This window comes from Oreochromis niloticus, linkage group LG14 (genome assembly GCF_001858045.2).
Source record: "Oreochromis niloticus isolate F11D_XX linkage group LG14, O_niloticus_UMD_NMBU, whole genome shotgun sequence".
Taxonomy (NCBI): Eukaryota; Metazoa; Chordata; class Actinopteri; order Cichliformes; family Cichlidae; genus Oreochromis; species Oreochromis niloticus.
This window is the reverse complement of record NC_031979.2, coordinates 38,283,124-38,355,212: the sequence shown is the minus strand read 5'-3', so window position 1 is coordinate 38,355,212 and position 72,089 is coordinate 38,283,124. Positions and strand designations below refer to the sequence as shown.

General features: G+C 42.4%; 1 protein-coding gene and 2 long non-coding RNA genes across 3 annotated transcripts; 2 read left to right on the top strand and 1 right to left on the bottom strand.

Annotated features, from left to right (window-relative positions):
- The first annotated feature begins 39,954 nt into the window (after positions 1–39,954).
- LOC106098500 (uncharacterized) lies at positions 39,955–42,896 on the top strand. Its single transcript, XR_001224745.3, has 4 exons — positions 39,955–40,083; positions 42,208–42,450; positions 42,523–42,717; positions 42,803–42,896. It is a non-coding gene; the product is annotated as an uncharacterized LOC106098500 (long non-coding RNA).
- A 1,277-nt stretch (positions 42,897–44,173) lies between these two features.
- On the bottom strand, positions 44,174–62,407 carry LOC112842212 (uncharacterized). The gene is made up of 2 exons (XM_025898544.1): positions 62,397–62,407; positions 44,174–49,217 (listed from the first exon to the last, which is right to left on the bottom strand). Exon 2 carries the CDS (start codon positions 48,842–48,844, stop codon positions 44,471–44,473), a length of 4,374 nt encoding a protein of 1,457 aa, XP_025754329.1. The 5' UTR covers positions 48,845–49,217; positions 62,397–62,407; the 3' UTR covers positions 44,174–44,470.
- LOC112842213 (uncharacterized) lies at positions 61,839–64,553 on the top strand. The gene is made up of 3 exons (XR_003213942.1): positions 61,839–61,913; positions 63,005–63,211; positions 64,435–64,553. It is a non-coding gene; the product is annotated as an uncharacterized LOC112842213 (long non-coding RNA).
- Positions 64,554–72,089: the final 7,536 nt, after the last annotated feature.

Here is a 72,089-nt window from a genome sequence, read left to right as displayed (position 1 = left end):
AAACAGGATACCGACCTCACTAAAATAAAAGGAACCATATCCTCATGAGAACCGAGGAACAAGAATCTTTTTTGTGATTTCCTTCCTCTTTGGAGCTAAAAGAGGCCATCCAGACACATTAGATATCAATGGAGAGCCCAGGATGTCCTCTATTTCAGCTGCCCTTAACCCCCGAGCCACGGACTGGTACCAGTCCGTGAGTCGTTTGTTACCGGGCCGTGAGAGTTGAAGCTCTGGTGTGAAATTTATGGTTTTTTAGCAGGATTCTTAGCATTTTTTAAAAAAAAACAAAAAACGGTTTTATCATTAACTCGGTTTTCCTGGGTCTTTTCCCGTGTGTTATGAATAAATCTTCCTTTTTTTGGGTACCGATACTGTTGTTTTTTTTTGTATTTATCTGCGACACCTTAAAGGCTGGTCCGTAAAAATATTGTCGGACATAAACCGGTCCGTGGCACAAAAAAGGTTGGGGATCGCTGATCTATTTAGTACATCAGGACATAGTTGGGTAGTTCAAATAAATCAAAAGCTGTAGACCAAAAACAACTGTCCCTTACAGTGGACATAAATGAGTAGGCTGGTTCTCAGTAGGCTATATAATGCAAATGATCTTTTTAAAAAGGAGTAAAATGGGTTTATTAAGTTTAAAAGAGTTCTTATTTTGCCTTTTAGAATGGATTTCATTGTTTTTAATATTTCAACACATTTTAATAAATGACAGTTACAATTATAATACATTAATCATGTTAATAAAGACAATGTTGATATTTGTAACTAAAAAAAATATTACATTTAAATTTCCTGCACCTCTCACAGACGTCCACATGACCTACAAAAAAAATGACTCAGTCCAAAGTTCAGGTTGGGTAATGGTTGAACGTCCAAATTGTGGACCAAGTTTGGTCGTCCGACGTCCAGTGTTTAGTGGGACAGAGCCCAAGGCTACATCCACACTAATACGTTTTTGTTTGAAAACGCATCGTTTTCTCTCCGTTTTGGCCTCCCGTCCACACTGAGACGGCGCTTTCCTCAAGGAAAAACGCAGCGTTTTGGAAACGCTCTCGAAAACACATACATTTCAAAACAGAGCTGTCCTGTCGCAGTGTGGACGCTCGAAAACGCAGACTTTCTAAAAAGATGACGCATTTTAGTCATGTGATGCAGTCATGTGACCAATTAAACAAAGATAGCAGAGTGCATTATACAGCAGTTGTTTTGATTGCTCTCAATTTTGACAGCCCTAAAAAAGATTAATATCAGTCTGTACATGCTGCAGACAGCTTTTCTTCAAATTCTTTAATTCTCACTCACTTTTGCGCATGTGCAGGACTGGAACGTAAGCGTTTTCGGCCGTTTCAATGTGGACGCACAACTGAAACCACTGAAAACGCTAGTGTGGACGCGGAGCGTTTTCAGATGAAAACGCCATTTTCAAATCTATCCGAGCTAGTTTGGTCGTAGCCTAACACAAAGACCAGGTCCAGCCAGTCCCTGCACCTAGACTAGTTCCCTGGGTAAGGGCAACCAGGAGCCAGTTTGTCCCAGCACTTGTACCAGTTCCTCGGGTGGGGGCGGCTGGTGTTCGGCCAGTCCCAGCACCCGTACCTGCTCCTCGGAGAAAAGCAACCAAGCTTCAGCCACAGTCACAGCCGGAGTCGAGCCCTGCGGAGCCTCAGCCAGAACGTTGTTCACCTGCTGGGGGTTCAGGAGAGTCTGTCCAGCAGTTCCCTGTCAGCTGGGGGTTCAGGGGTGTCTTTTAAATTAAAGTCCTGTCTGCAGTCTGCATTTGGATCCTATCCTGCTTGCCGCACACAGCAACATATGACAACTTTAACCTTTAACATGCTAACTGAGACCTGTAGAATCAGAGACGGAGCTCTTGGGGTTTTTGCAGTTGCTGGGACGTCGACTCCTGCAAAGACTGGCAACTGCCTTGAATGTTTTCCACTCGGGAATAATCTTTCTCACTGCAGAATGATGGATTTTAAGACTCACAGGCAGCAGTAATTGCTTCATGAAGACCAATGCTGATGTTTTTCCTCCTTGTCATTGTGCTAACACACACCTGAAATGATCCAGATCAACAAAATGCCAGAACTTCAGCTTTAATGGAGGCGGACGAGTACATTTGACACTTGGCTGCTACTTTCCCACTTGATTGCCATGGAAGTAAGGTGTACTTAGTGCATCTGTGTGTTATGGCTTAATTTTAGTCAAATATGTTATATCTTGTTGTTCATCATAAACTCCCAAAGATAAAGGTTAGCTTCACACTGAAACAAGGCTCACATCAAGTTTTTTTTTTTTTTTTTTAGCTATCCTGTGAACAAAAACCAAATAAGTCACATTATGTCCTTGGTGGAGGTCATAGCTGGACTGGTCATCGTGGGCCGATGGTGATTTTTTGTTTTTATGGGCCGATGTTTTTTTTTTGTTGTTGTTTCTTTGTAACGGTATAAACAATGAAAGGTGGTGGATTGGCCAGATGCTGGAAGACGTGTAAAAATAACTCAGTTGTTTGGTGGTGACTATGGTGGAGCTTCCACAGAGGCCAGCAGGTGGATGAAGGAAAAGGGGAGGCAGGAGGAGGAGAGACCCGAGGCGGCTGCTGGTCCGAGTGTCAGGTGAACTGAACATCAGGTAAGAAGTTAATGACCTGCAGTCTATCTGGGTCAGATATAAACCAAGTTTAGGTGGAGTTTATTTTCGTTATGCTGACTTTTTACAGTCAGTTACAATAACTCGTACTGCGTACTAGCTAGCATGACGGAGTTTATATACAGCTGGGCGGGTGCTATGATGTTACTGATGTTGAACTTTATTTTATTTATAAGGTTAATTATTAGAGTTTCCAAACGTCCCGTAAAAAAACGAATTGTCTCATATTCAGAGAAAATATTACGTGTTTCGTATTGACCTAAGGAACACAGTTTGTCCCGTACTTCAGCTAGAATGGAAAAAGACACAAAGCTGGAGTTTTTCTGCGTCTTTACGCTGTCAGCTGCCTCTTCTTCTCTTGTTCAATCATGAAATTGATCAATGATCAGCTGATCGGTATTTCTGACGCAAGTCCCGTCTCTCTCTCTTGTTTATCTCCCACTTTGCGCCAGACACAGGAAACCAGCGGAGGTCGCGCTAAACAACAGCAGCAGGTTTGAGCTTGATAAACTGTTGTTAGAATTTATTTAATATTACTTTCTAGTATCAGCTGAGGTTTGTTGGAGCCACAGCTGTAAAGCTGCTGGTCAGGATATCGGTTTGGTTATCTGGTGAGAGGGAAACATGAAGATGAAACCAGGAGATGTCCTTACTGAATCATCAGAGCTGAACAGGTGATGGAGAAACAGGTTTACCTTTTAGGTGACATGAATGAGTTGAAGAGAAGTTATGAACTATTTCTGAGAGACAAATAACACCAGGATCCTTTTCTAAGTAGCTGACAGCTGGTAACTGTGCAGGGGCGGGTCTAGCAAAGTGTTGCCAGGGGGCCAGGTAGGGCATTAACAGGGAAAGGGGGGCACAAGGAAATACTTTTCTTTCTTACTCTCATTTAAAATGTCTCGCTTTTATTAAATAATTATCTGACTATTACAACCAAAGTTTTTATCTGATGTACAACGTATAGAAATCATACATATACCAACAAGACAGTTGTCATCACTGTCACAGCAGCGTTTGTTTTCATTCAAAGGCTTTATGGCTTTTCCTATAATACCTGGTGGGCAGGTCTCTAGTCAAAATGCCCTGGTCAATTTTTTGTCCCAGTCCAGCCCTGGTGGCGGTAACAGGTGAGCTTAAAATATTGGTGTATTTGCTCTTTTTGCCTTATGTGCCCTCATTGCAAGTGTCAAATAACCCTTTCAGAATTCTTTAGAAGGTAAAAAAGTCAGAGAAACTTCATTTTAGTTTGACTTGAATAGGTAGTTTTTCTTCAACACATTTACTGCAGGAAGACAGAATGGTAAAGCCAGGTATTATAATGGCCTATCACAGGCCCCAAAGTCATACAGATAACTAAATGGCCCGTGGGCGACCAGATTTCCCCATTAGACTTAAGACAAGCTACCAGGCAGGAGCAGAGCAAGCAGCGCCTCTGGGTGCAGGAATACATTATGTATTCCTAGTGTAGTGACATAATAGACTCCTTTGCAGAGACATCCATCCCTCAGGACTGTCTGTACATCTGCCAATGGGTCTCTCCTACCTGCTGCTTTGATGTAACAGCTAGTATTGCTTTTGTAGCGATGATGCTCATAGCCCTCTGTCTGTGTACTGTAAAACACCCCGAAGAGTAATCCTGCATGTAATTACACATTTTTTCCACTTCTGAGACTGCTGAAGTTTGCGTGGAAGGAAGAAGACCAGAAGTACATCAAATATATTCTTAGATTCTTTTTAATCTTTTTTTTCGTTTTGAAGTTTCAGACCAACTTTTGGATACTAGTGCATTTCTATCAAACATGCTTCCATTACTAATAAGATTATTCAATGACTTGGCTCAGATCTGAACAAAACTCAAGACTTCTGTTCTTTGGACAGACCAGACCAAAGCAGAGAGCTCGGGCCCTAACGCACATCACAGGGTTTGGAAAAATAAACACGTGACATCGGCACAAAAACCTCATCCTAAGGGGAGTCGGCCAAAATTGAGAGAGACCGATAAAGTCATACAGGAAGTCATTACTGCAGGTTTTCTTAAGTTAAAACCACCCAATAAGCACAGGAGGTCCAATTCATTTCAAAGTGAGAGGAAGAATAAGCAGCAGAAGTTCTCCAGCAGCTGTTTATATGGATCACGTGTAATTATCCAGGATATCCACACGGTCTGTCACGTGATCGAAGCAGCTGCAGTAATGTTTCCAGGAAAATGTAAAAGGAGTTCAACCAACAGTGCACAAATGTAAGTCATGGAGGCAGAGACAAGGCTTCAAGCTGTTTTGAAACAAATGATCTAATATTTAACACCACTTTACAGCCCAGCGGAGTCCAGTTTTAGGCCCCTACACATCGTCTGAACAACAAAAATACCTAAGACAAGCTGAATAAGAGGCCAAGTGAGAAGGCACTTAAATATAAATCTTTAAGGCTCTTTTGATGTTAAGTCAATATAAACTAAAGTTCACAGAAAGATAAACAGCAGAAGTCTTAATGCGGGCCTTGGCAGGAGTCTGAATTAAATCAGGAGACGGTTATCCTTCCTAGAAAATCCTGCAAGAGCAAAGAAACACTTATCGGTCTGTCGCAGTCTGAGTTCAGCTGATGTCTCAAGTGTCTGAAAGAGACCGTGGTGATCGATACGGTGGGACTGCTAATATATTCCTATTCAATAACATTATTTTAATGACATAGTATTAAAGAAATGTGGCCTTGCCCCAGCTCTGCATTGCTTCAGTCTCTCGCTTTATTTCGGGTTCAGTGAAGCAAAGATGTTGGGCAGAAGCACACGTGGAGCGCACAGTGAAGGTTTCTGTAGAGCACAGGAAGGCTCCTGACTGCAGGCATGGAAGCGAGTCACAATAAGCACTGTGTGTAAGTAATGGCACCTGTGCTTCCATGGTGGGAGACTTTAGTCTTCTCCTGTATCAATTCAATTCAATTTTATTTATATAGCGCCAAATCACAACAGAAGTCGCCTCAAGGCGCTTTATATTGTACAGTAGATAGCACAATAATACATACAGAGAAAAACCCAACAATCATATGACCCCCTACGAGCAAGCACTGTGGCGACAGTGGGAAGGAAAAACTCCCTTTTAACAGGAAGAAACCTCCGGCAGAACCAGGCTCAGGGAGGGGCGGGGCCATCTGCTGTGATTGGTTGGGGTGAGAGAAGGAAGACAGGATAAAGACATGCTGTGGAAGAGAGACAGAGATTAATAACAGATATGATTCGATGCAGAGAGGTCTGTTAACTCTATGATACATATGGTCTATATGTATCATGGACTTTAACTCCTCTATGTTCTTCTGCTCATTGAACAGAAGAACAGTTTTATGTTCTCATTTACACACACACACACACACACACGTTATAAATGATGCTCAGGATGGCTGCTGTGCTCTGTTGTTTAATTCTCTGAAGGCTCGCGCTGCTTTCAGACTCATCTGTTTCGTCCTTTAGCTCTTTGTGTGTCTCCTTCACTTTCTTGTTTTCTCATTACTGGATTTGTTCTCTTGTTAGCTCAGCTTATCGCTCTTTTTGTGAAACTTTTTTTCTTTCAGGTCTCTTTAAAAAGAAAAAAAAAAAGGCTAGATTAGCACGGCTTTATTATGAATCTTGGAGGGAATAAAGGAGGGAGATTGACGTCGGGGTGGCGAATAAAGTTTTTTGCTCCTATTCTGGCGTCCCTCTGAGATTTGCATGAAATACAAAGGACCTAGTTACACAAGTACTTGATTTTCAAGGCTGCACTAGAGAAAGGAGTAAAAACATGGATGGAAAATGTGCAACACCTAAAAGTTTTCACAATTTATGCCATTTGGGAACCGAAGCCCTGAAAAATACAACGATACAGGAAAAGAAACCAGAGTGAAATCCAGATGAGGTTTCCAAGAACATTTTCCTTCCTCTTTACTTTCTTTCTTTTCACCAGCTTGGAATAGCTTCTTTTGTGGTTTTTGAGTGTCTCCTTTGGCTTGAACTCAGCTGTTTTGAACAATAGTTGGATTATTGCATCAAACTGCTGCAGATAAGGGTTAATGAGAAATCTGCTGTGGCACAGTTGCTGCTCTTTCATTGGCCCTCTCACATAAACATCTTTAATAATCACATTTCATCATGACTTAGTTCAAATGATTAAAATGATCGACTTTACTGTGTTGTTATTATGTTGCTGAGTAATTAAAAATGTCCCATTAGCTACAGCAGGTAATTCTTCCCCTCATCACCGTTTCTCAACTGAACTTTATTAGCAGTCAGCCTGTATTTGTCCACATGGACACTGTTTATTACCAGAGTTAATGTCAAGTATTAATAATATCATTTATACTTTAAAGCTGACATCAGCAAGAGAAATGTTGGAGGACATCATATCTGATCATTCTGAACAAAATTATCAGGACATCAAAGAACACACACACACACACACACACACACACACACACACACACACACACACACAGGAGCAATAATGAGAGATTTCTGGTGATGTTGTCGAGAGACTGATGACTATCTGCGACCTCAGCAAAGACACTCGGCTGCTTTATGTGAGTTTAGTGAGTGAGGCAATATTACGTTGATTTCATTAAAAAAAAAAAAAAAAAATATAATCAGTGTCTTGAGCAACAGACGATGAGGATGAATCCATGTTTTTTTACATGGATATTTGTGGGTTCCATTGAAGTGGAAATGTCTCATTTCAGACAGATTATGAACTCGAGGCTGGAAACGGGCCCAGATTAAGACGAGATTATTCTGAACTCTGAATCATACAAAGCTACTCGAGCAGAGTCAAGTCTGAAAACGAGCAGCATAGCCCCCCCTCCGGCATCTTTATTTACATATGTTTAATAAAGTGGCAACAGGGGAAAAAAGACACACTACAGAAAGGAAAGTGATAGGAAGGACAACAAAAACAAGCAAACAAGAGGCTGGAGGGAGAGAGGAGCAATAAAGAGAAAGGCGAGTGGAGTAAGACACGAATATAGATTGTGATTGTGGTGATTTATGAGCGAGAACTCATTCAGCCAAACCCCAGAAACCCAATTATGTCTGAAAAGCCTTTAATGTCCTCTATTACACCGTGGGCGATGCCGTCATTCAACTCATTTCTCCAACACATTGTGAGTATCAGCCGTGGCTCCGTAACACCGAGCGACTATCAATGTCCCTAAACAGCAGAAATGTTCCGTCGCCCTTCTGTTCCTCAGAGAGCCCAGAGTTTGATGAATGAGTGGCCATTATACAGTTATTCTAAGTCTGGAACTACACAAGAATGGAGACAAGACTGACAGTCAGCTATTTGTCAGACGGGGCTCATATGGGCGTCTGGACAGCTGGTGTTTTAGCCTGAAAGAGGTCAGGAGCCACTAAAACAGGTCCAGCAATGATTTATGTGACTTAGAGTTTCAAGTGCTAGTTTCTAATTCAAGGCAGATAAGTTAAAATATTTACATTTGCAGCTGCTCAAGTGGAAAGTTTCTGTGTGCCTTAAAGGAACGGTTCACCGGCTGGCTGCAGTGTAGATAAACCAGAGATTCATTGGAGTAAATGCCGTCTTGTCACTCATACGGGGACAGTGTCTATTCACACAGGTTCATTTTTATCACTGGCTACAGTAACATGCACACATTTTTTAAAATGAGCACCTGAAGTGTGATGGGACTGTACTGTTTGTCATTTATGCAAATTAATCAAAATTTGGGGCGTCAGCTCAAAAAGTGCTAAAGTTTGCACAGGAGTGGTGAAAATTATTTTATTGCTTTATGCACACAGAGGTTGCACAGAGTCTCCAATAAATTTCCTGTGTTTCACTACATGTATGAAATTTAGTACACACACGTAACGTCCCCAAATATCCTTTTTTAACCTCGTTCACATAATTTTGGGTACATTTAGTTTGATGTTGGTTCAGTTCTTTCCTAAATCTCAGCAGCACCATGCACAAAACTGATACATCCTGCATTTGTTTTCCTCACCGTCTAGAGCAGGGGTGGGTAACTCCAGGCCTCGAGGGCCGGTGTCCTGCAGGTTTTAGATCTCACCCTGGGTCAGCACACCTGAATCAAATGATTAGTTCATTACCAGGCCTCTGGAGAACTTCAACTTCATGTTGGGGAGGTAATTTAGCCATTTAAATCAGCTGTGTTGGATCAAGGACACATCTAAAACCTGCAGGACACTGGCTATGTAATGTTCGTTCAGCGCAGTCATTGCTCTGTTGGGCTTTATGTTTTAGGAATTTGAATATAAAACAATTTTTCCGCAGAGGACCCGTCCTGTACTCAAATTCTTAACAAAATCCAAATTGTTGAATTATGTTTCTAAAAGAAAAATCCCCTGTACAGCTGTCATGAAGATAGAAACTATGCACTGATCAGCCTGAAGTGGACAATTAGGTGAAAAGCAGGTTTTTCATCATGTTTTTGCTGCTTGTCAGGCTCAAAAGCTGGTGTGTGGTTATTTTAGACAACAGGAATAATGTTTGCTTTGGTAGACTTGTCATAATTTAGTAGCCAAGAGGATGTAAATGCAGACCCAGAGTCTGAGCGTTTTATTTTACAGTGGGACAGCAACAACACACTATGGGCAATGTTCACCAAGAACAGGTTTCAAGCTAAGACTGGAGAGTGGGCACACAGTACTTTGTTAGTCAGAGTCCTTATTTCCCCAAGCACTGGTCTGAAGAAAAGCTCCAAACAGGTAGAGAGATTCCAATCCAGCCTCTGGGATATCCAGAGATACTTCCTGGGATATTTGAAATTGAAATTCCACTGTTCTCCTGCACAGGCTGGAGTGTCGGCCTCTGAGTCTGGGCTTGCGTTTGAAGGAAACTTGGAGCAGGATAATGCAGCATGTCAAAAATTAGAAGTTTCACCAGAACTAGTTTGATGAAAATGACAGTTTCTTTGGTGGACTTCAGTGACCTCCTCAGTCAGATGTGAATCGAGCAGAGCACCTTTCACATGCGGTAGAACGAGAGATTTCGCAGCCGACAAATCTGTAGAAATGATGTGATGCAACGCGGAGCAGGATATCAAAGGAATGTTTAAACTTCTTGTGAATTCATGACAGCAAGAACCGAAGCTGCTCGAGAGCAAAGCGGAGATGTGATTTCAAATGAACTGGCACGAGCAGCCCAGTTGCCACGATATATATCCGTGGAGCAGAGCGAATGACATTCTGGCCAGATTCAGTGTCAGTGCTAAGCTGAAAGTGCAGGCGCGGCTGACAGGAACTCTGCGTGAGCTCGTCTCAGACAGACACCTGTCCTCGGCCTTCTCAAATCTATATTCGGCACATACCTATGCTGTTTATTTTATCTCATTTTTATATTCAGCCCTGCCACGGTTCAGCCTCTGATCTGTAATGGATGAAAAACCCAAAGAGAAAAACCACTCAGCACATGGAACACAGACATGCACATACATGAGTGCACACATTTCTGTAAATAATCATGTTTGATGGCAGCATGAAATATAACAGAACAAGAAAAAAAAGTTTTAATGTTATCTGAGCAGTTACTTTTAACATTTGATCTACAAGAACAGACCTCATGGGGCTGTTTGTCTCTCTTCCTCTCATGTTTATAAGTTTCTGTCCTTTCATTTTCTTCTGTAACAGCATATTGACACTGATACAGTTTCTAATCTGTGAGGCTGCTAAAGAAGTCCACTCTGTTTAATGCAGCTGAAATTTACAGTTACAAGTCATCTTTCTTTCCAGCCTTATATTACGGTTTCATAAAATTGTCTTCCAGGTCAATAAACCATTGATTGGCTGTAAGAGTGGCTGACAACATTTGATTGTATTGTTTATGGGATGGAGAAAGACACTATGGCATAAATTTAACAGAAAGACATTAAAAAAAAAAAAAAAAAAAAAAGAAGACTATCCTGCATTTTTCTTTGTGAGAAAAACTTTCAACTCAATCTATTGCAGCTAAGAATGTGCAACGTACGCTGGACGCACTGCCCATCAGAGGACTAACAGAAAGAAAACGACTTCTTATATCGACTGCAATTTCGAATCTCTGCTGACTGTAAAAAGTTTGTCTTTTTGACTGGAAAGCTAGAACCTGGAGAACATGCCCAGAACCCAGCTGACCAGCGGTGACTTCAAACTGAACTTCCTGATGCTACAGTGCAGATAAACTCAGACAGTCCTGCAGGAAAAGCTTTGCATAGTTTGACTTTTTTGAAGATTTGTTCAAACAGGCTCAGATAAACCACAGAAATAGTTGAACGTCTTCAATAGAAGTTTTTTAACACGTTACTGTCATGTGCCGGTTGTGTGGCAGGCAGAGAGAGGACCCAAAATGCAGGACCAGGCAGACAGGCGTAACTTAACAAACAGCTTTAGTTCCTGGTAAATGGCTGATTGAACAATATAACAAGCAGAGCTGAACTATAGTAAAGTGACTGAAACCCCAAACCCTGACTAACAGACACACACACAACATGAGGCGATGACGACATAACAAGGAACAGAAGAAAACTAAGGACCTAAATACACAGGATAACGAGAGGATGGGCGGCAGGTGGAAAACACAGCTGGAACAAATCCGACTAATGAAACAGGAAGCAACAGTAAACATAACACACGTGAGACCAGGGACTGTCAGAATAAAACAGGAAGTGGCAAGCATACTGAGACTCAGACTCAGACATGATCTTGACACCAGGACAGGGGACAACAGACATGGAAACAAACGACAGAGAGAGAACAGACTGGACTCGAAATGGGGGAACAGACATGAAATCAAGCAAAAGCCAAACTAGAACATAAGAACCACAGATGATACGGCCAAGAGACGGAGAGAGAGCGAGAAAGACACCAAATTTTTGACAAATGTAAACAGACAGGACTGAGTGCACACTGGGGACGCTGAGGAGGACACACCGAAGAAAGACTGGAGTAGACTGGAGATGGAAGGGAACTGAATTAACAAGAACTAGAAATTTAACAAAACTAAGAGGCTCTCTTAAACTGAAGAGCAGAATCTCAATATTCTGCAAAAATGAACAACAAGTCTAAACGAGTCAAAAACCAGGGTCCAAGAACCAGAACCATGACAGTTACACTACATGCTAACAATGAAATGTAGAAATTTGAGCTTGAAGCCTTTCATCCTGTAAAAGCACGTGTTTTTAACTGAAATGGAGTAACTGAGGATTATAATGGGAATTTTGGGACATTTGCTTAAGACCACCACCTATGACATTTATGAAACGGTACGCTTATTTAAGCATCTCTTCTTCTTTTCTACTTACTGTGGAGACTCCGGGCTTGGCTGATTAAGCCCTGCTTCTGTTTGGGCCTGCAGATACACCCAAAGAATTTTTCAAATCTGCCGTGGTGTGAATGAAGATGATAACACAGCAGTCGGGGGGCGCTTTTCTCTCTGCAGCACATGTGTGTGTTTGCTGAGCGAGTGTGCGACGTCTCAGCAAGTGTGCACATGTGTGTTTGTCGTAAGTGTGTCTGTGTGCATGTACAGTGGGGTTCGTGTGTGTGTGTACTCCTGGAGGTGTAAGCCTTCCTAAGATAAGCTATCTACAGCACCCAGACACTGTAACACAGTACTGATAGACACTGGTTATCACTGCAACAGTAAACCCCAGGGAGAGAGAGACCTGCAAAGAAAGAGGAAAGGAGAAAAGAGAGAGGGGGGACATTCAGATGGCTTTGGGAATTCAAGCAAAAGAGGGAGAGACATCAGAAAGAAGATTAAAAAAAGAGAGAAAATGCGTGAAAAAGCAAGCAAGAGAGGCATAAGAAAATAATCGTTGCTTTGTCACACCCATCCATCCAAACGTCCAGACTTTCCTCTTGCTCAGGTCATCCATGGCTGGACTCCAAGGTGTTCCCGAGTCAGCCGAGAATTCTTCTCCAGCATGTCCTGGAGTCACCCCAAGGTCTCATCCTGGTACACCATGCCTGAACACCTCACCTGTACAGGAGGCACCAAGGAAACATCGTGATCAGACCCCCAGACCACCTCAACTGGCTCCTTTCAATGTGGAGTAGGAGCAGCGCCACTGTGAGTCGCTCTTGTATGACTGAACTGTCTTCAGTTTATTTTCCCCTCATGTACCTATGACCTCATTCTTGTGCATCAAATCACAGAAACAATGTTCTGAAAGGGCTTCATATTGTAAGGTAAAGACTGCACAATTTCAGAGAGAAAACCACAATCATGAGACGACCCACTATCAGCAAGCGCTTGGCGAAAGTGGGAAGAATAAACTACCTTTTAACAGGAAGAAAACTCAGGCAGAACCAGGTAAATTGATCATGTCGCATTCATGCTTGTCTCCAGTATCCTCATCACTGCAGACAATGGCTGTCGTTCTTCTGCTCCTCTTTAGGGCAACAACTCTTCACCCACGCTGAGTGGATGAAGCACTCCACCCTTCTCTGGCTGAGAACAATGGCCTCAGACTGGAGCTGCAAATTCTCATTTCAGCTGCTCCACACTTGGCTGAAAAAGCTCCAGTGCCAGCTGAAGGTCACCGCCAAATATGAATCCAAATATGTATTATTTGCAAAAAATGAATTAAAAATAACTCTTGTTCATAATTCTGTTATTCACTTAATCTTTTATAAACTATAAGCTGTGGGAAACAAAGAGGAATGTAGTTTAAAGCTGAAAACATGACAGAAATGTGCTGTTGTGAACAAAAGTGAGAAATCTGAGAACCCATTAGAAGCCACAGTCTCTCTGACTGCAGCAGCTGTTACAGGGAGAGGTGTGCAGAAAAGTCTGGACACGCTGCCAGCACTATGAAAAGATGCACTACAATATCTGAGATTCAAATAAAGAAGAAAATCGAGTTAAGTTGAGGCAACAAAACCCTTGTTTGCATGGCGTGTCCTCCAGCAGATATAATGACCTCAGAGAGGATGTAATGGAAACTAACCGGAACTTAGATTCTTTAGTTATTCTTCCTAAACACTCAAAGCGCCTCGGACGTTCACCCATGCATTCAAACAGTCATGTATTCTTTGCAATTTATCTATCAAATTACTTTAACATGCAGATCTAGGGGAGGAATCCCTTGCAGGAGAACATGGAAACTGCCTGGCTCACCACACAGATCCCTGTAGCTGTGTGGGAGCAGTGCTAACCGCTGCATCACCATTAAGAACTACAGTATAGTTACTGACAACCAAAACAAGATTCTGAGCATGTGCAGTTACACAAAGACACAGAAGATAATGAGACATCTTAAACCCACATAAAGATTGTGCAAAGTTCACCAAGTACTTGCCAAGGACGCTTCAAAGTCCACTGAAAGTAGTGATTAAAACTTTGCACAGGATAGAACTCATATGTCTGAAATCAATAAACACATCAGAAATGTGATGCTGCCCGTGCACCATCACTCACTGTATAACTGGAGGTCAGCTGTCTGGTTTTCAGTGAGAAGAATGCAAATACGGTGATGTTGAAGAAAGCTGGAAATTGAGGAAGAAATATGGAGAAAGTAAATAAAAGAAGGAAGAGAAAATGAATGATGAGGAGCTTCAGCTGGGAAGATCAGGCGAGAGCGTTGAAGGCGATACTTAACAAAAGACGAGGAGAGAAGGCTGATGAAAAAAGGAGGGGAGACGAGGAAGTGGAGGGAGTGGAGACAACAGAGGACTTTTGGGATTTGGAAAGTTGAAAGTCAAAAGGAAAGAGCAGGTGATGTAAGAAGATGAGAGAACGAAGAAAAAAACAGGATGATGTGAGGAGTAGACAGAAGGAAAAGAAGTGAAGGATCAGTGAGGTCAAGGAGAGATGATAAGTCATGAGATGTGTTTCTGCGAAGGGAAAGTTAGAAAATGTCTCACAATCAGGTTTTTTTTGTTGATTTAATTTGATTAAAACAACTTTTTCATCATCGGAGAATAAACTCATTTTAAGCTCCATGTTTTTATCCTTTTAATTTAAACGAGGACACACTGATATCCCTCCATATCCTCATGATGAACTTGTAGTGAAATAATCATTTGTAATGTGTTGAAATCCTTAAGCAACGGCAGCTGTTTTACATTAATGCAAATTACATTAAAGCAGAAGCAGATAATTTATTGCATTTTACTTTTTTAATTAACTGAATCTGTATCGTGGAAACTTAGCAGATTTGTGGAGATCAGACCCGACTGCTATTTTTAGAATGTGAAGTGGAAGTCCTCAAACCCTGACTGCTCGCATTTGCAAGTCTGTAAAGTTTCACTGGATGTGTCCACAGTCTAAGCCTGAGAGTCAGCCACGCCAGCTTACCAGTATAATAATGAATATGTAACCTTTCTCTAAAATCCCCGTTTCTTAATGCTGCTCATGCTCCGAACGACAGTTTAGAGTACCTGGGTGGGGTGTTGAGGGTACTCCACCTGGTGAGAGTCGTCCCAGTAAGACTGGGAGACTTCCCTGGTCCGCGGGATCTTCAACTCCCTCCTCCAGCAGAGCTTCGACAGCGTTTAGGTGGAGACTGGGGACACTGAGTCCGAATAAACCATGTTCAGCACCTCCATTGCTGAAGCTGCTGCACTGAGCTGAAGCTGCAGGGTGGTTGGTGCCTGTGGTGGTAACCCTGAGACCAACCAAGCAAACCCACAGATCTGTTAGCAGTGTCCCAGTGCCAGACACCACAGAACACCCACATTACAGCCCTGTTGGGGATTGTAAGGGTACATTTTGTACTGACATCATCTTCCATCAAACTGTTACATCTTTTTTGTTTTTGCCTGTAAAAAAAACAAACACAAAAATCCCAAAGTCAAACCGGTTTGATGGATGTCCCTTTTTTGTTTTAATATAGGGATAATTAATAAATCCCATCCAATCATATCCTGTCATTGATCCTGTGCTCCTTTCAGACCGTTCTCTCTCTGTTTGTCCAGGTGTCAGCCACGGTTGGTGAGTTTATTGGATAATTTTGAGATGCGATGTTATGTTGATCCCAGCCTCCCCCACACCCCCACCCGTATATCTCTTTCCTGTCCCTCTCTCTCTCAGTCACCATTTCATTTTTCATCCCTGCAGTATTTCCTTCCTCACACCTTCCCCAATTATCCTGTCACATCTCCCACCAGGTGTGTGTGTGTGTGTGTGTGTGTGTGTGTGTGTGTGTGTGTGTGTGTGTGTGTGTGTGTGTGTGTACAGCAGCTTCACAGGTTCTCTGACATCTCTATCCTTACAGATAATTGGATGTTGGGTCACGACATCAAAAAGCTGCCAGGGGAGGACATGTATGGGGAGGGAGGGAGGGAGGGAGAGGGAGAGGGAGGGAGAGAGAGAGAGAGAGAGAGAGAGAGAAAATGGGAAGAGAGAGATGAAGAGAGTTATGGAATAATTTTGATTTTCATGCAGATCAATACAACAACTCACAACTAGAAGCTGCCGGTGGCACATGGTCAGCAGCACAGCTTGAACCTTTTAATCACACCTACAGGAAGGTATTTTATGAAGAGGCTGCTGGTAGACATTACAGCACATATGCAGTCAGACAGAGCACTCATCCAGGGATCGGGGAGATCGTGACAACGAACAGGAGGAGACGCAGACAGTTTACGCACAAGAGGGAGTCAGAGCAGAGAGGAAACACCTGGGGAACACAGGTGAACATAGTCAGACTGATGAGACAGGGGAAGCAGAACAGAAGATAATGCACACAGGATGAGGGACTGACAAAACAGGAAGCACGAGAGACGCACACTGAGACTCAAAATGACTGCACAGAAAGAGCGAGGGTACAGAGGCACCAGATGGGGGAAACACAGGCAAATAAACATGGAGACAAGACTGACTGCACAGTAAGACACCAATAACAACACTGGAAACATAAGAGGACAGAAACCTAAAAGCTGGATAACAAAACTAAGAATATAAATATTAAACAGAGGAATCATAACTATAACAGCAGAATCAGAGTGTTACATAAACCTGAATCAAAAGTCACAGACCCAGGACCATGACAATATTCAAACTGAGGTGTAATGCAGGTCTAATGTCAGTGTGGTTGATTTGAGCAGTCATGCTCATATTAATGGTACAATGGCTCCCATTTGAATGTGAAAGTAAGCTAACACTGGGGTGAAATGCTGCGTCACTGTTTTAACACCTGTTTCACATCTGACCACAACCAGCATCACAGCGGGGTTTCATAGCTTAGAGGCGAGCTCTGCCCCGAGATACACCTGTACGCCACCGCAGCAAGGGCAAGAGTTAAACCACTGAAGGTCAGAAAAGATGAGATTTTGAGGCATGCATAGTTTTTAATAATGAATTGAAACATAAAGATGACAAGTCCACAGAAAAATGATTGGAGAGGCTGACTGCTGGATTGTGGTTTCAGCAGGTCTGCTACACATGCAGGATTTAAGAACAGGGGTTATGTGTGAGTTTTAGTTAGCTGCTGTGTAACTGCAGAGGGAGGACTCAGAGATACTGATGTAAAGTAAGCCACAGTAATGAGACAGGGCAAAATTAAAGTGTGTACTAAACGCTCCAAATTACTGGGTGACAGAAAATGAATTGATAGATGAAATGAGCGTAGAGATGACTTTAATGAGGAGATCTCAGTGCCACACTGCACAGCATCCCTGCATGTGTATGCTAAAGAGAAGCACTGTGTTCTAGGAAAGGCAAATTCTGTCCACCCAGCATCAAAGTTTATTTGAAACTGAGTTCTAAGTGTTGAGAGACAGAACAACAGAGAGACCCGCAGAGGGAAAACAGGAAGGACAAAATGGCCCCGTTGTATAAGACTGAGTGCTGCGGTCCACACAGGAGCACCTCAGAGCAGCTCCGGCATGTTCCTAACCCCCACAGTGATGCAGCCCCGAAGAGCAGCAGAGCTGAGCCAACACAGACATGGTTTCCCTATTAGTTCACTAACCAACAGGCACGCTCAGCTTTACACTGACACACACTGGGGGATGAAGCTTAATGCAGTACGTGCAGCACAGTCCTGTAAAGGCGAGCGGCGTTTCATGCTAGGTCGTTCTAGGCCAGATTTTGAACATAAACAGACGCACATCAGGCGACTTATTCCACAGATTGAGCCACAGAGCTGAGAAGCTTCTTAAAGCTGAATTATTCAAATCGTTCTTTTTCTTATGATAAATGGCATGAGACCATTGAAAGGCTTTTTTCTGCATTGCTCTGATGTATCAGTGTCCTTCCCAGTGTTAAAAAGTAGAAGGGGTTTTTATAAACGTCGAGGGGCTCCTCAGACAGCAGCCGCAGGGAGACTCCAGATTGTTCTTTGATGATGGCTACGCCTTCTGTTCGTCAGCCCTTTTGGTAGAAGAAGAAAGATGGTCAAGACAGAAGTTTGCAGCCTTAGAGAATGTGTGAACTGCATTTAAAATGTACTGAAGCGCATTAAGGACAAGGTTTATGACAGGATCTGGTAAATTACAAATGTTAATGACTGGAAGAAGAGTTTCAGCTTTCAAAGTAAAAGCATGCTTTTCTTGCCCTGACTAAGGGCGGCTGAGAGAACATGAAAGAGACTGAGCTTCCTCCTAAGCAGCCACAGAAACAATTTGAAGTGATGTGTTTACAAAAATGCAGGAACTGAAACAGCAGGACAGACGGACACAACAGACATGTCAAGAAAGAAAAACACCCCACATGCACCACCGTTACCTCCATCATGTTACACAGTAAGGAAAACAGTGGTGGAGACTTTGGCACGACCAAAATTATTGTAACTGTGTGGATTAAACTTGTGATCTCTCTACCTTTGAAATGGTTGCTTTTAAGATGGGGACGAGGTCTGTGATCACTCACAGTCGGTTCTCATCTTCAAAGCGACTTTGTTGTGTTGAGTTGGCGATAAAAGGGAAGGAAGAAGGATAACTCTGCTATCAGTGTGAAACACAATGGGACCAAGTTGGCAATTAAATGCAATTGTTTGTGATAATTAACTGTGATAATTCACATATGGTGACATAGTTGCTGCAGGACTGAAATTTAACAGCAAAATGACACAGACGCTTCTATATGGGAATATAACCTGAATACAGCTAGTTGACAGCTACTCTAGCCAAGTTGCCTGTTGCAAAGAGATGCATTGCAGAGAAGTTGGTGGAGATTGAGTCAGGTTGATTGCAATGTGTTGACAATCTGTGTGTGTTCAATAATTAGACAGCAATTATGTGCAAACCTTTGCCACATTACACTACACAGCAATAAAATGACACCAGTCAGCAGTCTGTGTTATCTTTGAAAGAAGAATAAGAGTTTAGTTATGACATTCAAACCAGGATGACGGCAAACGTGCCCAGTAACAAACACACCTGTCCATGGTGTGCATGCAGAAGCTGCATTACCAGCAGGGGGAGACAATTTATTATTAGTCAGCAAAAATGTATTAACCACATTCCAGCTAGGCAGCTAATAACCATATACAAATGTTAATAATGTCTATTTAAAGACTTTCCTGTGATTATTTTTAAGTTTGCTTTGAATAAAATCTCTCCCTCTGCATGTCTGTTCATTTTACACTTTTGAGATGGACCAGCGGGTCTATTACATGCTTTGCCATGACATCGGGTTGCTCAAACTGCAGTGCATTAATATAATACATGGTTGCTATAAAATGTGGAGTTTAGGAGGCCTGAATACAAAAACTAACAGGGAGCTTTAGTAGCTGCAGATAAGTTCATAATAAAGGTCCAAGTGGGTAGAAAAACAGTCCAAAAACTCAAAGGGGAATTACACAAGGCTGCACATGTAACACAAACACTTTGACAAAGAACAAAGGCAAAACAGGAATATGTATACACAGAGGACTAATTACTCAGCAAGGAAGAGGAGTGAGCAGAACACAGATGAAGATCATTAATAGGTGAGAAAAATTAGAGGATAAAAGAGACAGGAAGCAAAACGAACAAGCGGACCTTCAAAGTAAAGCAGGAAACAGCCAAAAGAGTTAGAAACTAAAATGGAGACAAAAAGAATGACACTAAGAGACAATAGGGCACCAAGGGGAGGAAATACAAGAGGCACACGGTCAGGAAACAATGCTTAATACAAACCAAGATCTAAGACTGAAACAGGAAAGCCATGTAAACAGATACTGAACAGGGACCAGGACTCAAAGAATGTAAGGAGTACATATGCTCAAAGGACTAGAATTCAAAACCTGACCTTCAAAGCACTAAAATATCAGTAATATGCAAACACAAGTACAGCAAGAATTTACACCTCCAAACTCCAAAAAATGAAGTCAATTCAAGCGGCCTCCAGGGAGCGATCCAAACATTGTGCTGGAACATCATTTCAAAGCTAGATAACCTTGAAGAGTTTAGGAGACCATTTAAAATCAGTTTGGTTTTTTTTTTTGCTTTCTTTTTGATTGCAACAAGTATAATTCAAGTTTTGGCACCAAATCAAACCTATAAACTGAGGTTGTAGAGTTACTGAGAGATTTTCTTGCACTTTTTCTCTCAGTCATTCAGATACACCCACTAAATCCATTAACATGCTCTGATGCAAGCTGTGACACCTGCCTTTGGAAAAATCTTCCTGTATTGTAGAGGCTTTTAAAATATGACCGAATTTGGCAAAATATGACAAATACATGTATAAAATCAATTCAGTTACAGGAAACCATAGACCAGAAATCCACCACGCTTATTTAACAGCTAACAGGTACATCTAGTTAGCTTTAGCACCAAAAACAAGCAGACAAGAGTTTAACAACCTGAAGCTGAAACTGAAGCTGATGAAATGCTATTCATCAATCTTCTACTTATCCAGGTGTAGGTGTTTCCATATCAGCCACTATCATCGCTCATATCATCATCTCTCCACTAGGTGACGGTTGTGCCCAACCTGGAAACTCAAACTAGATAGATGGAAGTAAAATGTGCAAAATAAAATCTTCCAGACTCCAATAAAGAGAAAATGTGCATGTAAACGAAGGTTGTGAAATGTGATTCAGTGACAGGAACACGGCATTATCGATGGATATCAGCAGAGCTTCAGGATTCCAAAAATGATAATAAATGAAGAAAAAAACATTAAAAATGTTGCTTCTCTTGACATAAATGTGACGATTTGTTAACTGAGTGATGATGAAACAGATTATGATATTGTGTTATTGCGCGCTTCGATGAGGAACACACTGAAACTCACTGAGGAAGTGGTGTGAGCTGTCGAGTAAAGTCAGGCCATCTAAGCACTCCAGCTGTCTGATTGAATATAGGCTATATATATATATATATATATATATATATATATATATATATAGTCTATCAAAAGTAATACTTGAAATCCAGAACTTTCAACAAAGAATCAGAGGACCATTATTACAGTTAGCCTGCAGACCAGACATCCTCCGTTCCTGTAGGGAGCAGAAAAAAATTGAAAAACCGGAGGAGAGAAACTTATCAAAAGTGCCCTGGGCCTCTTCACTAAAGGCTAATCTCCCCACTGCGCAGCTCTGCACTCTTATCCCCTGCAGTGCAGCAGTAATCACTCACCTTCTGAACACAAACCAGATCCTGATGTGTCATACCTTAACCTCCTCCAACAAAGAGCTCTTTAGAGAAGTGCTTCCACGTTCCTTGGGTACTTTAAAACCCTCATCAGTCACTCCCTGTGTGGTCCGGCCCTAACTCACCAGTCCCTGTGGTGTATTGTAAGCCCCTTTACCTCCCTGTGGGCTCATATCCTATTCTCTGTGAGCCTCGTGCAGTAACACTCAAGCATTTCAACCAGTCTTGTTTCCACTTTAATTGATGGTAATTTTTTTGACAAACGGCCCAATTTCTTCTCTTTTTTTTGGTCTGTGTGGATACAGAGTGAGATTACAGGGGAGTCCTTGAAACAGACACGAGCTCTCCGGATCTCAAAGGTAACATTCACACAGCAGCTGAAAGCTTCCCAGTGCAGTTTCTCATCTTTTCTCCTTCACGTCGGAAAACATCCTCCTGCACACCAAATGTGATGGACCCAAAGACCACCTATGGTGCTAATCGTACACGCTCTTCAAAGACATACCCAACACGTTTACAGTATGTTTTAGCTGTCAAAGAGCTGTGTGCTGATTGTTGGGTCACTGTCCCACCACAAAAGGAAAATGATCTGTACAAATAGAACTGAAGGAGTGTTGTGATGGAGCATTATGTGCTAGGCTGCATTGCTGGACGCGGCTTCTGTGGCCTCAAGTTGAAGCAATCGTCTTAAACCTGCATTCCTTCTAATGACCAGCAGGGGGCAAATGCTTTATTCGAAGCCTGAGAAAATGATGCTTTGATTCTCTTGATTTATGACCGACACAAACATTTTCCTGCAGAGCTTATGGCTCAGTTGCTACTTTCAAGTCTTTTTCACAACAACATAATGGTCACTTGTGTCAGTGTCAAAGGATGATAAAGCACAGTATGTCATGGCTTCTGGGTTCTAACAGTGTTTCTACAAAGCACTGCCTAGCTCTATGTTTTACATACATAAAACCTCCAGTATGGATACCCAGTGTGTCTGCACAGATCTTAGCACTAAAGATAAACACCATTTGTTCAGGCTGGAACAGTGGTCCTCACTTATTCAGCCAGCATATCAGCTCCGTCCGTGCAGCAGAGAAGATGGTGACGCGTCACAGGAGGAAATCAAATTAGTCTCACTCATTCTTTTCTCTGTTTCAGGCTTGTGGGTTGAAGCGAATCTTTAAGGTCTCATGAGCGTTTTTCCTGCTTTTATTGCTCTGTCATGACGGCTCTTCTTCCATTTATTTTCATTCATGTTTGCACTTTGACGTGCCCACGCTGAAGAGAGCGCTCCAGCTGTGTGCAAAATGATTAAAAAGCTACAGCTGAGATTGTAGGAATCCTGTTGCGGGAGTGTGTTTCGCTGAAAGAGAAACCACAGACCTGATATCCTGACTTGCCAATAAACATTCAGTTAGAATGAAATGAATAAGAAGAAACTACATGTGTAAGTATAACCACTGCAGTGATGTTGAAACATGTATGCAATACTAATCTCTGGGCTCTATACTACAATGCAAGGGTAAAGTTTATCTTTTTTAAAGCTTGTGGCAACAAACGGCACAAACCGCTGACATAACAGCCTGTATCATTCATAAATGACATTAATATTCATATAAAGTCCATACTGGTGCAAACGTTTGCCGTCCGCCTCCCCTCTCTCTCCTCGGACACTGCTTTACTGAATCGCTGCTTAAGCTACATGACTGTAGCATTAAAGCTGTATTCTATTTACCACCCCAGTAATAAAGCTTATTAATTTCTAATTCCCAGCGAGACCGAGGTTTAACCAGGGATTTGGGTAAAGCCAGCAGCCTGCACACAGCAGCATCGGGAGTTTTGGGGGAAGATTAACACAGTGTTATTTCAGCTCCGACCACCACGTGTGTGAATCTCTATGTAATGAGAAATCAGTGTCGTTGTGTGATTTGTGTTTGTCACTCTTCTCTGCTTGCTGTTTCAGTTCTGTGAGTGGGTAAGGTGTCAGTGTGTTTAGCTTCACTCCAAACTGTCTGAAAGGCCAAAAAATCATTTTCTCTCTGTTTTCTGGGAGCACGAGTAAGCTGTGTCCGTCACTGAGATGCAGCAGACTCACCTGTCAAGGAAGAAAATACAGTCAAGTTATGTCCTGTAAAGGTTTGATATCAATGAGAACTTTCTCTGCATTTAATAATTATCCCTTTAAAGCAAATAATATGGCAATGATACCTGCTTATAGGAGGGTTCATGATCCTTTGGCAACTTTGAGATCTGAACTCATCCGTCTGCAGATAGGTCAAATAAAAACTGGAAACTCAAGCCTAGGTGGATGCTGAGGTGGTAGCGTGGTTGAAGTGGCAACACTGTAGAGGGTGCTGTAGAGCGAGTTTTAAAAGGGGACGTCTGGTCTATGATGTCAGGAGAGTGAGACACATGTTTCTTATCTATACAATAGTGTAACCTGTCTTTAGTTCCTTTAATACCACAACTGTAAAACCTGTTAAGATATGGCCTCCAGAAAACTTCTGATGACATTAACGGGACTTCAAATTAAAATCGCCAGTTAAGGCCTTCCAGTACTGTGGGAGATAAGTACCCAGAGAAAACCCACAGAGGCGCATTAAGAACCTCTGTTTATACACCTCTCTGCATTTAATCCTCAGTTATTATTCATCTCTGGCTCAGCGGGCCTTTGTCCTGTCCTCCTCCCCCACCCACCAGGTGGCCCCGCCCCTCCCTGAGCCTGGCTGTGCTGGAGGTTCTTTCCTGTTAAAAGGGAGTTTTTCCTTCCCCCTGTCACCAAAGTGCTTACTCATAGGGGGTCATATGATTGTTAGAATTTTCCCTGTATCACTGTAGATTCTCTCCATTATAGTATAAAGCACCTTGAGGCGACTGTTGTTGTTTTGGTACTATATAATTTAAACTGAATTGAATTATGTTACAGTGTGAGTGTCCCAGGTTCAAATCCCAGACGAGCCCCCACTTGTTACTTTCCCTCATCCGTAACAACACGTGTGGTTTTGGAGCTGCTCAGGTGTATTTGTATCATTGCTTATTTATTACAAGCCCTTAGCGACTGTTCTGTTGACCCACTGGAGGACACAGGAGAAGCGATAATAAACATACGGCACATTTTTAATGGATGATTCTCAACTTATGTGTCAAAAACGAAACAAAGGAAGGCAAAAGACAAGAGGTGAAGAGAGACCTGAGAAAAAGGTGAACACAAGGCAGGAATTAAATTAACTACAGACAGGAGCCAAAAGTGACAACCCAAACAAAATTTCAGCAATACCATGTATTCACTGTGTCACTAATGGTTATTAGATGATATTCACATGTTAAATATACATACAGATCTGAACATGTGTGTATTTTTGAGTGCTTAAGAGTGTTTTTGTTGCTTTTGAGAGTTTCTTACTTTGAGGACTTTCTGATATGAACTTCCTGTTTAGGCTGTGGGGCATATTGGCACTTTAGGAGTCACGAGGGGACAAATAAGGAGGTCCTGTGAGGCTCCTGTGAAGGTGAAATCACTATTCTCAAAAAGGAACTGAATGGAAGGCAGAAGAAAAATAGCGTCTATACAAAAGGAGAACTGTGAGAAATAGAGCAGAGTGTGCAGGCTTCATGAGTTCTTTAATGGACCAAATGCTGCTGACTGACACATTTTGTTACACAAGGACTCATCTTCGCACTGCACTGCTAGGAGTGATGTAAAAAAAGCAATAAAAGACGCATGAAGAGAGGAAATTTTCTTCTATTGCATTTTTTTCTGCTAAAGATAGAATGATGGATGGACATTAATGTTTGCTAATGAAATGTCTCATAAAAACACAGCGGAAGAGAGAAACTACACAGGCTGAATTCTGTTATTGGGAGAAACAACAGCAGCAAAAACAGCTGGAGCTCAGCGTTCAGGTATTAAGTATTCAAGCAAGTCGACATCACCTTTATGAAAGGTTGAAATAATCTCAATTATGTCATCGCTCTGTCACTTCAAATTCGAGAGAGTTCTCCATTTGTATCTCACAGTTACTTAGCATACAGGGTTCATCCTGAGAGCACTTTCACACAGTCCAAGCCGACTCTTCTTCCCACCTCACACGCAAAACAGACTCTACTCCATCACGTGCACGACAATCCAAACAATCTCTGCACAGTATGAGGAAATGATGCTCTATGCTCCTCTTTCCTCTCAAACTCACACACCGTTTACAGCAGATGGCTGCTCCACTCTGAGTCTGGTTCAGACAGAGGTCTCTTCCTGATTATCATCGCCATGGGCTTCTCTGTAGAAGATCTTTGCAGAGGCACATAGTTCAGTTCACAAAGCAGGAACTTTAAATTGTAAAAACCCTTCAGTATGAGAGAGAACCCCAACAATCAGATGATTCTCTCTATTATTGTCTTAATATGACTTAATATGACAGATTTTTAAGGTCTAGGTGTGGGGCCAAGGTGTCCTTAGTCATTGAAGGTAGAGCAGGTTCTCTACTAATCTTCAAGGTTGTGTGCAAGGTGCTAAACCGCCTGTGATTCATCCATTTGTGTGTGTGTGTATGAATGATGCACAGAGTTACCTAATAAAATACCAGTCCATTTAGACAAAAGTAGTTAATTAAACTGATATTTTCATATTAAATGAGTCATCTCACATAACATCTCACCCACAGGTGTCACAACTAGCATGTGGAGTGTAGGGTGATGAACCAACTGCTGTTTTTATTAGGCTGTGAGGGAACAAACAGAGATCCATAGTTACAGCAGGAATCAGGGAACACCTGTTAGGATTGAGGCAGGCTGAGCGTGTTTTTCTTTTGGCTTTCAGGTGGGGATGTGGATGAATCCTGTGTAAACACCCATGGGCGGAGTGGCATTTTCCCAGGCTGTTTGCACAAACCTGCAGTCTGTCATCATCACAACTGTGCATTTAAGGACCGCCACTGGCTGCGATTCTCCAGATCGGCCCGTCCACTACGGAGGTAAATCGGCTTCCTGGTTTGTAGCTTTTATTTGTTGATGCTTCCTAGTTGGTATATCCATCACCCACATCAAGACCTGCAATGCTGCTTGGAGTATAAGAGTCGTAGCAACAATTCAAGCCTGGGAGTGCTATATGGATATTAGTAACCCGTAACCTACATGCACGTCTACTCTCCAGCGGCAAAACCTCCCCACTCAGCCTGCCTGCTGGCTTACAGACCCTCTCAAGACCATTCTCCATCACCTCTAAAACTCTACCAGACCGCCGCATCAGTTCTTCACTGCCAGCTGTTATTAAAAGTGTTTATAGTAAATAGTTCCATTTGTTTAAATCAGACTTTTAAGCTTCATGTGAGTTTGTGTTTGCGTTCTTTCCAGTCATTAGGAAACCATAGTAAGACAGCAAACCAAGGCAGCTAACCAAGATTCAAACTCTGAAGCTAAAAGATAAAGTAACCAAGGGACAAAATAAATATACACAGAGACATGAACACCAAAGCAGAAAATGATAATCAAAGGAACATAAAAGGAAACACGAGGGAACTGAAACTACTAAATACAGTACTAAAAAACTCAGCACTAAAATAACCATAAAGTAAAAACTGAAAAATCCTTAATATAAAAGGAAATAAAACTCATTCTACCAGGTTAACAGACAATAACCACAAACTCAAAATCACAAACACTAGAAGATCAATAAAACCCAAACTGGGACAAAGACTGTCCCATTCGTCATCACCAGGCTTACTGCATTAAAATTCCAGCAGGTATCGAGCTGGCCAGCATTGCTGTGTTTGGCCCCACAGTTGCACAATGTTTGATCTGCCAAACATTTTTAAAAATGCCAGAATTAAGACGTTAACACATGAGTAACTCTTCATTGTCATTAGTAAGCTCTTACCTGCTGCTCCATTTCTCACAGGGTAAATGTTTCCCACCAGCAGATTTCCTCTTGCCCCATCATTACTTTACAGTTAATTTAATATCCAGCATGCATCATTAGATGTGGTTCACTGAGCCCCAGTTTCAGGTCAGCGCTCTTTGTGTTCTGGCATGATGGCGTCTGCTTGCTGATGCCTGTCTTCCAAAACCAGCATGATGATTACCTGCACAGGTTCAAACACAATTAATGCAGGTCGCTGTAAGATAGACAGTTTACTTTAAGCCATTAACTGTGTCTCCTAAAACTTTATTGAAAAACCTTTTTAAGTTTTGGCAATTTATTTTGTACAACTGTTGGAAATACTTGCTCATGGGATACACTGGTTATGGGAAGCACATGAAAATGCTTCTTTAAGGTCTTTTCTACAGACAAGAGCCTCAAGCTGATGGCAGAAATATGGCAGCTCTGAACCACATGGACCTTCCTCCTTTTCAAAAACTGAACAAACAAAACGTGACAGCGTACCGAGTAGCCACCATCTGTCAGGCAACATGTTTTCAAGTCAAACACTTACCAGGAAATGAGCAAGTGAACATGGTGGGAAGAATCTGCATACATACAATATTCAGTTTCACCAGCACAGGCATGAGAGAGCGCCCCCTGGAGGACAAACTATGCAGCATTAACACTCACGACATGTTTGAAGGGTGTTTCTCTCGTCTCTTCATTACTTTGTTTTATTGGCTGTTATAAATACTGACACCAGCAGTTTGGTAGACAGCTAACAGCTGATAATCTCATCCAACCGATAAATCGGTCAGGCTCGAGAACACATAAGTAGGATAAAGTAAAAAGTAAATCAAACGAGTCACTCAAAGTCAGAAAAAGTTGATGCTGTAAACAAACAGCCATCCTTTGTTTGTGATACAGTCGTAAATTTCTAAACAGGGTTAGGGTTCTTCTTCAGGTCATTTGGTGGCGGGATTGTAACTGCAGCAAAGAGTTTTTACCACCAGGAAATTATTAAGAGGAATCAGCATCTCTGTTCTTTTTGTTAAATAATTGTCTGCTTTGTTGAAAATAATGCAAATATGCACACAGTGCAAAACTAATTATTTTAATTTTCAAGAGAAAATGTATTTATTGGATTTTTCTGGCAAAATAAAATGACTGCACATGGCGTGTGTGTTTGAAGAGAAAATTCCTGATGAATTAATGAATGGTAAACTACACAAATTACAAATTTTACAATAAAACAATAATGCAAATATTGCTGCATTATTGCTAACAGCCTTTTGCCAAGAGGGCTGAATGCAGTGTGCATTAGTGCAGCTTTAAAAGGCCCATTAAATCTCCTCTATGAGGGGAAAAAAAGGAAAAACCTTTGTGTTGTTTAACTTTTCCTTTGCTGTCTGACTCTTATTCATTTGTTACATTGGGCCTTACAAAAGGAAATTGAGCCAAAATAGCAGAGAAGCAGCCCATTATTTTCCCTGACAAGGCTGCAGTGACATTTTATTATTATCCGATCTGCTGGATTCCTCGGCCGGTGTTCATGGAACTCCTGGAGAAAATATTTCCCTTCTGCAGGCAGCCAGCTGACGCTTCAGATTACTGTGGCTTCCTCTGGAAGCTCATTGGTATTCTGCCACTTCACAACTGTGGAAGCAGGGACAAATATAATGAAACTTGTGGTTGTTTTCAGGCATAATGAATGAAGCAGGAAAAAATGGAGGAGGGTGGTGGAAGAGAGGGGAAACAGAGGAATAGGAAATTAAGGAAATATAGAAGAGGAGGAGAAACAGAAAAAGCAAAATGAGAAAATGCATTTGAAAATGGGAGATGGAAAGTAAACGCAGGGAAAATGTGGAGATGAAGGAAGGAAAGAGGAAACAGTGAAGGTGAGGAAGCTTGAATGAGGGGAAATACACAAATGATTAAGGAGAGATTTTAGGAAAAAAGAGGAAGGAACAGGATTAGGGATGAACAAGGAAATGGGGTAAGAATAAAAAAGAAAAGAGGAGAAAAATTAAATAAGAAAAAAAGAAATGAAAAGCAAATAAGATGCCCAAAGGAGGAGAAAAGAAGGGAGAGAAAGCAGAGAGATGGGATGTGTGGAGAAAGCCGAAATGAAAGATGGCAAACGAGCAATGAGAAAGCAAGAAAATGAAACAAAGAGAGATGCAGGTGAAAAAGATGGATGCAGAGAGTGGAGGTGGAGAAGGAGGAGTTGGCCTTGGCTTGTGTCCTCGCTTCCTTGTTTCTGTCCTGCGGCTAAATAATTAATGGCAGGTTTTAGCTTTCTATTACCTGCTGCTGCTCAAACATGCACACACGCCCCCACATGGAAACACAAAGTGAAACATAAACACACAAACAAAAGCAAATGTGCAAACTCAGACCCACACACACACACACACACACACACACACACACACAGCTTTATATCCCCCAAACTGAACATGGGATGAGACATATTTTACACGCTTCATGTGAAACAGTCATCATATGTTCCAATTGCTGGTTAATCACCGCTAATCTCTTTAACACAGTCCATGACAGTAAGACACGCTGCTCCCAGCACTCCTACATCCTACCCTTCCTCACACATGAATGCCAAATCTTACATAGAGGAGGGAAAAAGACTAGCAGCCTTATATAAAAACACAAACACACACTCAAATATCTATGCACTTCTTTCATGAAGCGGTGTATGTGGAAGCCTTTCAAACTGCTCTGCTGGCAAAGAGGAGGAGCTAACACAGGCTGTTTCAGCACCTTAAACCTGCATTCTCTTTAACAACCACCAGGGGGAGACTTGTGTAGATCCTTTAGACCTCTGTCTAAACAAAACTGTAATAGAGTCTAAGTTGTTAATGTCTCCCTTTCTTATGTACTTCCCTCACATACCCCCCTCTTGGTAAATGGCCTGTATTTGTATAGCGCTTTTCTAGTCCCTAAGGACCCCAAAGCACTTTACACATCCAGTCATCCACCCATTCACACACTGGTGATGGCAGCTACGTTGTAGCCACAGCCACCCTGGGGCGCACTGACAAAGGCGAGGCTGCCGGACACTGGCGCCACCGGGCCCTTTGACCACCACCAGTAGGCAACGGGTGAAGTGTCTTGCCCAAGAACACAACGACCAAGACTGTCCAAGCCGGGGCTCGAACTGGCAACCTTCCGATTACAAGGCGAACTCCCAACTGTTGAGCCACGATCGCCCCTTCATGCTTCTGTGAACATTTCCAGGAGCGTCGCAGGGAAACTGTTTGTTTTAGCGCTTCAGTCAACTGACTGCCGGGTTTACTGATTGCTTGTCTTGCAGCCAACAGATTCACCAAAATGATAAATGCTTTGCTTTGACAGGTTTTGCTTTGACACTCCCTGGATGACTGTAAACCTGTGTGTGTGTGTTTGTGGCAAATCCAGTGCTGGGCGGATCTCTGGCAGCCCCTCTTCCCAGTGGAAATCACTCCTAACTCCTACTCGTATATAAACTGAGCAGCAGTTGATCTCCTCCTCTCCCGACACGCCCACGCACAGCTGGCAGTTAGGTTTCACCTTAAACTGAGAAACTACGATTCATTACAGTGGACATCATGCTTCAAATAAGACCCGCAAACACAGACCTGCTGGGAACAAAGCAAGTTTAATGAGCCTTTTGTGGATTTGATGTCCTATTTTGATGTGAATGTTTACTTTTATCTTCTCATCCTTGATCACTTGTAAGAAATGTGCCTTATAAATAATTTATTGCTTTCGGACAATAACAGTCGGTTTAGAAATTGAATAAACAGCATTCAAGAAAATATCATTACACTGCAGATGTTCCAGGCTGTTTATTAGAGGGTGTATCTGATAAAGGGCATCAGTGGACTGATGCATTGGTCTATCAGCCTCATTACCATTAACACAGAGAGAAAGATAAGTGAACAGAAATCATCTCTCATTTCAGGCTTAATTAATTATTTGGAACTAATTCTCACATCAGTTCTAAGTCCACTCTCTCCATTTAGTCATCATTAACCTCCCCCTGGCTATTGGAGATGCAGACTTCTCTCCAAAAACCTTCCTCTTGCCTTTTCAGGCTTTGCTTTCTTCTGCATAAAGAGTCTGAGTGTTCCTGATGACTGAGGCCAGTCGACTGTGTTTGCTGCTATAAATATATGAAAGCAGACAGCTTAAAACGTGACCTTTGACCACAGAGAGCGCGGCAAGACAAACTCCTGCTTTCAAGATTTTTTACAGTTTTATTTTCCCACAGGTTTATGTCAAGGGATTTATACAGTGCCGCTTCATGATGAGCTTCTGTGTTAGAAATAGACATGAGACAACATGATAATAAAGGCAAGCTCCTCCAGCTTCATAAAAACAAGCACAGTGTTTGAACTGCCCACTACTACAGAGCCCGCGCTATAATGAGACAGTTTGTAAAGCTTTTCAAAATCTCAGTCGACGGATGGACGTGGCTTTCCAATAGAAAAACAAAGACAATGCTAAAAGGCCACTGGACACTTTCCTGATGACTTTAGAGTTCCAGCAAAACTCCGTCTCTCTTCCACAGGCTGTTTTCATCTTGTCTTCCTCCCCTCACCCCAACCAGTCATGGCAGATGGCCCCGCCCCTCCCTGAGCCTGGTTCTGCCTGAGGTTTCTTCCAGTTAAAAGTTATTTTTTTTTCCTTCACACTGTCAGCAATCGCCTGCTCAAAGGGAGCCATGTAATTGTTGGGTTTTCGCTGTTTTCTTTGTGTTATTGCAGGGTAGCTCCACTAATTGGAATGGTTGAACTGGACCTCTCCACTATAGCTTTTTTTTGTTTTGTTGAAGATTTGTTTAGAATTATCTGAGAGGTAAGATGGCTTTCCGTGTGGTGCTGACTGTCCAATGACTTTGTGTGTTATTTGTTTGTTAGCATGAGTTTATTCAAACAGTGCAGCTTGCTAATCATGCCAGTGTTAGCTGATACCTTAGCGCTTCACTCTCTCATCCAGATATGGCTCCAAAAACACGTCATGGTTGTGGCATAAATGCTAAACTTGATGCATAAATGTGGGGTCCAAACCCTCTGGGTAATGTTATGCTGGCTGCATCCATCTTTTATGTTTTCATTGGTACTTGGCAATGTTTAGATGTCTTGTCCCCTAAATTTGTTCAAATGTTTTGCAGCAGTTTTTGAGCTAATGACGAATATCAGCACATAATCAATGTAGCAGCGGTGCATCTGCAACGTCTGCAATGTGTGCTGTTTACATGAATCAATTTATTTTAGAGTCTGAACTAACACACATTAGCCACCAACCTGAGAGCTCCACCCGGGGATGCTGCCGCATTTTCATCCACAGGTGTGTTTACATGTGTGGGCCTGAATTTCTGGAAACTCCACAGCCCAACACAACGGCAGTTTACCCTGTGGACTATTATGAGCACACACTCATTTCAGGTGAATTTGATTTTTTGGAACAGAATCCACAGGAGCTAAATCAAATGGAAAAAAGGGACATGAAGGGTAAAGGCAGAGGGAAAAGGACAACAGGACATCCTGAAAACTGGAGCTGTTACTGCAGTAGACATGTCTCCATTACAGTGACCAAAACTCTGCCCTCTCACACACTCACACACACTCTCACACACACACACACACACACACACACACACACACACACACACACACACACACGTCATTATTTCAGCACTCCCAGCACTTCACTGAATGGACACTGGACACAATATGTGCAGACAGGCACACTCACACTCAAATTCAAATAGCTGGCATTTCTTTATAGAAACGTAGACACACATTTGTCGTTCAGAATTCTCCAGTGTTCATCTCCTTGGGGTTTCTTTGTCTCTCTGCCCTCATTAGTCGCAATGAGGCGGAGAGATGCCACAATGGAACGATAATTAGCTGAACCTCGCCGTGTCAGGTGCATTGAACTGCTGGGATCTGAACCAGCACATATTTCATTTTCAAAAATGAAGAGCAGATAGAAGGATGAGGAAAAAAATATGGAGACTGGTGAGCGGTTATATGAAAGGGAGGAGAGCACTGACAACACTGTAGGAGGCGAGGTAAAAGGTGAAAGAACAACGGAGACTAGCGTGTGAGTGAAATTTGGGAACGATAGTAAAAAGGAAATTCGAGCAGTTGCTGAGGAAAAGTGATAGATGAGTCAACGAGTGACGAGCAGAGGAAGAAGGGAAAAGAAAAACAAGAAAAAGTTCAGATGATCAAAGAAGTCGCTGGCAGGATGAGGCGGAAGAGAGCAGTGAAAAAAACAAACATTAAAATGCCATTTAGAAGAATAAGAGCGCGAGAAAGAGAAGAACAAACATTTAAAGAGCACTCATATACCTGAAGAGGAGAGGAAAAGAACTCGACATTAAAACGGCACTCATACTTCATAAACAATGTGCAAGTTAGAGAGAGACAAATGGCTGCTGACATTCAAAGAACACTGTCAATTACATGGCCAAAGACGAGAGCGGGTAAGTGATGAGACACAGGAAGAACAACAAAGAACAAACAAATGCCTCACATTAAAAAAACTTTGTAACCATTCAAACGGTGAGAAAAGCAGAGACAGAGGAAAGGAAGAAATCAATAAAGGAAGCTTTAATCTGCTGATTTTACTTAATTACTTTTGCTAATAGTGACAGATTAGAAAAAAAATCAGCAACAGCTATTAAATGCTAAACCTGCACATCGTTCTAATTCCTCACACACCCACCATCAGCCTGGTAGCCTGAAAATGCAAATGAGCAGCACACCAATTTCCTGAAGCCTCTCAGGTCCAGGGCATCCTTGGTGATAACCCCCTAACCTTAAGCAGACGAGTTGAAGCAAACTAATCTTCTTCTTTCAAAGGTGTTTCCTCTATCAGCTGATTTAAAGTCCTATTTAACCCCTCGTGGGGTTGTTCTCTTGGTGGTTGTTGACCCATGCTACAGGTGACTGGTAGTTGGTATTATCACCACCTCTCTGTTCAACGATTGTTATTCAAGGCTGATGTGGATGGCCTCCTTTATTTGTCTCTCTCTAACCATGAGTCTGTGCTCCTTCTGTTCCCTTCAGTCCAAAAACATCCAGGTTACCTTTAACTTAAGCACCATGTCTACCATGACCCCGGATGACCCCGAATCTACAGAATCGTCCTTATTTTGGAGAAATGCACTTTTTTGGAAAAAATATACTGTTTTATGTGCGTCGGTTAGAATGTTTATTTTCTGATTCCTTGATTTTTATTACCTATTTTTTTATTTAAACTTTTTTTTTTTTTTTTTTAATTGTTTAAATTTTTTACTTATTTGTTTATACAGGTAGTCCCAATGAGACTCAATGTCTCATTTACTAGAGAGACCTGTTTCTGACAAACATATTAAAATTATTCAGAACGCAGAGGTTAGCCCAGGGCTGAGAGCATTTTTCTTAGAGGACCAGCACTGAACAACTAAATTGAAATATGACATATTTCATGACATACAACATATGACAACTGCTGAAAAATCGGTAAAATCCATGAATTTGATACACATGATATATATTGATATAGATTGTAATGATCAAGTTACCCTAAACTATTTATGAGCATATTTGTTGAACAGACTCAGATGGATCACACAGATATGTTACTAGCCACCAAATGTCTCTTATTTTGAAAGATAAGTCACTGTTAAGTGGTTGGAACTTCCTGTCTCTGTAAGCTTTTATGTCATGGGTTAATAGACTCCAACTCCATCTTGGACTGATGACCTAGTTCTGATTTGTCTGATCATCTGTCCTGGCGGATCAATCAGGACCTGAATCAGGTGGAAAACTGTTTCAAATGTCGGTCTTTTAGTCACTAAACAATGCTGCACAATTCTACACAATGCTGCGAAGCAGGACCAGGATTTGGTGCACGTGTATGCTCTCAACATCCACCCTGTCACTGGGCAGGCTGTCTAGGGTTGGGGTTAGATAGATAAATGATCAATAGATACTCTATTGAAAGGGAAATTGTTGTGTTACAGCAAAAGGATGAAGAATAAAAATCATACAGTCTGCAATAAACAACAAAGGTAAAGTGCCAGAGGTGTTCAGTGAGGGCCTTATACTACGAGTGAGTGCAAAATGTTACTAACATTAGTTTAGTGGAGTGTGTGGCTGATTCACGGTCTACTTCCTCTTTTGTTTGTTTTTGGCTCCCATCACCCTGATCTGTGTTCAATCTTTGTGAGTAATTATGCTTTCATTATTAAAAGGTTAATGAACTGTGTCAGCATTGTGCCATCTTATGTTCGGTTCCTTTGAGCCATGGATTTAGAGACTGTAGCACTGGAACAATCAAACACAAAAGCATAAGAGAGAGCTGAAAGGCCAAAATGCATGTGTGAGATTTCATCTGAAGGGTAAAATCTTTTAGTTTCTTTGAAATATGTTGGTTTGACATGAGGCTAAAACACAAATTAACTCCAATCGTGTTACCGAAGCCCCAGTAGATGTTAGCAGAGCAGGTAACTGCACTCTAGCCCTGACCATTGTAAATGTTATTTTCATGCAAACAGCCAAACAACTGTAGACATTGTATGGAATAAATCCCTAGAGCAGCATGTTTTATACACAATTCCATGACATCAGCTAATGTAAAGTTGCTTTCAAAGCCAAGCCAACCCTTTATAAATAGCAATAAAATAACGTGGAGAGCCTCTAGAGGTCACAAGCTGTTTGTGTTGCCTGGCAGTAATTCTATAGTCACTCTGATCCATTCCTTCCCAGGAGGGATAAACTGCACAGTGTAGGTGGAGGAGATCACAGCCTGACAAGTCCTTGTTGTGGTTGTGATGCTTCCCAAAGATCTGATATCATATTTATAGATCCTTCCCTTGAAAATGACTCAGGTGACTTTTATTTTGAAAGACTACTCATAGACGAAACAAAGCCTCTGAGACGGCGCCTCTTTTTTCAGCACTGGGTCTTTTTTTACTCCCAGAATATGAATATGAATTAGGAGCTCATACAACAACTGAATCTTTGTGGCAAGCATAATTATCTCCATCACACACAAACAGACTCACAAGGTGAAAACAATGCCGGCTTCACTGATGCAGCTGGTAACAAACTAACAGCCTGATGACAGCTGATTGTCCCACGTATGAGCTCATTAAAGGAATATCAGGTCATTTAACCATCTTGCTTTTCTCCATATTGTTTTATCAACTCACATCATCAGTGCACACATGGCAAAACTCATGCACTGACTCGAAACACTCTAATAACCTGTGCCTAATAATTGTTAGTCCCCCAAAATGTTTTAATCTATATAAACTCCATCATCCATAATCTCTCTCTCTCTCTCCTCCTTCATTGACTCAGTAATCCTGGTCATCAGCCCTTGCAGAGATCAGGTTCTAATAAAATAATAAAAGGAGGCACTGCTGAGTAGTGTGCCGTGTTTAATAGTGTCTTTGTAAAGAACTGTGCAACATTTACATTGTCAACAGAAATGAGAATCGTTACACACCTGCTGGCATGAACTGCTTCTGGAATCACTCTTCTAAATTTAACCTGAACCCACAAAGCTGCCACAGCACTGCGATGCTTCACAAATATAAACACAGGTATTATTAATATTTCAGTGAGCCAAATAAACGTAGGCCCGATCCATTAAGTGAAGGCCCCGATGTAAGACAAGAGCGAAATCCATCCTGTCAGGTTTTGTGGTTTCATATTGAGCTAATGCATCTTCAGCAAGAAATTCTTCATTCTGTGGAAACAACAAACACAACAAATGCTGAAAATTACAATTATTGAAAACGTCAGAGAGTTTACACACAGAAGGAGAAACTGACAGCAGCGCTTTCCCTCTGGCATCTCTCAGACTTTATTTTACAGTTTCTCCTAAAGTAGAACCAAGTCCTGATGCAGCAGAAATGCATCACATCAGCAGGGGTGTTTTAAGTAGCTGCTGCTGTACATTACGGTGTCGTGCCAGTGCTGACAGGCTGAATTCTGGTTCCCATGTGCTCCTCTGAACCCTGCTGGGGTTTAAAGCCAGATCTGAGCTCTTGAAGCAGACTGGATGGTATAACGAGTGTGCCGAGCCTAAAAGCTGCTGCACAGCTTCCGTCTTTTTCAAGTCATCCCAGAATGTCCCTGCATTGTCAGGCTGCATTTATGCATCTCAAAGGTTCTTAGCAACACAACTTTTAGAAAAGTGTCTTTTCTCTTGAGTCCACAGCCAGAACTGTGGTTGAACACATAGCTTTTATCAGTCAGGCTATGTGAATGTGGACGTTCTTCAGCTTCTAATCTATTAACAGAACAATTTATTGTCACCTCCACAAATCTGAACATACTGGCATCACTGTCAAAATGTCAAATGTACAATTTTGTGAAAAATATGAATTCATTTTAGTTCTGGTTCCACATTTTCATGCTCTCCTTTTGTTTATAATGAAGAAATATGGCTCTAAGCACCGTAGCATTAATGTTCCAGATTTTAGATGCCACGACACATTTATTTTATTTCATTTGCTTATTTATTCTTCTTCCTTGCCGCTGTCTGCACTCTCAGTTGCCCCCATGGGGATAAATAAAGTTATCTGAATCTGAATAATAGAGTCTGTAAGGACCAACTCCATGTTGGATCCAGATTAATTGGACATTAGTCCCACCTCGGTTTCATTTTTAAGCTCCAGCTGTTGCCAGCTACTGTGAACTCACAGTATCCTAAATGAGCATCAGCTCTCACGTGCTATTGAAAAAGTCCATGATGATCTGCTTTTTGTGGCTGTGACACACCTCTCACATGACTCATGGATTTATAAATGACTTTCAGACTCTGTAGTTCTGTGCTTGGATGCAGCTATTGAGCACATGTACTGCAGCTGGACATTGTTCAGGCCCCGACATAGAACCCCAAACAGCAGAAACAGAAAGGCTGCCCCAAAAATATGTGGTGCAGAGACCTCCAGGCAGACATCAAGAGGATAGACCTTACCTGGAGCTAGCTCGAGGCAGGAGCACTGGATAGGGGAAAATGAAGGCCTCTTGTCGCTGCCTGTATCCCAAAGTCGGCTCTGGGGAGGGCACCTCACAAAATAACTGAAGTTTGGGTATGAAACATGCAGTACTGCCTGAGAGTGCTCCGGAAGTAATCAATAAATCCTTAAAATCAGCAGTAAAGAAAATCACAAGTGATGTAACGTGTTGTGCAGTAATTTCCACGTCAAGATGAGGCGATGGTGTACAGACCTCCGGACTGCCGGTCCTTAATGTGGCAGCAAACATTTGATGTCCACCATCTCTGGTGAAACATGTCTGGCTTTTTAGCTGCTTGATGTTCTGCTTCCTTCACCAGCTTGTCTCTAACAATGTCTGTAATGGTCTTATCAGCACTAGTGAGCTGAAAACGGCGGCCTGCTGATGCTGGAAACACCAAGACACCGAGGCAGACTGTAAGTGAGCCATAAAATTGACACTGTAAACTAAAAGAGGTGTTTTTAAAAAGCCACTGCTGAGTGGCAAAGGCCGGAGAAATGCTCAGTGAGGTCAATGCAAGCTTTCACCCTGCTAACATTTACTTGGTGGTAATCAGATATTATTCATTAATTCGTAGTCTTGGTGTGAGCTCACTCGTGACGTTTCAGTATGCAGATACTGCATATACAATTTAATTTACTAATGACTTTAACCAGACGTCTAAACAACATTTAGAGATCTAGGGCAGTCGTCTCTGGTCTAATTGTGCTGTGTATTTTATTATATTTTTAATTGTTACTCATAATGTTCCTCTGTCAGAAATTTTAATCAGTGCATTCACACTGAAAGGCTAAATCTGTAGCCTACAGTAACAATACCACAGCTGTATGCTTTGTGTAATGACAGTGTTCAATCTCTTTACATAGCGATTATGCTGATGGATTTTGTTATTAAAGCATATTTTGTAAAGCCCTAATGAGATTTGTAATCAAATGAGCACTGGCCTTATTTAACAGGCTTCACATCAATAATTTATCACAGCATCTGAACATCAAACAGCTCTTTGAGCCAGTGTTGGTAATTCAATCCTCCTCCTCCTCTCTCGCACTCCCTCCTCTCTTATTTTAGCCATGCCACGACGAGTTATTTTCTTCCCAGAAGAGGAAAAAAATAACATCAGCGAAATTTTCCAAGGCTGCAATCAACAGCAGCCTTCTGGAAAATTTCTCCACCCTGGTGTTTTCCTCTTTTTCACGGGCTAAAGTGTTTGCCCGTTTTGCAGCTCATAATAAATCCATTAAGAAGCATAAGGTCCACTGAGTTCACAGCACCGGGATGCTTCTGATGGGTCTCATTTCCCCAACCTCTATCATATTCCACACATCTAGACGGTTTGATTACTTGGAGAGAAAGATGAAGGACAGCAGCAGTATGTCTCGTGCTTGTTGTAGGCGGTAATAATCATTTCACACAGGACACACAACGGCTCTTGTTTAAATGTCTACAACAGTGGGTTTTTTCAGGTTTGGGCTCAGCCACTTAGTTCCAGTGAAAGGAATTCGTAATGCTTCAGCATACCATGACATTGCGGACAATTTCATGTGCACGAGCGCACAAAGCAAGGTCCATAAAGACATGGATGAGTGAGGTTGGTGTGGAAGAACTTGACTGGCCTGCACAGAGTCCTGACCCAATGGAACTAGAGCAGAGACTGCGAGCCAGACCTTCTCATCCAACATCAGTGTCTGACCTCATAAATGTACTTCTAAACGAACGGTTAGAAATTCCCATAAAAACTCCTAAACTTTGTAGAAAGCATCCCAGAAGAGTTGAAACTGTTATAGCTGCAAAGGGTGGGCTGATATCATATTATACCCAGTGGATTACGAGTGGGATGTGTGAAGACAGATGAGCAAATACTTTGGCAATAGGTTGCTTGACGCTTGCAGGTGAGTCGACGGAGCAACTTTGCTGTTCCAGCTCATGGCACCAGTGCAGGAGAGAGTCTGGCACGGCTGTCTGAGGTGATCATCTCCCCCAGTTTCTTGCTGGTTCATGTGTTTCCACTGGCTCAATCGCAGGTGCATTTCCATGCAGTTTTTCTTCCTTCCCCGGTGAGTCTGTTTTTGCCAGAAAGGCTAAACTCTCTGAACTGTGAAATGCATGAGCCCGTGTAAATATGTTGAATTTTACTTTCAGACTGCTGTTGTAAACTTGAAACTACAACACAGAAAAATGCACAAGTACATTTAAATGCATGAATTTATTTGCATGTATTTCACAGACAGCATAAGAGATGAACATAGTGCTGAAATGGAGAAGCACAAATGTCTATGTGACTTGGAACCATAGCTCTGTTCCTCTTTTGTTGTGCACAATAAGCTACCTGGCAGGAACGTAAAGGCAGCAGCAAGTTAACATTTGCTAAATATCACTGACTTCATGGAGAAATGTTCTGAATCACTTCAGTGCAAAGTCTCCTCATTTGTACCGGCAGAAGTAAATTATTGTGCATACGCAGGAAATCTGCTCTGCATTTGTTCTACAAATCAAAGCTGATTGTGAGACTTGTTTTTTTATGTTCAGAGATTGTATTATAGAGTGCAAACAGGAATAAACTTTTCTTTAGAAAATGTCAATCCTGTTCACAGAAAGCAATCCACAACACGATTAAGAAAAAACAAACAAACACACAATTTCTTTTCAAGCAGTGGTGAAAATAACCATCAGGCCCCTGCAGCTGGGTTCTACTGGTCAGGGAAGACTTTGTCAGCTGAGTCAGTTCAGCTCTGTTTGATCTAAATGAACTCAGAAGTGCCTTTTAGCAAAACCATATTGGTCTTTTGTTAGCACAGATGTTTTGGGGAGAAACACGCACGTTGCTTGAGTTTGTAATAAATCATTAATGTCTTTGTAAACAGCAGTGTAATAAAGCAGCTAATGTCCAGGGAGCAGGCCATTACGGCGAAATCAACCCCTTCAGGCCTCATGTTGGGTACTGAATCAAACTGTCAGGCCTAATTTAACCGTAATGACCAATGAACTGCACAGTTCTCATTGCATATTATGGACGAGATAGCGTTTGTTGGTTTGGTGCCTGATTTCACAGCAAAACAATAAAAATTAAGGACCAACAGCATCATATATTGCTTTTAGCATTTTTAGCATTGAACTATTGATTGATAACAGAGAGACTAATGAGAGCCTGACAGTCCAATGACATGATAAAACTACTCTGATCTGAACTGAATGTTGTGTTTGTAAATCATGTGTCATGGCTTTAATAACACAAAAAAATTATAGCATGTTCAGTCTGGTATAAAGCCAGGCCTTGAGGGACCCATCATGGATGTTTAACACAACAAACATGCTTTTAAAATAGTAAGTAGGTTAAACAAAACTAAAGAGACCTGGAATTCCAACATCCCCGGACGAGATGGAGGAAGTGGCTGGGAAAAAGGAAGTGTGAGCATTTCAACTTAAACTGGTGCCACTGCCACCTGGACCTGGATAGATGGCCCGAAAATTGAGGGATGGATGGGATAACTGGCACTGATCAACCAAGGGAGCAAACTGCTGCTTTTGTGGATAACTGATAAATATTTGTACTGTGATGCCATGAATTGTTACCCTTGAGTCTATTATGTTCACTTACAGGATCAGAATTTTATTTCATTGTGTGGTAGACTGGGTTTACATCCTAAAACAGGCTTAACAACTTCTTCCTGAAAGGCTCCATTTTGTGGTTTTTAAAACACCCCTCCAGAAAACATCCGTCTCTTCCAACCGGTCAGCTGAAATTTTGACCTCTCAGCTGTAAAAGGCTGCCTGGCTGCAGTTTGTGAATACGATAACACGAAAACGAAGCGAGCTAGGAGTTTCAAACTGATACATTCGGTGTACCTACCAAGAAAAATCTTGGAGGAGTTTGAATTTTAGTGACCGGTTGCCAGAATTTTCTAAATGATTTGTATCATGACCATTTAGTTTTTGTCTTGTGGACTATGAGAGACGCTAAAGCCAGCATCGCTTATGTTGCACTATTAAGGGAAGCTGACAGGAACACAGAGTAACCCAAAGTCTTTTCTTAAAGGTTTGCACTACCTATGATACCGTATGAGAATCGTCCTGTTTTCATTCCTCTTGTCTCCTATTCAGGAAACTGATAAAGTAATTACTATGAAAGGGTTTATATGAACCCAAATTATAATGTTTTGTTTGTGTTATTCCTGTGACAGACTGGCGACCTGTCCACGGTGCACCATGCCACTTACCCTGTGGTAGTTGGGATAGATTCCACCCTCCTACAACCCCCATAAGGATAAGCAGGAGAGAAGTAATGTATGGTGTCATGTTCTGTGGGAGTGTCTGGGATTTTCCAGGGTGTGGTGTCCAGACCATCCTCCAAGGCAGAGTTTTCAGCGCCTCACCTGCTCCTCATCCTGCATGCTTCACATCGCCAGTTTGTCCTGCTACCCCTGGTGGTAACTTGGCTTCGTAGTGTTCTGCTCCATGTTCCTCTACCTGGATCTAACACTGCTCTCTGTCCTCAGTTTCCACCAGATTCACCTCCTGCCACGTTCACACTCCAGTGCTGGTCTGAACTGCTCCAACTACAACAGCCAGGTCTCAAAGCTGCGCTCCTGCCCGTCTTTACTCGTCTGGACTAGATATCGTTCTTTACTGTGCTCAGCCCACCGGACACTCTCATGGACACCTCCCCCAGGACTCAAAATCTCCAACTGGAAGTATGAACACCGCACGGCAGTACGTACTCACCTCTGGTCATTCTCTTGCCTTCCTGCCCAGTAACCTCCCTGTCGTTTGTTGCAGAGCTCCCCCTCCCTTGGTTCTTCGTGTTCTCCCCTGTGTTTACGCGTTTCTCGGCCCTTGACTGTCCTCAGCTCTGCGTCCCCTGTTTCAGTTTTTAACCATGTTCTTGTTTAAGTTCACATTTTTGTAAATAAAACCTTGTAAATAGTTTAACTCATGTACTGAGTCTGCATTTGGGTGATTCTTGTATTTCCACCAGTTTGTGACAGATGGATGGATACAATCTTTTGTTTTAATCAATTCAAGTAGCTTTAATGCTTAAACTCAATCCAAACAACAGACAAGGGAAACATCTAACACAAAGTAAAAGGAAACTTAAAATGAAAGTCCTGCATGATCCAGACCCCAGCATTCAGCTCACTCTGCTAACAGACGTTACTCCACTGACTGTGGACTTATTTGGCTGTGGCATGTTTCTAGACATTAGCTAAGAAGACCGGGCTTTCTGGGACCAAATGCATTCCCCTAGACGCATGAGTAAGAATGCATTGAAGTTACATGGAAACAGAGCTTTTCCTTTGAAGTTGAAATAAATCCATTTGTGCGTCTCGTGGTGTCAGCAAGCTAACCATCAATATATCACTCAAGAAAACAGTTCAAGGCTTAATGTGTGAAGACAGAGTCTCTTCAAACATGTAGATACAAACGGCACCGACCCGTCATAGTAGCAGTGCAGAGTTTAATTACTGAGCCTGACAATAATAAGGAACACTGGGGGGACTTTAGTAAGGAGGAAGCCTCATGGGAGCTTTTAGACTCATCACAGAATGTATCATCTGTACAGACTCATGGATCTGGCTTTTAACCACAGCAGGGTTCAGAGAAGCACACAGGGACCAGAATGCAGCCTGACAGCACTGGCACGACCCAGTAATGTACAGCAGCAGTTACTCCTAACACTCCAGCTGTGATGCAGTTTGCTGCGTCGGGAGTTTCTTAAAGCAGTAAAAAAATTAATAAAATAAAAATATGTGTTTACACCAGAGCTGATTCTACTCAGATTAGATTTGTATTTCTAATGTGTACAAATACAAAAGAACTTTTATTTATTGATTACCCTGGACAGTGGACACACACACACACACACACACACACACACGCTGATCTCAAACTTTATAATTACACACTGTCATAACGTCCTCTTTATTGTAGCCCCCTTTAATTTTAGGCTGTCAGTCTGAAATTAAAGGGGTAATTAATCTGGCATTGATCAGCTGGTGTGGCAGAGTGGGAAGCAACAAGTCTCCCCTTCAGTCCTTTGAAACGCAGACCTGCAGTTTTATATTCTTGTTGTAATATATGTTTGCACTGATTGCCGATCACGCTTCAACTGAGTCGTCCTCGGTCAGAAGGAATGGTACTCCACAGTGACGTAGTTCAAATAACTTTAATAAGGAGGTGGCAGATGACATCAACAGGATGTACAGCTTTGGTGGGGAAGCGATGGCATTACAGCATTCACATGCAGGTAAAGGGAGTGTGAGTGTGTATATGAGTGTGTGTGGTCATCTCTCATCTGTGCAGAACTGCGCTGAACACATTCCCAACCGGAAGTACAGATACCGAGGTGCATCATGGGTAACGTAGTCTAAACAGTTAAAGTGACCAAGCGGACTTTTAACAGCCGCCCCTGTATTTGTATGGAAATACACACATGCTAAAGTCCTTCTATTTTGAAACAGTATCATCTGAGTCCTCAGGAACTTTGGGAAGTTCCACCAGCTTAGTTACCGGGCGAACATAGATACTGTCTTTAACCTTGACTTCGGCAGCTCGAACAATGCCATCAGTCCCTGGAAAAACTTGGGAAATGGTACCCACAGGCCAAAGGCCTCTAGGCAGATTAGCGTCCACAATCATAACAGCTTGTCCCACGGCCATGTTGTCAGTGGACTTCCTCCATTTCTGTCGGAGTTGCAGTCCTGGGAGGTAGTTCTGTATGAACCGCTTCCAGAAGTGGTCGCTGATGACCTGACTGTGTCTCCATCTTCTGGTTGAAAGAGTACCTGAGGGGCCGTAAACTGCCTGGGGCAGTGCTGAATCATGCCGCCCCATCAAGAGAAGATTTGGTGTGATGGGATCTGGGTCAGCTATGTCAGCTGATGCATGGCCGAGTGGTTTTGAGTTCAAAATGCCCTCAATCTCTATGAGGGCTGTGAGTAGGACTTCTTCGGCCACAACTTGGTCCTTCAGGACTACTTGAAGAGCTGACTTCACTGCTCTGATTTCCCTTTCCCAGGCTCCTCCGAAATGAGGAGAGTGTGGGGGATTGAAGCAGAAGTTGATAGTCTGCTTGGCTAGCTGCTGCTTGAGGTCAGGCTCCATGTTTTCAAACGCCGTTTGGAGTTCTCTGTGACCACCTCTGAAATTGGTCCCTCGATCCGACCACATCTCGTATGGCTTTCCTCGGCGTGCGATAAATCGGCGTAATGACATAAGGAAGGAATCGGTGTCAAGACTAGGGAGGAGATCGAGGTGCACGCATCTGGTTGTAAGACACTTGTAGATAATTCCCCAGCGTTTCTCTCTTCTACGACCTATCTTTATCGTGTACGGCCCAAAACAGTCTACGCCCGTTGACCAGAACGGGGGCTTATAGAGTCTCAGCCGTGATGAAGGTAAGTCAGCCATTTTGGGTGTAGAAGGTGAGGCGCGCCATCTCCTACAGTCCACACACTGGTGCTGGTGTTTCTTAATGGCTTGGCGTCCTCTGAGAATCCAATAGGTGCGCCGTATTTCCGCAAACAGCCTCTCTGCACCTGGATGAAGGAGCTGGTCATCATAAGTTTTTATGATGAGCTTGGTCAGGGGATGTTCAGCTGCTAACACAATGGGATGAACACTGTCTGGATCTAAGTCGGCGGCTCGACGGAGGCGGCCTCCGACTCTGATGAGACTGGTCAGACTGTCATATTCAGGGGACAGCACGCTAAGACGGCTGTCTGAGCGGACTGGGTGACCGATCTGGAGGGCTCGGGCCTCCTCTGGGAAGCTGTCAGTCTGAGCCGAGCGAAGCAGCATGGTCTTGGTTTCTAGTTGCTCCGCTGCTGTAATAGGAGTGTCGGCCGCCCCGTGCAGGATCCGATGTGTAGCAGCAATCAGCTCATCTAGTGTGGCATACTGTGTTGGATCCGGTAAGGTCGGGGATACAGAAGCGTGCCCACAGAATGCAGTCTTCCTGAGCTCTGCCTCGCTGCATGCCGGGAACTCTGTTGGCAACTTTGTTTCCAACATAGCTACCGCCTCTCTGTCCTCCTTTGACCGTGTGACCTTCTTCTCTGTCCTGTAGGGGGAAGCGTCTAGTTGCCACAAACGCTTCACATCTTGATGCAGGGCCTCTGCAGGAGAAAGGCACATGTTCAGGCACTGCAGGTCCCCCTCAGATGTAGGCATACTACTGGCCGGCCCCTGGATGGCCCATCCGAGCTTGGTGCAGACGGCTACCGGCCCTTTGGACGACCCCCGAAGGACAGGACGGACAGGGGTGATGAGATGAGCGTTATCTGAGCCAATCAGCACCAAAGGTTGGACCTGGTTGAATCCTTCAATCTGGGCTTTCTGCAAGTGAAGATACTTCTTCTTCAGCTGGTCAGCTGGACATGACTGAGTAGCTAGACTCAGCTGGTCGGCTGTGAAGGCATGTGTTACTTTGTACCTCACTTTGGGCTTAGCCCTTGGTGACACCTGAAATGAGACAAAGCCTCCCTCCATCTGGATTACATCTCGACGGATAGTTCTTAGTGAGAGTGTTGCTTCCTCCTGTTCCAAACCTAGAGATTTAACTGCCGCAGGAAGCACAACAGTCTTCTCTGAGCCGTCATCAAGCACAGCAAATGTGTCCAGAGATTTGCCACCATGATGTAGTTGGATGGGTACTACCTTAAGCATAACACGACCTGAGTGACTTGAATAGTCTAGGTAAACCATACTAGTACTCACAGTTAGTATGTTAGGGTCCCGCTTCTTGGCCTCAACCAGGTCATGGAGCACCGACAAATGCTGGTCACCACAGGTGCTGCACGGCTTCCTCAGAGTACACTGCTCTGGAGAATGTTTACGGCCACAACGCCAGCATTTGGCCTTCTCGGTAATCCAGGTAGCCATAGCTTTGAGGTCTAGCCTTTTGAATCCATCACAGCCATTCAGATAATGCTCTGTCCCTTCACAGTATGGACAATAAGGTTTGAACTTCTGTCTCTTCTTAGGTTGGACTGTCGGATCTGGAGCTGTAGATTCTCCCTCTTGTTTTAGCTTGGCTTGGGCTGGATTTGGGCCGTAGTAGATGGACGCAGATTTGTTGTGTGGCTTGAGCCCTGCTGAGGCTTTGAGTAGGGTTTTCTCTGGACGTGGCTTGTCAGGGGGCATTTGAGAGGCTTGTCTGGATAGCTGAAGGACTTGGGATTTCCGTTCCAGCCATTCTGAGAAGTCGTACATGTTGTACGTTCGGCTGCTGCCAGTGCGGATGATCCCCCGGGTGATACAGTACTCGATGAAGCTGTCTCTGTAGTGCAGGGGGAGCTTGGTAAGCAGTCTGTCCACATGTGAACCACAATGGAGCTCACTGGCTGCTACTTCATCCATGGTACTGAGAAGCCCGACCAGGCTGGACACAGACAGGGACAGGTCTTCAATAGCTTGAGAGTCTCCGGTTCTAATAGGGGGGCAGTTTAATATAGTGCTAAGCTCACTTTGGACTAACTGCCTTGGCTGTCCATACCTCTGCTCTAGCGCCCTCATTGCACTAGTATAGGGAGTGCGGTCGTGAATGTAGCGCTTGGCTACCTGTAGGGCGCTGGGATGCTCTAGATGATCTAATAGGACCTGAAACTTGTAATCTTCTCCCAGATGAGAATGTGGCCCTAAGGTGCTGTCCAGCCCTTTCTTTAATAAGGCGAAGTCACTCTCTCTGCCCGACCTGAAGATCACCAGCTTAGGCTTTGGAATGCCATATGAAGACGCTACCATCATCTCCATCAGGTTTGGTAGAGGCGTTCCTGCTGGGTAAGTTGTGGCAACCTGTGGATTATGGTGTTCAGCAGAGGAAGATGATGGAAAGTTACTTCCTGAGGGATAAGGAACATAGTATTTGCCAGCTGGATCATGCAAAGCTTCAGGATGCAGTATGTTGGGCACAGGGCCATGAGCTTCTGCCCACTGTGATGGCTGGGTCGCAAGTTCTGGTGGACGTGAAGGTTGGTAGGTAGGATCAGCAGGATGTGGTGGTTGCTGCAAGTACACAGGATTAGCTGGATGTCTGGCTTGGAAGACGGGAGCAGCGGGATGTGACGTCTGCTGCAGACTCACTGGGTCCACAGCCTGTGATAGCTGGTGTACTGAAAGATGAGCAGGTTGTAGTGGCTGATCAGCTGGGGATGCAGGATGTAATAGCTGTACTTGGTCTGGCCTGCTTATAAGGAGCTGATGTTCCGATCGCTGATATGAGAAGGGTTCAGCAGTGCATCGTTCAGGTCTCCTGAGTGGCGTCGATGCGGCTACATAAGTGGCAGGGTGCAGCACGGGCTGAGTGTGAAGGCGCACTTTACGAGGAGGTGATGGAGCGGATGTTTCCACTGGCGTCAGCATGTTCACAGGTGTTGTGGTGTCCTGCTCTGAGGGTATTACTGGCACAGTTACTGGCTCTGTGGTGTGATGTAACACCTCACTGCTAGGTTGTAGTGGTGCAACTTCTGTTATGGAGGAACTAGGTTGGAGTTGTTCTAACGCTCCTGTTTCTGGGGGAAGAGGACTGCCAGGTTTAGAAGCCTGCTCCAAACGCTCCACCCGCTTTAGTAATGTCCCACGAGTTTCCTCCATAGATACCTGCAATTGAGTCATGTGACGGAGGACACTGTTCCAGACTGATTCCATCTTCTGCCATCTCGCCTCCTCTTCATTATCGGAGCTGCTTGAACTACTTGGAGCTCTAGATGGCTCGGATGGCTCAGTTAGGTTGTGCTCATAGTCCACCAGATGTCCCGGAAGTTTCTTCTCCCGCTTTGGACGGGGGCTACTTGATGCACCTCTATCCTGAGGGTTTGCCATCTCATTAACTCAGCCAAGGCGATCCGGCTCGAAGGACCACTTGTAATATATGTTTGCACTGATTGCCGATCACGCTTCAACTGAGTCGTCCTCGGTCAGAAGGAATGGTACTCCACAGTGACGTAGTTCAAATAACTTTAATAAGGAGGTGGCAGATGACATCAACAGGATGTACAGCTTTGGTGGGGAAGCGATGGCATTACAGCATTCACATGCAGGTAAAGGGAGTGTGAGTGTGTATATGAGTGTGTGTGGTCATCTCTCATCTGTGCAGAACTGCGCTGAACACATTCCCAACCGGAAGTACAGATACCGAGGTGCATCATGGGTAACGTAGTCTAAACAGTTAAAGTGACCAAGCGGACTTTTAACACTTGTCATCTAAAACATGTTGCTGATTATCATTGGAACTGATTCTATTGGTACTGTTATTGCCAGCAGTAATATTGAGTTATTTGCTGAAATTGATTTATATACATTATATAAAGTCAGATCTTACCCAAATATAAAAATGGTATTTTATCATTCATGTTATGGCATTCATACTTCTTTCATATAATAATACTGCACGAGAAAATGTGGAAGGTTTCAGGCAGTGATGAGATGTTTTATTCACCAGCATTAAATATGGAAAACACAGAAACAATTGAGCTTGCTGTTTGTAGACATATGTTTACATATATTTAATATTCTTTTTATTGAGTGACTGTTTCTGTTTGCACTGAGAGAATTGCACCTTTGTTTTCCTTGTTGAGCGTTTCATTGCTACGGTGACAATAAAGCTGATTCTGACTGTAAAGATCACGCAGACCAAACCCTCACTAAACACAACTTAACACAACAATTTCTGACACAGTTGCATCAAACATCACATCCAATTGGCATTACTAGGAATGAGTTTCTGATGTGAGGCTGTCTCGTTGTGTTTGGTGCCTGCTGCTCTCTCCTCGTGTCTCTTTCTCACCTTCTGAACTTGCGGTGCTGGGAGTGAGGGACTGACACACGAGGAGAGGAATCAAGGAGTTGAGGAGCCGAGGATGTACAATTTGGGCAGTGACAGAGGGAGGAAAGATAAACTCTAGTACCACACTTAAAATGTTCCACCCATCAGCTTATAAACTCAAAGCTTCCTACTGATCACTTCAGAGAAAAAATTAAAAATGATCATGTTTGACTGCCAACATGGAAACACTAATCATTAAAGTTAAATCTCTGTGTGCTTGTATTCAGTGTGTACATGTGTTGGAGAAATTATTACAATTACAATTACAAGCATCGTTTCACAGATGTTGTTTTATCTCCTTAATTTGTCATAAAATAATAACATCACTAAACCGCTTGACAGCTATTCATGCGAGTTTGTCTTTGAACCTGTAAAATGGAGCGACAGTGTAAAATCGCAAAACAATTGTTTTGGTGTACAAAGGAGAAATGATATAAATGATGTCACACCTACCGAAGGACCAGAGTGAAAGTATTCTCTCACTCGGCAGTTGCCTCTGAAATATTTGTCAAAATCAAAACAATGAACCTCAGTAAGTGTTGCGAGTCCTCCAGGCCTCATGTTGGGTACCGAATCACACTGTCAGCTCTAATTTAAGCACAATGTCTGACATACTGGAACAAGTGCTTATGAGCTTATGTGCATATTTTCTTGTTTGTCCTACAGGAATAGAGGGTTCCCCTGAACCAGTCACTGTGCATTATGTCTGCGTGCGTAGCAACATTTAAGTGACTTTAAGTGACTTGTGGAACAGTTGACGTATGATTTCGTTTTCCAGATATTAATAATTAGAACTGAAGTAAGGAAAACTCAGATGCCTGAACAGTCCAACACTTCTGGACATTTTCTGGAAAATAATCCAGGATAAGAAGAACATTTTTCATTGGATTTTTATTTAATAGAATATTGTGTTTTTTACCGTCCTACCCATGTCTGCGTATTACTGACAATCACCATTACTGATTTCATTCACTCTCCTTTTCTCTGTAGTGTCATCTCCTCATGTTTACTGTGTACCTTCTCATCTGTGGCTTCTCTTGTTTCTTATCGGTTTAAAATACATCCTTTCATCAGGAACGGATTCTGTGAACAGATTTTGTGGTGTTGTATTTTCATTTTTCTCATTTATATTTTTCTAACTTACTGTTTCTCCTGCAGAAAGAAAATTCCCTTCACCACAAGCTCTGTGACAATGCAGAGATTAATAAACCTCAGGTTATTAATTTCATGCAGCACAATCAGGAGCTCCACTCTCGCCTCCTCACCCTGCTTGGAGTGTGCCTCTGTGTGCCCTCCTGCTTTACTGAATTCAAATATATATTTGAGATATGCACATTTTTATGTTAATGCATGCATTTGTGGGGAACGTGTCCCTTATTTATAGCACTAGCTTTCATAAGTGCTGATAAGCAGAATAACTTCAACGCATCAGTAAACACTTGTGTGTTACGTGCATGTGTGTGTCCTTTTGTATGTGCATCATACTAATCATTTTAACAAGTTTTGCAGCTCCTGATATACAAAGTGGAGAAAAAAAAGTTGGTTTCATTACGTTTGTGTGCAGATATTTGTGTGTCCTTCCTACAATAGTGCTTATTTTCACTGCCCATGATAAGCATAATAAAATGTCAACTTATCCATAAATCCTGCTTGTGTTTCCTGTGTGCCTGCTGAGATAGCAGCAAAGCACACATGGGAAATACATGCAATGAACAAAGAGGCTGAGGTTTGGATTACTGGGCTTTTTCTGAATAATGATGTTGTTTTTGCCTACTCTTGTCCAGTTTGACTGAGATGCCCAGATGAGTCTTTCCTGACCAATTACCTTTTGAGAACATGAAGATTTTAAAGGATGATTGAGTGCTCATTCTTCATGATGGAAGCAGACTGTATGGAGTGAGGAGGTGAACCCAAGTGCAGACACGCCAAACTAAACTTGAGTTTAATAAAGGGCGAGACGTTTATTGGAGGCTGATAAAACAGTACGAAAACAACGGCAAAGGCGACACTAAGCAATAACCTAAACTGGGAGATCTAAGTCTAAACATAGAATACTCTGGAACGTGAACACAAACACAGAAACCTGACATGAGAAACCCGAAACATGAAGACTTGCACTGAATTTATAAACCTGGGAACATGGCATGACATGGAGGCAAAGCAAACGAATGGACAAGGAATGACAGGAACTCAGGGATTAAATACACACAGGAGGTGAACAGGGAAACACATGTGGAAACAGCTGGTTCGAATGAACAGAATGACGCCACAGGGGAAGTGAAACTAAACACACTGAACATGGAAACACCCGACTCTTCACAATAAAACAGGAAACATAATGAGATGCAGACATGACAACACAAGCTTGATAACATAGGACACACAGACATGAAACATGACAGATTAAGACCCGCAGACTTAACATGACGAACCGACGAGGAACACGCACACTATAAACACACACAGAGGGAAAAGGGGACTGGAGATGAGACATGGACATAACGAAGAACAAACAGAACATGATGGCTGGGGGGAAACACACGTGACAGAAAGCATGGGTCACAAGGGGAAAACATGTAAACAAGAGCAGGAGATGGGAGACAAAGACATTACTGAAGTACACAAAGGGTGAGGGAGGGTGAGGGAGGGCAGGGAGCAAAAACAGAAGAGGAATTTAATGTGCGCGCTGATAGGAGCTTGTCTGTCCAGTCAACTTATACTTTTGGACTTTGTGGACTTGATGGGTTATTACCAGATCCTTGTCTCCCTCCCATCACCCCCAACCGGTCGCAGCAGACGGCTCCACCCTGAGCCTGGTTCTTCCTGTAAAAAGGGAGTTTTTCCTTCCCACTGTCGCCAAAGTGCTTGCTCACAGGGGATCATCTGATTGTTGGAGTTATCTCTGTATGTGTTATTGTAGGGTCTCTACCTTACAATACAAACCATCTTGAGGCGACTGTTGTGCTTTTGTGCTGTATAAAGAAAACTGAATTGGCCTTCATTGATTCTGTAAGAAAGGAAAATATCATTGACTGAAACTAAATGAATCTGAGATGAGGTTTGATGGCCTGGGGATTGCAATCCCTGCCTTCTATTTTCTGCAGGATTGGTTAGACTGATCTTGGTTACAGCCATCATGCAGAAACGAGCCTCAGCACCTCTTGTTCTGAAGGCACGGTAGTTAAAAGTAAGTAAAGTAAACGGACACCTTTGATTGAGGGTCACATGGTGCATCAGACTGACATTTGGATTTTTAAGGATCTTCGCCCTGACCTCCAGGAGAGATTGAGAGAAAACATAGTTTGAGTCTGATCTATGAACTCATATCTATGTTTATGAGATTTGGGTGATGATGGAAATGAGGACAACTGTTGTGGTGGTGGAAGTTTCCAAAATTCATTCCCTTTCTATCATTAGCCTTGTTCTTAGACTGAAACTACTGCTTGTTAGCACTGAAAGGAGCCATCTGTGGCCCTGCAGAATGTGGAGATATTCCAGGCACATCAGAGTGAGGAGACCTCGATCAATCTAGTCACAACAAGCCATCCCAAGGGACAACTGGAACATGCGACTAATGAGAAGGAAGTTTAGGCTACTTAGTTTTACTCCGCTGCCATTGGTCCAGATGTGAATTAGCAGCGGGTAAATGAGTGGATAAAACTTTAATATCAGATATTTTTTGAGATAGATAATCTCCCTGTCAGTCCAGCCAAACATGCGTTTGTCCAATCAGCTGTGGAGAGGATTTATTTCGATGTGAGTGAAACAGCCTTCATCTGTTAAGTAGCCTTCTTGAAATGATGCCTTGTCTGAGCTCATGCCTCTGAAGCCTTGTCAAATCGCAAAGAGAAAAGTGAAAATTGAAAGGTAATCTTCTAGGAGTTGCCCGAAATCTGCCATCTGTCTTCCTCGCCTCTTAGACCTCATGAATTTAGATTTCTTCATGCACGCTAATCCTGATTAGGCTGCTGTGAGGAAAAACTGAAATGCACGCGCCTCTTTTAAAGTTTAGAACATGCACATTAAAACTTCAACGTGCTTTAGTCTTTGCAGTCATTCTTACATTTTCTTTATTTAGGAGCATTTCTATACGACAATTCTATTTCACCTTCCCTAACATGCCGACTCTGTTGTGTGTGAATGTTTCTGCCTCATTTCTTTCCATGTTTAGTCGTTACACAGTTTGTCCATACTTGTGTCTCGGGGGTTTAGTCCTGTTGTGTGTTGGGCTGTGCTGGATGTCTCTGTTTCGTGTCAAACTTCAGGATGCAGTGAATGTTGTTCTGGCATTTGAGAGCACATTATTCAAGCTTCTGCTTCAGAACACACATGGAGTGTGCGAGGAAATATCACAGGCATCCATGAAACCTTTTAACATTACTCTGCATGAAATATTAAAAGTATCATACACAGGTGATTTTCTCCATATGTGGCTGTAATTTTGGAGCCATTTCTTTTCCTTTTAGAGGAAGAAAGAGTGCTGACATTTTTAATAAAGACCTCCTCAAATCACACAGTGCTCACATAAAATATTGAACGCTAAAATCAATACAGCATTAGAAAAAGAAATGAGTTAAGAAAAATTGTGAGGTCACACTGTGAGGGTGACCAGAGTGTTTGTGTGTGACACATTATGGGAGCTAAGAAGTACAGTTTTCATAAAGCAGACTTCAAAAAAATACATTATGATGGTTTCCCAAGCTTCCTCTCTGAGTAAATATAGTGAGCATAAATAGAAAGTGAACGTTTGTTCTTATGCTCAAATGCAGACACTGTGGTGTATTCCCTTTTTCCTTAACTCCAACCATTAACTGTAAGTTTGTTCTGGGTGGCTATCGTTGGGATTCAGTCGTATCTCGGCACATATTTTCTGAGCCACACAGTGAGTTTCTTCCAGGAAGCCAACTCCTCCCTCCTCCAGAGGGAGCACAGGTGGTTCAGTGTCTCCTCCCCCACCCATCAGGGAGGGACGGAGCACTCGGTGTATTTTTAAACCCTAGAATTAGCCCTGCAACAGACTGGCAACCAACTGGTGTAGCCCACCTCTCACCCTATGGCGGCGCCAGCCCCTCCATGACCCTGAATTGGATAAGTGGAAACAGGATGGTTTTATGGACTGATTGAGTTTCGCTTCACATCTTATTGTCTTTGTGCAAAAGTTACAAGTAACTCAAAAGCAAAAACCCACCTGCCCCGTGCTGCACTCGCGTCACACAGCAACTCTTATTTTCACCGTCTGAATTGTGTCGTGTGTTTGTAGGAATCTGGCTTTTTGGTCAAGTAGTGTGACATCAGGTTCACCTGCATGATAACCATGTTATCATGTTAACCATGTGTGTTCTTCTTTAAGATTTAGAAAAGTGTCTGTCCTGCAGTGCTGACTAGAGGCAGTCGAGGAAGGACACATTAGCACAGCCACAGTGCTGCTTTGAATGAGAACTCACCTGATCTCAGTTAATGCAGGAAATTATAAAGAGTTTTAACTCTTCCTCTGATATTCTTCCACCTATCTTAACTAAATATGTCGGTAAAGCCAAAACACCATGATGTCCATGGCAAAAACACTTCGTAACAGGACTTCTCAGACCAGTGGGTGATGTCACAGGTTCTTCAGCCCACAGCAGCTTTCTGTCGTTCGTGGTGAATGCTCACGTGTTGACGTCGAGAGAGATGATGGCAGCAGTCACACACATACAGCTCAACCCAGCTCACCTCTGAGAGATTCATGTGATTCTTTACAGGTAGGGGGGAGAGAGCACTGGGAGGTGGGAGGACATCTGAGGAGACAGAAGAAAGAGAAAGGAGTTAAGAAAAGAGGAGAAAGAGTTTACAGCAGTACAAAGAATGAGGGTGGCCTCAAAGGTTGAAGCTGCAAAATGAGTGACATCACGCGAAGGGTTGAGTGTAAGACAAATAAGGATCATTATGAACTGTGAATCAAGCAAAGCTACTTTCAGTAGAATCCAGGATCGAAAATATGGAGCTTGAAATCAGCATCACTGTCCTCTTTAAAACTGTAGGCTGTAAACCGACGCTCTTCTGCTGCAGCACTTAATCCCACCTGCTGTTACCATGGTAACTTCAGGTATAACCAATCAACTAGACCTGAAATATGAAAGATTAAAGATTTATTACAGATTTTAGTCTTATTTAATGATCTGTTTATGTCCATTTACTGAACTGCTTAACCAAAAGGAGCTTAAAGCCAGCCGGAGAGCCTCTGGTAGGTGTGTTTTAGCGTTTCCCTCTCACTCATCATTCCTCCTCCTTGGAAGGATGATGAGTGAGAGGAGATTATTGACCTACTGTTCTTAACATTGGCATTATTAAGCGTATTTTTGTGCGTGGACAGCTGAGACCTGTGATGTGGCTGCTGAGGTGAAGCTGTAAGCCTCAGCACAGATGGCACAGCAACAACTACGCTGTTGGAGCGCATTAAAACAAGCACAACAAAGCTGTTGTGTGGCAAACAAAAACCCTATTCAAAAACCACAACCGGCATCACAGTTAATTTTCCAGGCTGCTGCTATTTTAAGTAGAAGAAAGGGCTGGCTGAGCAGTGACAGAGGAGCTGGCTGTGTGCTGCGGCACAGCTCAGATGCACGCCAGTTTGCTGTGTCTTTGTGCAGCGCATGTGAACGGCACCAGATTATGTCAAGAGACGCTGCACGTGAAGATAAGTGACGAGTGTTGTTTCTCAAAACTTTCTCAGCCCAGGAAGAAGAGGAGGAGGGCATGACTAACCGTACACTTAGCAGTCTGAAGATCAAAAGTTGCGTTCGATATCTGTGAAGTCTTACGACACTGTAAACAACCCAGAGAGGACAGAGGGAGGGATGTGGAGAGATGAAAGCACGACGCGTGCAGCAGACATCAATACGACACCAGAGACGGAGCTCAGTCGAATATTTGTGTCTCTCTCACACACACACACACACACACACACACACACACACACACACAGGCGTTGTTGTGTCCTGTGCTGCCCAGCGTGTGTGTCTGTGTGTGTGAAGCAGTGTCTTTGTTGAGCAGTCAGGCTGTGAAGCTCTACCTGACCTCACCTCAAATGTTCTGTTGTCAGCTGAGTCACATCTTTACTGCTGAGCAAAGACAAGCACAACAGCCGGGGGGGATTCGGTTCATCCTCGGCCAATAGACGCTCCCCTCCCTACATGCACACAACAATGTGTCACACATATTGTTTGTGCCTTTCTGCAGCGCAACGCTACATCAAAAATAGATGTTTTGAAGTGTAGCAGTGGCTCTTGGCTTTTTAGCAGTGAAACACTGTCCTCCTGGTTTAACAGGTGTTAGACAAACGCTAGTGTCAATGACAGGTGTATTCTGCTGCAAGTACAGCTAACATATATGCTTTTTGTCAATGCAAATCCATTACATTCAATTCTCTGTTGTGTGCATGACACAATATTAGTCAGATGACAGAGTCCCAGCTATTTTTACACTTTTATTCTACCTTTATTTAGGAAAAGACCAGGATGTGGGCCAAAATGCTTATGGCTGAAATATGGCATCTACTTCAGACTTAAGGAACTTGTATTGCAGACTAACAGACTACCCTGCACACTCATCATGAGTCCCTACACTTCTGTTCAACCCTCAGTAAATGTCAAGGCTTGGCTTTTCAGACCTGTGAGCCTCATTCGTCTTTGTACAGTCTGAGTGTATGAATCTCAATTTATTTCCATTAGTCAATTCAAATAAAAGTGATTTGTAATTAGCAAACATTAATAAAATATGACTGATTATTTCTGACAAAGTGTTGGTGTGCGACGAGTTGGAGCAAGAACAGGGTGTCAGATGTGGCCAAGTCTTTGCTGATAACAATAATGTGCAAAGTGCACATTTGAGAAGTTGTGATGGTGCAAATAATGTGTTATTTAAAAAAAAGCTGATTCTGTTCATCTGGACAAACTTTTGTCCCACTGAAAACGCTCCGTCCAGATCAACAGAATCAACTCTTTGGGATTTCTATACCTGGATGATTGAGGATGCATCCAGACAATACGTGGTATTAAAAAAAAAAACATTATTTAAAAACAAAATATGTTTGGGAGATTTGGAAAAAGGATCACTGAGTTGTTGTTGTTGTTGTTGTTGTTGTTGTTGTTGTTGTTGTTGTTGTTGTTGTTGTTGTTGTTGTTGTTGTTGTTGTTGTTGTTGTTGTTGTTGTTGTTGTTGTTGTTGTTGTTGTTGTTGTTGTTGTTGTTGTTGTTGACAATACTAATAGAAGTTTTAAAAGTCTGCAACTTCATAAAAATGTTTGAAAATATATGAAACAAATGTAAAATATGAACAAAATAACGTACATTTTGCTGCCAAGGAGCCAGAAGTTGTTATTTTTAAAGTGCTCTTGAGCAACAGATCCCCAGACTTTTTGAACTCTTTCTTTGGACACAGGCACCTGACCATTTTCATATCACCATTTGTTTATTAAAGAACTTAGAACTGACCTATGAATCATTTAGTTCCTGGAGAACTATTCCTGAAGACTACTTACAAGAACACATCTTATCAGAGTTTAGGCAAAGGGGTGTCCAACTCCAGGCCTCGAGGGCCGGTGTCCTGCAGGTTTTAGATGTGTCCCTCCATCACAGCTGATTCAAATGGCTAAATGACCTCCTGAACATGTCTTGAAGTTCTCCAGAGGCCTGGTAATGAACTAATCATGTGATTCAGGTGTGTTGACCCAGGGTGAGATCTAAAACCTGCAGGACACCGGCCCTCGAGGCCTGGAGTTGGACACCCCTGCTTTAAGCTGTGCTGAAGAATAAAGGTGGTCATACCAAATATTGGATTTCAAATATAGAATTAAAAAAACAAAACAAAGTTTCCTCCTTATATTCTCCTTTTACATGCATGCAGGCACATTTCACAAAAGAAAAAAAGAAGGTGAAGCTTAGTGATCGTCACGGCTAACGGGGTGAGCCGTGTGGAGGGAATAAATGAGGACCCAAGAGCAGGCACTTGCTGAGATGCGAAGGAGGTTGATTGCAAAATAAAACACAAGGAGAGAATGGCAAAACAGAACTTAAGATAATCTATACTGGGGGAAACTAAACAGCAAACCTGAACACGAAGTAAGGTGAGCAGAAGCACATGAAGGTGGACAGCAGGGAGAACACACGGTAGCTACACAGACGGACCAGCAAACAGCACACGAGTTGACATGACTTAAATACACACTGAAGAACACAGGGAGATTACACACAGGTGGGGAACACAGCTGGACCTGATGAGCCTGACGAGATGGGGGGAAGCAAAACTGAATACACTGACATGGACCTTCAAAGTAAAACAGGAAACAAGAAACAATTTACAAAGACGCAGACTAGACACTGAACTAAACCAACACTAAACACGAGGGCACAAGACACAAAACCTAAGAACAAAACCCTAAACCGGAATAAACTGAAACATAGAATTACGATAATAATCAACAAAGCATAACAAGAGAATCAGAATACAAACCATAATACAGAAAAATATAAGAAACTGAAATTGCTGGGTCAAAATGACCCAGAACCGTGACAGTGATTTACCAGCGGATCTATGTACCTGCTCTCACCTGTCATCATGGGTACAGAGCATGTTTGCAGATACAAGTGGATGACGTGGGTTTTCTCTATTATTTTAATAATTAAAGAATTGTTTTGGAAGTAGACGTCACTCCATATTTTGTTGTCCCATCACTGTGTAGATGATGCTGATGGGGTAAAGCCTGGAAGCAGGAAGTTGTGGCTGTAACCTTATCATCCTGAAGCATAAGGTGCTGATCGAAATCTGATGGGCTAAATAATCACAAGTCTGGAAAAGAGAAGGACACAAACACGGTGACATTTAAAGCACGGCCTCTGAGGAGGAACACGGCCAGAAAGATCACTGGTCAGACATGACTTCAGAAATGAAAGGAGGGATTTTGGGGACAGAATAAGTGATGGGTGATATGGAAGTGAGAATTGGGAGAATCGTGTGAATTCCCAGACGAATTAGTGAGAGATAGAAAGATCATTCATTGTTACCCACAGTAGAGGTTCATGTGTCACCAGGATTTCAGGGCAATGCATTTGTCAAGAATTTGCAAAAAAATCTTGAAATAAGTTTAGTCTCAGATGCTGAGACACATCTACTCTGTTTTACTTTAACAATTTCACTAGGCGGGAGTTAAATATGTTCACATGAACCATTAATAGTGTATTAATAGGAGTTTACACTGTAACCCTCTGCTGAGTTGCCAAAGCTTCGTTCCAAGTGTTTCGCTCACTGTGTGGATTCTCACCCACTGCATCTGCAAAGCCACCAGCTTTGTGGAGGACCCCACACACCCCTCACACACACTCTTCACCCTGCTGCCTTCTGGAAAGAGGAACCGGGAGCATCCGGGCCCTCACTGCCAGACTGTGACACAGTTTCTTCCACCAGGCTGTCAGACTCCTGAACACTCAGTGACTGGACTGACACACACACACACACACACACACACACACCTTCATACACTAAGTTACTTTGTGCACAGTGCTCAGTCTTTTGCAGAGTCATTGTTGCACTTTTCTTTTGTGAAGTTGTCTCTGTATCGTTCTGTTCTGTCTGGTGTTGCACCGTCTTTGTTTTGTGTTTTGTAATTTTTGCACACTTGCACTGTCTGTCGTCCTGTGTTTGTCTGTCATATGTAGCACGGTGGTCTTGGAGGAACATTGTCTTGTTTCACTGTGCACTGTACCGCTGCACATGGCTGGAATGACAATAAGGCCACTTGACTTGACTCAGAACTGTATTCTGTATTTACAGCTTGTTGATCGGGTCCTTTGTCGTGATGATTTTGGGGGTTTGGTGAGTGAATTATGCTTATGTGGGTTTACAAAGGAAGATTTACTTTTTTGACCTAAATAGAGCCAAAATACAAAGTAAATGTTTCAGACAGATTTGAATGTAACCATCTTGAGTGTGCACTCAGTGTTTGGCCTTGAATCTTCTGCAAACCAAGCACCACAGCAGCCCATTTTCACTAATTATCTTCACTCAGACAGGGAGGCTTCAAATTAGTGACATCAGCTGTTGAAACACTTGGTTGGAATGAAAGCCTGTGCATTGTGCCATGAGGTCTGGACACCACAGGCTGCTGTGAAACGTCTCTTTGTTGCTCCAGGTTCAGAACTCACTACAAACATCTCAAACTGTGTTGTTACCCTTTGCACAGAAGACAAATGAATAGGTACACATACTCCCCATTAAATAAACACAATCAAGCTTTTCTTCTTCCTTTTAACAAGGATAAAAAAAAACTCACACAAACCTTTCTACATCTACCTTTACAGCCTCCTTCTGTCTTTACATTTGGACACTAAAACACACCAAACATGTCAGAGTAACTCGTGGCACATTTTACCTTTTACAGCACTTCAGTTTCATTTTTGAAGGCGTCTGTAGCCTGTAAGCTTTTCCTGTGAGGCAAAGGGAGGAAGTAAGGAAGTGCTTTTTAATGCAGAAACAAATATAAACAAAAGAAAAACTCCTGTCCCTGAAGTGGCTCTCTTATCCCCACCTCACAAAGCTTAATCTCATTTCCACACTTGATAGCATAAACTGCTAAATAGCCTCCACTCTTTCCTGTTGTTTAACCAGTGAGGGGTGTGTGGAGAGCCAGGCAGGGGGACAGATTTATAGATATATATATACAACTTCTTTTCCTCTTAATTATTCCAATTCACGTGTTTTTAGGTAAACACTGTTTGAAACAAGGTGGTCAGCATCTATAAAAGAGCCACGGACGATGAGATGGTGACATCTCACACTGATTAGTGTTCAGATTACGATGCTGTGTTCTCCAACTGTGATAAAGAAAGGGACAGCTGTGCTTCTGATGGATTTTCGTTGTGAGGAATATGTAAGAACCCCTTAAACTCTGAGTTTGTGTGTCTCAGGATCTCGATGGGAGAGCGATGGGAGGGACGAGTGTGTGATAAACAGCAGGAGGTTGGCAGCCATAACACAGGCTTTACACCACCAATGAGTCTCTTTTGTAAGGTGGCTGGGATCAACCTGAGAGGTGTAAGTAAGGATCTCGCACATTCATTCCCATCCTCTCAAAGCCAGTACTTTATCTAAAACAAGAGAACTTTTTTAGTTTAACATCAGGCATCAACACCAGTCCATAAAACATCTGAGAACTCAAAATACAGTTTGTGCTCGATAGCCCGAGGTGCACACACCTGCCTATAAGAGGTAATAACAAGATCGGTGAAAGCAGTCCAATCCTGCTCTGGGAAAACACAACAAACCTGAAGATGTGTTTGGTGCTTTCAGCTGTTTCAGTTCAATCCTTGACAGAGCTGCACACGTCCACATGTGTGACACAACAGCAGTGACTTTGATCACAATCGATCATTGTCCCAAAAACGGTTCAGTTTTTTATCTGGTCAGTATCTCCAGGTAAACAGTTAAAGCAGTAATAGTAGAAGTAGCAGCAGTATTTACAGAGCGCATCGACGTGTACCACAACTGTCCCGACTGTTCACTGGTGACAATGACAACAAGACTGTAAATAGATGGATGTGTCGTATGCTGACAGAGAGATGGTGCCAGGCTATTTAAAGGTCCCCTTCACCCAAATAATCTCACCCACCCACTCACCTTACGGCTCACTGCCTCACCCACAGAGTCATGAACTAAAAGCTGTTGTATGATGTCCTGATATTTCACAATAGCTTTTCAGAAGTCATTGCTTCAACTGCTTATTGATAAAATGTCTCCAAACTTTAGCGTTTGCATGCAGGAACCTGAACGCTGCCGTGTTCCTGCTGCACTTTGATCCAGCGTCACCTTTACTCTTGTCAATGATGCATCTTCCATATTAATAGAAGCAGATGCTGTTTTAGGTGCATTATTTCTTATTGTTGTTGTAGTGTGCTAATGGCATTGGAGGTATTGTGCTTCAGTGTGGGGTTTTTTTTGCAGCAGTTGTCCTTGGCCCCTTAGTTCCAGTGAAAAGAAGTCTTAATGCTTCAGCACACCAAGAAATATGGGGAAATTTCATTTTATATAAATGCAATAAAACTGACCTGAATTGGATGGAAGGTTCTGTCTTCACTTACTTTATATTGACAACTTTCAGGTGCCATAAACTCTTTTTTTTTTTACAGGAACTACGAACAAAGCAGCTGATAAACAAAAGCCAACAACAGAGCAGCAGAATCGAGGGAAAACCTCGTCTGACAGTGGTGGAGGAGTCTAGTGATCAATAGGCTAACCTCGAGGACCTAAAATAATCAGCAGAGCATCAACAAAAAGAAACATCTGAACCACAGATGGCTGATCATCAGTGGTGGTTACAAATATCAGGCAGTGAGGTAAGAAGGTGTCAGTTACAGTTACACTCACAAATATTTCCCTTTAGCCTGTTCCCACCATTCTCTCCCTGAAATGTGCAGAACTGAGCCTCACAGAGAAGCAAGTGCAGACACACAGCTGTGAGGCTTTTCTCTGTCAAAACAGCAGCATGAAAAACTTGGATCAGGTGGCAACAATCATTAGTTCATTTCAAAGCATTCAATCATTTTTATTGTTTTCAGGTTGGGAAATATTTGCCACAGGACAATGAAGCTGAAGGGAACGTAATTTGTGGTGTTCAAACTCAACACATATTTCCAGAAATAAAATGCACCTCACGGGAGCAATTTTTCCATGTTTTCCTGCTTCAGTAAAACACACACGAGCAGACAAAGTAGTTTACTAAGAGGCATGCTGCCCTCCCAACTGCCAGAGGGAAATAACCTGTCACCTTTTAAATTATGTCGACCTAAAAAAGAATTTCAACAGCTTGAATAACACGTTCGTTCACTTTAAAAAGACCCGAGACAATCAACAATAACAGTTGTGAGAGTGTGACGCAGACCCTGGGGCATTTCTGTAGGTTTTACAGTGGTTTGTGAACTGCCTAAAAGAGTTTCTCTTTATTTTGCTGAGGCCAACTAACTGTAATGTCAGGAGGTGGACACAAAGCACACACTTGTCCATTTGTAAAATCTCAAGCTCCACAGAAAGAAAACACACTGACGAGTGCCGATTGTGAGTGGAGAGAGATGGGGATGGACACCTGACACTGGAAAAAATGACACGTTAGGGAGAAAAACAAGCCAGGCCCTCGAGTCTACCCACGTTTCATCTTGACATTGTTCACATCTGAGGCTGTGGACAGGCTGCCAATATAACACAGAAAAGGCGCAGCGAGGCACAGGCGGGGCGAGACCTGCCTCACAAAAACTCTGCAAACATGTTAAAAAGATGACCTGTGTGGGCGTCTGACGATGACACTCAGCTGAAAAGTGACGACATGTAAAGACTGAAGGCTAAAATACTTTACATGGCTCCAGCAAGCATTATTCCTGCCCCAGCATTGTTAAATCATCAAAGCAGTGAGAAAGACATGTACCATAGAAACTATGACTCATGGTTAGCATGCTGAGCTAACCATGAGCAAAGGTCAAAATTTATTTACAACACACAGATTTTCCATTTTGAATTGAATTTTATTTGCAAATATTTACTCACTTATTTTCTGTGTTTTGTGCAGAACTGTTGACATCAGTTATCAGAAGGTCAGTTTTAAAGGGGAACTAGATCAGAGATCAGGGCGAGTTTACTGGCAGGACTTTGGATCTGAGCACTGCTGTCAGTCCCTTCACCAAGCACAGGGCCCGGCAGAGCTCTGATACGTGAGTAGGTTTTGCTTTTGTAAAGAGGGCTTGTTGAGGACTTGTTCTTCAACCACTTAGATAGGTTGAAAATATGCATTCATAATATATGTGATACATTTAAGGAGCGGGTCCACTGAAATTAAGTGATGAATGAGGAATTTTATTAATGAGTAAATGGTACGGTGACCTGTGGCTGATGTGCTTCTCTTGTTTGTTCTTTACTTACAGACATCTTAGTCGTGTTGTTGTGTTTGTGTTACTTTAGTAAGGATACATCTGAGTTTAGAGCATAGCCTTAAATAAATGTGACCACTGAGTGTGGTTCTGTCCATGGTGCTGATCAAAGCTTGAATGATGCTGTTGATGTGTGTGTGTGTGTGTGTGTGTGTGTGTGTGTGTGTGTGTGTGTGTGTGTGTGTGTGATCTTGTAACAATGCAACTGATTAAACCATCATAAATAATACTAACTCCAAGGTAGACCCAGTGACTAACTTGAATGATTGGTTGAGTCTATGCATATTTGCAGACCTGGTTAGGTTTTGTGTGATCATTATATAATTTTAATGATTAGGAAAGAAGAGAGCAGAGGAGATGAGAGTGCAATGGGCAGATTAATCACAAAAAAGAGCTGCTGGAAAAATGAAGAAGAGGAGAAACTGCTAGACATAAAAACAGTTTGTCACAGAAGCTATGAGGTCATGAACATTTGAAAACTGAAGTTTTAAGGCTCTCTGATCATTTTATTTGCTACTTTTTTGTCTTCTTACAGTCCTGCTGCAGAAGGCCTCCTTCACTAATATGAGTGTAGAAATACCATGAGACTCATGACACATGTGCACTGGCTCCTTTTCTTTTTACTACCTTGCACATGTTGGTGATTCTCAGTCATTTTAAACCACTGATGATGATGAAGAATGCCAATTTTTTTTTAATACCACACCTTCCTGTTACATGAGAACGAGGCTGAAAGGGATCCATCTGTGGTGTGAGGAGAGTGGGAGACATCAGCAGCCAATAAACATTGTTCAGGGCGCACAGCAAACATGATTTTATAGAATATGATAGATTACAGAAAGCTCTCAGCGTACAATAAAGAATAAAAGACAAAAGACCAACGTGGCAGCAGCCGAGACATCGGCCGAGTCAGATCACAGTGGCTACATCCAACTTTACATACGGTCTGTGGTTTTTATTCTGTGCAAAAGTCCATCACAGGTTCTCTCACATATTTGGAAATCAAGGGTAATATCATTTGGTTGCAATCTGTGCTGCTGAATCCAACACACGTCTTCCAAACCTGAAAAATGCCTGACTATTTATTGTAGTCTTATCTATTCTGATTGATTTTCCAAATTTGCATCTGATAGTATGTGAGCATCCCATTATCCATCAGTAAAGGTCGGCAGTGAAAAGTACTTTGCTGTCCTCAAAGTACAGGAGCAGCATAATCCAGAACCTCCACCCATCACCGCACCACTTAGAGGACAAACAGTGGAGCACTTTTTTTAACAGACTGATTCAGCTCCAGCGACACGAGGACAGAAACAGGAAATTGTTCCTACCCCATCCAATAACTCCTGACAACTCAGTACTTTGTGTCAAACAGAGCAGCCTCAGCAGTATTTACTACACTTTGCACACTTTGTATGCTGCACGCACAAAACTCGAGACATCTTACTTATTTGGTAATTCGGTTTTTATCTTCTCCTCTATATTAACCTTTTTTTCTGTTTGAATCAAAGCTGTTTCTCTATTTTTTCTTTTTTTTTTAATTCTCCGGAGCCTCTTTATTTTTTATTGGTCTTTTTTCCTATGCTGCTGTTGTAATAATACAGGAACGTGCCAAATTTTGTGTTAAAGTATTTCTTTTGATCAATGGATCAAAGGCAGTAGTGAAACCTGTCAGACAGGCTGAAGGTGAGATCCTGATGGGAGCTTTGAGCAGGTTCAGCGGTGCAGAGTTTGGCTGGAATGGGGAGGGATTCTGGAATACAGAGAAGAGGATCATGGCTGAGTGAAGAGCAGAGACTTTACCTTCAGGCCAAGCAAAGTCTCACCCACAGCTGGCCTGAGTGCATGTGTTACCACACTGTTTGACTGGAAGAGAGGAAAAGGAGCCAGAGACTCACTGCTGAGCTTGATTGTGAATGGGTGTCAGGTGTGCATGCTGGCTGCAGGGCAGGTGATCAGTGAGTGTCAAGTCCAGGTACAAACATGCACAAGACAAAGTGGGGACCACAGGAGACAAACACCCTCATTTCTCAGTTTGTAGTTCCTCGCATCGTAGTTCCTCCCAGCAGAGATGTGAGCAGAGGAAGTGAAGCAAAAGACATTTAACTAAAATTTGACATCATTGCTTCGCCTCTCGTTTCAAACCATGTCAGTGTTTGGCACAGCTGCACCATGAATCATTTTGCTGCTGTATTTTATGATTTTTAGCAGGTGCTTGAATTTTTTTTTATATTTCTGGCAACTTTTTGTTAAAATTTCCAGTGACCAAAAGACCAAACAACATATGAATAAAAAGATTGCGCTCTTTGAAGAATCCCCCTTCTTCTGTCCTTTGTACAATCCACATGAGCACGATGCCTCATGTAAACAAAATAAAACACTTGTGGTTATAGCGCCTCCTATAGGGCCAGATTTACTAAAGCTCAAACTGTATTTTGGTGTAAAAAAAAAAGAACTGCAGGTATTTATATGCATGTCTGGGAGTTCCTTTCTCATTGTGGAAAACATAGAGAGGAAAATATTTAAATCACGTGTGCAAACCAATAATTAACCAACATTAGCGACACGCTGCTAATTCCACTGATATTTTATGCCTAATTTTTTGCACTTGATATGGCTGCGCTATTGCCCGCAGAGGACAGCACAAGCTGGAAGACTGAGACATTTCTGTCTGTGGCATGTTATTTCAAACACCACATTAAGATGGGATAGAAACATAGGGATTAACCGGACAGCTAATTCTAAATTTGTTCAGTGAACTCAAAGATGAGCTGGACCCTCCAACCAAAAAGCAATGACACAATACCGGCAGCAACAAAACTATTTTGGTGTCGGGTTCTTTTCAACATACTCCGGCTTCCTTTGCAGGAACTTCATAGCCTGTGAAGTGGAGTTCAAAATAAATGGCTGAAGAGAATGGAGGGATGACTTCACTGACTTTGAAAATAAGAAGATAAGATAGCTCTTTATTGTCATTGCACAGTCATACTAAGCACAGCACAGGCCTTTGAAAGTCTTAAGCTTGTTTTTCATTTTGATGTTTTAAATCAGTTTGAAAGCGTCTTTATTTCTGTTCTGCAATTACATTCAATTTAAAAACTTTTAAAACACATAAAGTTTAATTACACTCAAACAAAACTGTTAGAATTTCAGGACCATGGACAGCGCACACAGTTTTCCCTGTAAGCTCAGCTGTGCTCTGACGGTTTGTAGTGGTGGACCTACACAAATTCATGCACTCTGACAACACACACACACACACACACACACAGACGACTTCTCCATGAAATATGCAAATCTTTTGTTTTAAGTATAGAGATAATCTTCTGTCAATCAGGCATTTCTGGTTCATTTCATTTCTTGAATGGATGAACGTTGATTTAATACAAGAATGCGACAGAACGCAGCGTCAAAATATTGTTGCATGATTTACAGCCTTACATCAGAGTCTGTCAGTTACTGACAGTCTGTTTCCATTATTACGAGTCTGTCTTCCAGACTGCCACCATGGGCCTACATTTAGCGTACGCATGTATGATCTGTATGCTTTTCTGATTAGAATTAACGAGCTGTGCCTTAATGTGTAACCTGTTAAATTGCACAGCTCTCAGCAGCTCGGGCGCATCATGTGTGCTTAGAAAACAACATAACTTTGACCACACCTATCAGCGCTATTTGGGAATTGTGCTCACGTGCCATTTTGGCCCAGACTCTCCTCCTGCAGATGCAGTTTAGGACTCAAGATCCTTCAGTGTGGTCCACTGTGGCTGGTTTGAGGCTCACAGGCAGGAGGATGTAGGGGGTAAGCACAAATTCAAAATGTGAGACTGTACATCCTCATTTCCTTTCTTTGGCTTCTTTCCTAACTTTAGGACCACCCTAAGAGATGTATTTATTCCAGCTGTATGTCACGCCTCTTTCATGTGTCAGGGTTAGAAACACCTGTGCATCCTCCTCTCTCATCTGCTCAGATACATTTTAAAATTGAGACAGATGGTGCAGTGGGAGGGAGAATTAACAATTCTATATAATATTGTACAACATACATTAAAATCCATTTTGCTGCTTTAACTCCAGTATGCTGATGTATTTTGGGACTGAAAATGACTCAAATAGTAAAACTGCGGACTAACAGTATGACGCTATAATTCTCATCCCACTGTTTTTCCTCAGAATGAAATTCCTAAATTTTGAATGTATAAGAGGCCTAAAGCTCTTCTCTAAAGCAACACAGCAGCTTATCTGTGCTCATGGAAGCCAGAGTGACTTATAAAATAAGCATTCGTTAGAGCCCGGGTACATGAAGATATACTGGCCTACATACAATGTGATGTGATGAATGCACTTTCCTCCCAGCCATGAAAATTTAGTCCTTTTAAAAGTTTTGAAAGCACGCTGGGGGGCTTGTACTCACACACACACATATATTTATTCACTTTTGTCTTCATAGCCCCATTGCTTGAAACATTTTCTTCATATCCTGCAAAGTATTGTTGAAATTACTTTCCCTGTAGTTCCCATCTACAGGTCTGCTTCATAATTTACTCCTCAGGGTTCGGATATAAATCATACGTTCACAAATTCCAGCAAACGAGCCCAGAGAATGAAGCCCACTCTCAGACTGTTGGTAAGCCTGTTCCCCAGTGAGCTGTGCTTGATTTCCAGCTCTCTTCTGCAGCAGAGCAGCAGCATAGTGTGGTGCTTCACTCCAAACAGCCATCTGAAAACGCTTCCCCTCTGAAACTGTAAATCAAATGCATTCAAATCTGGGAGATGAAGTGGAAGTGAAACCCGAAGACGTCATTTTAAAACAGTGTGAGCCTGAACCTGGCATCTCTGCCTGCTCCAGCAAAGCAGCCCTGACATGTGAAAGGTGCTGTCCACTGGTTTAATGATCAGACAAATCAGAATTGAATGATTGGATGGATTATGTGCTAATGAGACCTTCTGATTATAATGAAAGACGACTCCTGTGACGTGAGGTGAGGTAAATTATTATACTCTAAAGTTGGGAATCCCTCTTTACCGAAATTTTAAGCTCCTTTGAAGGTTAACGTCATTTAAGGTGATGCTTCCCCCGAAAGTCTGTCTGAACATCTTCTCTCTCAAGACATGTAAACGTCTGATTTTTCAGTCAGCTAAGAAAAAGAAGATTTCTTGATGAAGTAAAATCCAGACTTCAGAGTCTTTATATATATAAAGTTTCTTCATTACCTTTATCCTCAGTCCAAATGTCTCCTCACCTCACTCAGTGACTGGGAAGCATACCCTTTTACTTTGGATTTCATTTCATTTACTAGCACCTGGCGACTTTATTCAGTTACTACCTTAAAACACTGTACAAGTAGCTACTTAATTACAGCTATTTTTTTACTTATTAAATTAGCGTCAGTAAGTGGCATGTTCAGAGTGAGAATTTGAATTTGTGAGTGTTTTGAGGTCTAAACTCTTTTTTTGAAGAGGTTCATAATTCCCATCAGCCAAACAGAAATATGAATATCTGGGCCAAAGTCACTTAACTCAGTCAGCCTAACAAAACAAAAAGTTTAAAGCAGGTTATTTTCTACACTGCATATCTGTACTCGCAAAAACACCTGGAAAACCGCATCACATGCAGAAGATAGCTTGGACATCGGTGCACGGACAATAATAATAATTAACAAGAGATTCAAAGTCTGAGCAGAGCAAGGTTTATTCTTTTTTCCTGACTCCCTGGTTTATAGAAATTTATGCTTTCATACACTGAAAGACAACCAAAGATATGAAAATTTACACACCTGTATACTTAGTGGTTTGAATACTCTTTTTGTCATTTGTACACTGCTCGCTCTCACTGTTTAATACGATCAGAGCTGCAGCTGAAAGAACACGACTAAGGCCTCTGTAACACAGGCCTAGAAATTGGTTTGTGGATATTCCCCAGATGGCTGTGATGGGCTGCTGGAGGTTGCTGTGAAACTGATTACAAAGCCCGAGTCTCAGATGCCTGGAGACTGGTCAGTAACCCCCTGGACACCACTGGTCAGTAGGGAAAAAAGGTATATAGGCTGTAATAGACAGCATCAGTGACTACAGACCTCGAGCCCTCATGTCTATAGTCTGCATATTATTCACGTAATTATGTTCCCTTGTATATTATATTTGATTTTTACTTGTTATATTATTACCTGCTTTTAAACACGCTGTAGTGCAACCTATACTCAAAAAGAGCTCCCTTGATCAGGATGATCTCACTAACTTTAGACCCATTTCCAAACTCCCGTTTCTGTCTAAAATCCTAGAGAAGATTGTTCATTCCCAACTTCAAACTTATTTGGATGCAAATAATATCAGGGAAAAATTTCAGTCCAGGTTTAAGCCACGCCATAGCACAGAAACTGCATTACTGAGAGTTTTTAATGATCTTCTCTCAATTGCTGATTCAGGGCGCCCTGTGGTGTTAATTTTGCTTGATTTGTCCTCTGCTTTTGATTTGGTGGACCATAATGTCCTTTTAATGAGGCTTGAGCATCTGGTGGGCATCACGGGCAGTGCCCTTAGCTGGTTTAAATCCTATCTATCAGTAAGGTCCTTTTCTGTCACCATGGGTACCTACGCCTCCTCCATTGCCCCTGTTACCTCTGGTGTCCCCCAGGGGTCTGTGCTGGGTCCCATGCTGTTCTCTTTATACTTGTTACCCTTGGGCCCAATCTTTGATAAATACAATATTTCTTTTCACTTTTATGCGGATGACATTCAAATCTATTTTGAACTGGCTGAGGATGTCACGTCGTCGTTGCAACACTTCTTTGATTGTATGAATGAAGTTAAAATCTGGCTACTGAGCAATTCCCTCATTCTAAATGATAAGAAGACAGAAATTGTAATCTTTGATACTCCCTTCTCTCGGGCTGAACTAATTGGTATTTTTGGGCCCTTTGCTGACTCCCTTTCTGACACTGTGAGGAACCTGGGTGTTGTCTTGGACAGTTCCTTCAAGCTGGACAAACATGTGTCCTCTGTAGTTAAATCGAGTTTCAATCAGTTAAGGCCAAGCCCTACATACCACGTAAGGACTGGAAAAACTTATCCATGCCTTTGTTACATCCAGATTAGATTACTGTAATTCCCTTCATACTGGTCTCCATTCTGCCCTTGTTCACAAACTGCAGCTCGTTCAAAATGCTGCTGCACGTCTCTTAACTGGAACTGGCAGGTTTGAGTCTATTACTCCAGTTCTTTCCGACCTGCACTGGCTCCCTATTAAATTTCGCATTGATTTTAAAATCTTATTGCTCACTTTTAAAATCATAAATAACAC

Coding starts and splice junctions, on each gene's coding strand:
- LOC112842212 (XM_025898544.1), bottom strand. CDS start 48,844: ATGGCAAACCCTCAGGATAGAGGTGCATCAAGTAGCCCCCGTCCAAAG.